The sequence below is a fragment of the Protopterus annectens genome, chromosome 2.part2 (genome assembly GCF_019279795.1).
Source record: "Protopterus annectens isolate FY-2018-M chromosome 2.part2, PAN1.0, whole genome shotgun sequence".
Classification (NCBI taxonomy): domain Eukaryota; kingdom Metazoa; phylum Chordata; order Ceratodontiformes; family Protopteridae; genus Protopterus; species Protopterus annectens.
The window spans coordinates 301,278,814-301,350,902 of NC_056730.1; positions in this window are offsets into that span (position 1 = coordinate 301,278,814).

Here is a 72,089-nt window from a genome sequence, read left to right on the forward strand (position 1 = left end):
CCTGTATTTTTTATGTCTGTTTGCAAGTGTGTGTCGTTGTGTGTGTGTGTGTGTGTGTGTGTGTGTGTGTGTGTGTGTGTGTGTGTGTGTGTGTGTGTGCGCATGCATGTGTGTGTGTCTAAAAGACATACAGAAAATTAGAAAATAGGAGAATTCATGAACGACTTTAATGAACTCTATTAAAATCATAATATTCACACTTAAATTAGCTGTAGGTAGTCAGAGATCAGATAAGTCATGATACTGCATTATCTCTTGTGGCCTTTGCCAACTAGTTAAACATATTGCATCATGCAACCATTTTGTTAGTCATCCATTTTAGGGAGGGATATCAAGCTATCAAGCAAATGATAATATGGATTTAATAAGAAACAGAGTATACTAGCACATGCCTATACTTACTTGTTTTTTCCATTTATAAAAAAAAAACAAAGAGATCACATTTGGAGAAAAGTGATGACTCTTTATAATGGGAGACTAGCTTTATCATTTATAAATAGCTGAATGCACAGCAAGTACAATAGAAGCTGATGCAATCAGTGGAATGCAAGCTCATTACATTAATCACATCCAAACACGACTGCATATTTCAAAGCTTCAGTGCAGAAGTCTTTACTTACTTAATCTGCATCATTTCATATTAAACTTTCTCATAGTTTTCACTGTTTCTTACGATGGATACCAACAGCAGTGTCTAGTTCATTAAACAAAACAAATGTATTTACATAAATTAAGAGCACAATTTGTATTTCTGGGCATCTTTCATCTCTACAGAACGTTCTTAGTAATTTCTGGTTTTGCTTCAAATTATTGTCTTTTCCTTCATATAAAATTCAGAGGTTTACCAAATCAGCAAATGTTTACATTACTAAAGAGTATTGGATATTCATGTTATAGTTCTGTAATTATTCTGAACATGTATGCAAATGCAAGTCTTCCTGCTCTAGCTTCTAAGTGAATAATATCTATATTTAAAAGTATCCCTTAGTGGTGCATCTATGCCTCACTATGAAATTTGCATGTGAGTGGCTTTTGTGATTTGGTTTGATTGTGGTTTGCTAGAACATTGTAACTTCTGTTGTGTGAAACGACAGTGCACTTGCATGAATATTTGTTTCTTTTCCCCACTGTAATGTGTCAAGGAGTTGATACATATGCAATTTAAAATGGTGGGGAGTGCCGAATCCCTCACATGGGGGTGCATGGTGCTTAGCGTCCTTCAAAAAATACCTTTTTTCTGTTTTTGTGCTTTTTGTATTATTCTCTTAGTGATGAAAAGTTGATGAAGTGTGACTCATTCTTAGATTTCTTGATAGAAAGTAGGGAAACCAACCCGGTTGTATGTCTTTGTTCATTATAAATTTTGTCTTTGCTTTAGTTCTGCTCTTAAGAAGTTCCAAAATATCTGTTTCTCTTTCTGTATATTGTATCATTAAGGGTAATATATGAATAGAAACTTTAGATGATATTATTATTACACAGGAGAAACTGAGCTTTGAAGTCCTACTTAATTATGCAAAGAGAGAGAAACTCTAAATAAATAAATAAGTATATGGGTCCAGTAGGAAACAATGAATGCACCCAATGTCGACAAGCTAAACATGGACATTTATATGTCAAAAAAGCAGATGTTGACAAGCAACTATGCATTCAATAACAAAACATCAAATTAAAACAGTATTTCCTGCAGGGGAAGCCCCCATGAACCCCAAACTTAGGCACTGCACACCCCATCACTCCATGCTAAGTATATACAGTAATGTCATGATTGCACAAACACAAAGTATGGGCATATTCTCCAAGTTTAATCTTGTGCACCTTTGTTTGCGACCAACCACACATTTGAAAATAAAGAGTGAAAATATGAGAGAGAGTGTTTCACTTTACAATCCTGAAATATTGAAATATTGAAATTCAGTATCTAGAGACTGTAAAGCTGAAAACTAAAAACCCAAAACCCCAAAAGCGCGAAATTCAAAATCGCGACTGACAACATACACACTCCACACACAAACAAGCACACATACACCTTCTTCCCTACACTACAAACCAACAAAACACACACATAGACACAACAAAACAAGCACATGCATGGACCGTACATATAAGCAGGGGGGCACCTGCACCCCACACCCTCCTGGTACTTATATATACTAACTCCGAGGTTGCACTAAAAACACAAACACACAAAAACCACCACTATACATTCTACACTCCCCTTGCACAAACACACATCACATATGTACAAATACCTCCACTCTCAACACTTACACTCATAATCTTGCCTACCTACCCTAACCCACACATCAAAACTCCAAACACACTCACACACACTAAAATCCCTACCCAAAACCCCTAGTAAGACATAACTTACCCGAATCTCCATCCATATCCACATACCACACCTTACATCACAAACACAGGGAATCCCAGGTCATGTACATGACTCCACAACCACATATTCAACATTTCTGCATTCAGCATTTCTGCATTCGGGATTCTGCACGTTTGTACAAGTGCAGTTTCGACACTTCAGTCTAGAGCTACTGAAGTTCAATATTTCAGTAGTTCGAGATTCTGAAGTGAAACCGTATACTGTATATATATATATATATATATATATATATATATATATATATATATATATATATATATATATATATATATGTGTGTGTGTGTGTGTGTGTGTGTGTGTATGTATGCATATATAAGTCTCACAGGTTCTTAGGTTCATACTAGGCTAATGATCACCAGGGTTTTTACAAGCCTAACCATGCAACCCAACCCAGTTTGGTCCCAGAGATATCTGGATGCCTATGTGGTGGGGTATTTTAGTAAAGAGGTAGCTAAGGGCTATGTATGTTAGGGGGAGTAGGAGGTATATTAGCTGTGGATTACTTTAATTACTGTCAACATCTGTCCATCAGAGACATGGGGGCCAGGCTGTGTGGGGAGGGGGGATTTGGAATTTCCCCTCTAATAATGAAGGTTTCTTTTGAGAAGGGTCAAGGATGAACTTTGCTTCACATAGATGGGGAGCTTATTCCATAGCATGAGGATCATTTGAGACACATATCAGTCCCTCCAGCAGGTTCTATTTATGCTGTAGACAAAGTTCAATTCCTTGGATCTAGTGTTTTTGGTGTTCTTTGTCTTGTGTATGTGCAAGAGATCCATCAGAGCTGGATCTGTGGACACCTTATATGATAGCCTTAGATCACCTCTTGGTAACCTGTAGGACAGTGAGTATATAGATACGACCTTAAACTGATCTTGGTAGGACAGGGTAATCAGACACTGGATTATCCTAGTGAGGAACTTTTGAGGACATTCCATGTTTTGCAAGTGCCTGGGTTGGTACCTGCCAGAAGAGGTATTGTACTCAATGATGGGTCTAATAAGGGCTGAGTAGAGTGGTGCTATTACTTCCTTGGACCTGGATGCCATACCCTTGCGTATGAGATGGGAGACATAGAATGTTTTTCTGACTATCTTTGCTACATGTTGGTCAAATGCCAGATTACTGTCTACATATATTCCCAGATCAGTAACTATTGGGTCAGCTCTTAGGAGTGTTTTATCGATGCAGTAATTAGCTTGGCTAGATGCTTTCCCAAAGGGCACTATAATGCATTTTTTGCAATGATTTTTGATCCATGTCTATCACACCAATCATTTGTTTGTGTTAGGCCCTCTTGTAGAATGTTGGTGTTGTGGGGTGAATCTATAATAGCTCTCAGTTTACAGTCATCTTTGATCTGGGTGAGCCAGAGTTTTTTGACATTAGCCTTGAATTCTTAGAAGTAGATGCCAAACAGGAACAGGCCCAACACATATCCCAAGAGGTTCTCTGCTGGTGACCAGTTTCTTGGTTGAGGTGGTCTCACCGGTCCTGACTTCTTGGGTGCTATTTGTGAGCTAGCTGGTAATCCAGTGAGTTATGCAGTGATTTATGTCTAGTTCCGAGAGTTTGTCAACAATACCTGAGTGAGGTATTGTACTGAATGCCTTGGTCAGGTCATAGGAGGCAGTATGCACCTTTTTCCTCCTCATCCAAAGCCATGGTGACCCTCTCAAATAAGTCTTCAAGATTAAGTACGCAAGACCTTCTCTTAACAAACAAGCGAAAAATTCACAAAACTAAATAAAAAATCTCAAAGGCAGTCAACAAATGTAGAAACAGCTTGAGAATGACTGTAGACTGTATACAAGTACTCAAAAGGTGCAAGCACCACTTTAATACATAAAACAATAAAAACTGGTTAGTGCTTTCTTTTCTCAATGTGTAAAACTTCATCAGACAAAGTTCACAAATGTCACTTCTTTTATGCTTTACCATCCATTCTCATTGGTTGCCACACATTAATGCTGAATTTAAAATAACTCACACATTAAGTAATCGAGTGCTGTAAGGGAACCGCTATACAACAAATCTATACATTTACTTAACATTAAAAAAAACACAATCCCCAGGATTCACGTATCCTCCGTGTAAGAGTAAATAAGTCTTACTAGGAAACTGCAGTTGAATGGTATGATGTCAGCATGCCATGCATATTCATGAGGGCACGCTGACTCCACTCCAAGTCTAACACGGACCGTGCAGGAAGGCAGGGGGCTTGTCTGACTGCCGAGCAGTCCTAAAGTCCACGCCCCTGCAAGTGTCTGAATTGTGAAATGTCAACACACATGAGTGAGTCCACTCAAATGTCTACATACCCAACACTACACTCCCTCACATTGTAAACCCCCAGTACAGTTATAAAATGTAAAACTTTTAATTTTTTTTTATAATTCCCGATATAGCTGCCCGTATTTGCGCGGGTATGCCCATTGCTTAGCTGCAATTAGCAATTTCAACATTGAAGAGCATAATAAGAAATGTTTATGCAAATTAAGCCAAATAGCAATAGCGTAGTGGTGGAGCCTTCGCACAAAGAGAAGGCATTCACGGTTCGAGTTCCACCACTCCCCTTTCAATTTTATGTTTATAACTAGTATATGAAATAATTCCTGACATATATGAATACAATTTTACTAAAAAGCATTGAAATGGCCTATGTATCAGTGAACAAAATGTATATATATAAATATAAGAAGGATCTTGACATATAATTGCCCGAAGCTAAGCAGCGCTTTACCCAGTGCAATAAAGTTGCCTGTAGTTAAGCAACGTTTTACCCAGCACAAAATAGTTGCCCGTAGTTAAGCAGCACTTTACTCAGCGCAATATAGTTGTCCATAGCTAAGTAGCGCTTTACCCAGCACAATAGGTTTGCGTGGGGGTGCGCACCATACCAACCATCACACCATAGGGCAATGTGGAGCAACGTAGAGCAAAGTTGCCTAAACACAGCCACACCCCCTAGCCTGTCTGGACAGTAGTAAAATAAAAAGCAATGACAAGGCTTGAACCCAGGACACTGTGCACCATAATCAAAGCACTGAACCACTATGCCATGACAGCTTAGGATAAACAGCCACTGTTGACATACATATACTTATAAATGGTAGATTAACCATTGCTAAGCAGGTCTGCAGTCAGCCAAGAATTTTCAAAAATGGCCAATCACAAAAAAGTGTGGGAAATGCGGCATATTTAAGCTCCATAGGCGGGAATACTCACCATAGCTGATTGTAGCTCCCATCTGCAGTCAGAATGGAGAGGGTACATGCTTTTAAGTGCAATGCTGGGGCATCAAGGAGTCAAAATACATGGTTTGGCTCCTTGTCCACCATCATGAGTCAAGACTCCTGCAGGGCAAGTTCCAAGAGATGGAGTACAAAGCAGAGGTTTGGATCCGGTTAGCTCATGATCTCACCAGTGCCACAGGCATCCCTCAGACTGGTGAGCAGTTCCGTCACCACCATGCAGACCTGAAGAGATGGAAGCAGGACCTACTGAACCGATGGATACAGGAGGTCCGTAGGATGCAAGATGCCCCACTACTGAGTAGGTAGCCATGGAATGAAGTATGTAAGACATGCTAATCTAGTCTATATAATGGATAGGTATGTCTCAATATCCCTTCATTTACTTCACAGCTGCAGGTGTCCATGCTGCGAATCAGCAAGCCTATGCAGATAGGCTGCTAAGGCTGTGCCACCAGGCAGGTTAGTATTTATTCTGCATGTATTGTTATATAAAATAGGTTAGAGAGCCTGAAAAAAAGTGTTGTAGCCCAATAATACAGCCATAAAATGCCCTGAATAATTCCTCTGCATGTACTGTTATATAAAATAAGTCAGAGAGCCAGAAAAAGAGTAGTAACAAATTAATAAAGGTAAAATAAGTCCGGAATAATATCTCTGCATGTACTGTCATATAAAATAAGTGAGCGAGCCTGAAAAAGAGTGGTGTGACCTATTAATAAAGGTATAATATGTCCTGAATATGTCTTCCGTATGCACTGTAATATCAAATAAAGGAGAAAGCCTGTAGAAAAGTGTGTAATGTAATTAATAAAGGTATAATACTTGGAGTGTGTCTGTGTCACTTAATTTGAAATGTTGTTGTACCCTTGCATTATATAAATAGTACTGTTGTATTAAGTGCTGTCAACCCACAGTTGGGCAGTCCCATATAAAGTGGAGGAAGGAAGTACCAGTAGCTGTGAAGCATATATACAGTCCTCATCAGTCGGTTAATGGTTGGCATGCATAGGTAAATCTGGCATACGAGTAGCTTGTTAATGTGTTCCCCAGAAATGTGAGTGTGCTACATGAAATGTAGGGTTCTGTAGAAATTTAACTGAAAATGTCATGTGAACACAACCAGATATGTAGATATATAAATATAAATAAAATATATAACTATGTAGCAGTAACATCTGCATCTTGGACAGTTAGTATGTCAGATATAGGTCAGGTATATAATGAACTAGCCAAACCCATTACACAACCTAATGCATGTTGCCTAGTGTAATAATACATGTAGGGGATATACACCTGCAGTCAATAGGAATGTAATGTAGACTAAAAGTACTTATAAGATGTTAATGGAGGTTTCTTTTTACACCCTACGGTATGTGCATAAACAATGCAATTCCACACCTCAATGGGTATGTCTAATCTCAAAACATTTGTTGGGACATATGTCCTATTGTTCTATAAATATCTGCATTTACTTTAATGCATGTGTCCTGTTCAAACACCACAATCCTGGTGGCCTGTCGCCACCAATCATCCCTGCATGCTGTTGTAATATCCACTATCATTCAATATATGCATGTGTTATGCTTGCTGTTCAACTGTTGGAACCCTGGTGTGTTGGGTTAATTGGAATATTACTGCATGCTGTTACAACTAAATTGGAATGCTGTTGTATATGTTGTAATTAAACACACCTAATTACAGAACGTATGGGAAGGCCAGTCCCAGCGGATTCACCTGTCCCTCCTCAGCTGACGATTGCACCTGGCACCAGCAGGTCCGGTGCCCAGCCCGGGCTCCCCTCCTCCACTGGTCCTGTGCCACCTTTGGGTGGAAGCGCTGCAGGGAATGGGGTTCATCTCCCCCATGCAAGCGCGGGTGGAGAAGGGCCACCTGTCACCCTCCGAAGGGTCCGGGCTGTGGTGCTTAGGGAGATCCAGTGTTCAGTCGCTGATCCCCTATGCCAGCTCAAGGCGAGAGTGGCATGACTCACGGGTGAGCCTGCCCCTCCTACACAGCCCCCAGCACAGAAACCCTCAGGGCTGTGATGGTGCAGTGGTGACTACCCATGGGAGGGGATCTCAGTTCTACTGTTACCATCTGTGGGCTCATGGGCTTGCGATTTCCATACATTCGTCCCCGTCAATTGTGTTCACCCAACCCATGTGTCATACTCCGCCACTGCATGCATCTTGTTTGTCTTCTCTGTTTACCTCCCCAACCTACCTCCCCAAATATACCTCCTTCCTCTACCTCACATTCCACTCTCACCTGAAAAAAAAAAAAAAGGGCAACCTGTTCCCACAAAAAAATTACGCCCCATACATAGCTGCCCATTTCGCACACATGTCCGCTGGGCATGTAAACTGATAATTATAATTGGCATTACAACATACTTTGTTGTCCTCACCCCTCTCTCAGGGATGGAAGGTCTCAAATTTCACTCCAAATTTATTGCATATGCACAGCTGTTGCTGGTAAAGAAATGGGCAGCTATGGACCTTCCCTACACCCGTCCTGCACATCCCGAGCTGGTTTCCCTACTGTCTTTCCCTGTTTGTGCCCCCTTTTTCACCACTTTCCTGTCTCCCCATTTTCTTTTCTTTCAAGGGGTTAGCGGGAATACGCAGTTTGAAAGCAGTAGTTAGCGGGTTTAAGTGAGTTTGTGCATGTGTGCGCTTAGCTAAGTATTGCTAAGCACCACGCAACACCGCACAAACCCACTTACAACTGCTTAAAAGTGCCTTAGTCACTCTGTATGAGAGGGCCCTTGTTCTGCTTGGCAGCAAAATAAAACACCTCTGTCAGTCTCGAACCCCAGACCTTGGACACACTAGACAGCATGAAGTACCACTAAGCCACAGCAGATATACAGTAACTTGGTTCTGAAATAAATATATCATGCAATACAATGAGTGAATGTAAAGGAAAAATAGGAAGGCCATAACACAAAGTTTGTTCTGTGGATCATTACCAGCAATTGTTGTGGAATTGCATTACATGACTGTGACAAGAGAAGCAGCCATTCAAGCAGCAAATAATGTTATAAAGGTACTTTACAACCTCCACACAGTATCATAGCAGGACAAACACTGGCATATCTGATTAGGGCCGAGGCCATACTTCCTAACTGTGACTACTTTTCAGGGATGTCCCTGATTGTGAAACATATTTTAGCTGTGTCCCTCTGAATCCCTCTGAAAAGTACTGACATTAATCAGAAAGGTGGACAGGCCACCTGCCTTGATAAACTAACAGGTACACACCAGTCCTTTAAGTCCAGTAAGATAACATTCACACAATAATACATAATGCTCTCTGTATGTCTGCACCCCCCCCAAATTTTAAATATATGTGTGTGTTTACGGTCTATCAAGGATGTAGGTAGGCATACTCAGTACTGGAATAGTCCAGTTTTCCTGAGAATCATGTGCTAATGTCAACAATAAAAAACACAAACCCTGCAGAAGTGAGTACATTAATATGCATAGTATAGCAGTTCACAAACAGTTCATGTGCCAAAAGAATACTTCTCAATAACTACTTTTGTATGGCAGTTTATTTAAGTAGAAAATAAACTACATACTCACATATATCTTGTGTAGGCATTTGTAGGGGTCAGTTAAACTCTACACTGATAGCTTTGCACTGGAAGTGGCAACAGTCAGGTCTGAGTACAACATGTACATCACTGTCTACACCTCCAGCTTCAGATATAAGAAGTATACCAACTTTCTGACTTACACAACAGTCTCCACAGCAAATAAGCATGGGTCCCACTCTGGAAATCTGAAAGGGCTATGCCTACATAACTTAGCAATTTATTGCATTGGGTTGCTATGACAGTGAGTACTGCAATTACTACACAGCAGGCTGTATGCATTTACCAAATGCTGGGCACCAATTGGTGCAGAGGGCATCACATGCACATGTGCAGATAACTATAAAAGCAGACTGTACTTGCTATCTCCACATGCAATCATTACATTGTACATGTTATAGCATCTGCAAACCAGGAGAGTAGTAAAAAAAAATTATTACTTAATAAAACAAAAATGTTATTAAGTAAAACAAATTTACTGAATTACTAACCAAAAACATTAAGTAAAAAAAAAACTTAATTAATAACCAAAAAAATTAAGTAAAATCAAACTTTACTTAATTAATACCAAAAAAAAAAAATTTGTCAAAACATACACAGATGGACCTGAAAGTGACAAACAGGTATGTAACATATCTGTTGTTACCGGCAACTAGTAGATGTTTATGAAGAGTACTGTACATACTTTGAAACATGCATATGTGGCAGCAGTAGGTATGTATGCACTGATGCCATGCATAACTACTGTCATGGACAAATTAGTGTGTAGCTGTGTTCAGTGGGACATAACTGTGACATATGTAGCTCAGCATTAAATGTCAAACATCTGATCATGTTATCTATGTTCTGTACAGTACTGTGTATAATGGCTGTTTGGGGGAGTAGTGCAAACAGCTATATAAACCTGGATGTGACAGAGTGACACATGCATTACAGTCATATAATGTGTAGCTTAGCATTGGCAACTGCTGTACCAGGCTAGTATAGTAATGTAGCATTAGCAGCTATAAATGCTCCCTGTAATATTACTGTTATGCACACATGTGACAACTGTTCATGTTGTAGCAAGACCCAACAGGTCATCTGTGAGGTCTACGGACGTACAACAGTGTGGACCTTGTGTGTGTATGGCACACACACACATATGGAGAGATATTTATATGTCAGATATATTAGCATCTTAACATGTGCATAGAGCAAGGGACATACTGCAATTGTTTGTGAAGGGTGGACATATATATGTTGGTGAAGGTTGTTATGTGCATATTTTTATGTAGGTTGTAGTGTGTGGCAAACAAGACAGCATACAGTGCTGGTATATAACATGTGGTGTTTAAACGCTGTGGGTATGATATGCTAGATTTTTAGTCTTCCAGACAGGGAGTCCTGCTAAAGATACATGGGCTGAGAATACATTCAATGCATTCTGCACAAGACTGTGCAATATTAGTACATAACTGTATCCCTCTCAACCTTTGCATACTTGATATTCCCACCATGAATGGTGGACTGTATATGTGCCTATATGTAAATCTATGTGTACACCAATGGATGTTTATATGCACGCTCAAGCTCAATGTTGTAAATGCATTGCCATCCCTTTTGTTAAAAACCCTGTACCCATGAACTACCACATAGGTGGTAGTCTACTCAACACCAAAAGTGTAATAAGAGACCACGGGACACAGGTGGACAGTAGTGTCCCTTTTGATAATCACAGTGCCACACTAGTCATGTAAACTGTGTACGGTCCACATGTCATCAGAAAAGGTGTGTCATCCATGGAAAAAGAGGTCAGTGTTCCACTCTACTCATCAGTCATAAAACCCATCATAGAGTACAATGGCCCTTTTGGTATGTACCTCAGAAGACATCTACAGCAACTGTAGATGCCAGGCACATACCTCACAAAGCGTGTTACCAGACTCAAACAGATGCCCTATGCAGACTGTCTTACAAAACCACAGCTACATTGTGTCGCATACCGCCTACCCAGAGGCAACCTCTGCCTAACATACAAAGCTGTGCCAAACCCACAGGTGTTGGACATGCTCCATGTAAACAGATCAAAATCCCTACAAGCTACACACTGTACTGATCTAAACCTTGTAACATCAAAAAGCAGAACATGCTGGGGTGGTACATTCTCATCTTAGACACATACCATACTCTGGAACTAACTACCTATCAATAGCAAAGAAAGGTCCTCATTAGCAGTCGTCATGAATAATCATGATGAATGGATGTGAGACAGGAAATACAACCCCGGGAATCACCTCTGTGGCTCTGCATGACAGGGGCACATGAACTTAAATTACATGGGTGTTGAAGGGCAGGGTACCATATGGCTAGCCTTCTATAGGCCCTATGGCTAATAGCCTATTAGCTACCTAGGACCTGATACACACATGCATGTACTTGTTGCATTAATTGCTATGTGAGGTTGACTGAGTGTGATGGTGAATGTGTAGGTGAATGTGTCATCATTGTGTATATGTGTGATAGCCTAGTGGGAAACTGTTTATATCATGGTATGTAGTGTTCTAGCTCTGATCCCCACAAAAGATATGTATGCTATTGCTAGGCAGGAAAAGCAGTATGGCATACGGTGTGACGTAGTCCCGTGGTGTTGACTGGAGTGTGCCATTGTAGGCTAAAGCAATACATATATGCTTATTGATTGTTAACACTATTGAATACAAATCCCGTATGAACTGTAGTACTACCTGAAGCTGTAGGCCTACACAGCACAGTATGGTGTATATCCACATTGCTTGGAAACACTGTTTTGTTTGTTACCTGTAGTCCTCACACATTACATACCTCAGGCATAAGGTTTTTTTAAGTGCTGAGACACAGTACTGTATGGTACACAGGTGAAGCTCATCTGGGTTGCCATACCTTTGTGTCTTGTAGGTATGTCTGATGTGTGTGTGGGTATGCCTGTAACATGGCCTCGGTCGTATGTGTGTTACAGGATATAAGTGCATATCTAGCAACATGTATAGTGTATTACAGCAGTATGCCACCTATACTGACGAATGTGCACATATGTTACTTAGGGGTTTGCTATCAACAAGTAGTGTGGTGTACTGGTAGTACTGTAACTGTACTTTACAGTCATTTCAATGGATGACATAGTTCTGTATGCATTAGCCTCATGTATACCTCCTGTGGCTAGGTGGCGCACTGTATCACATACAGAGTGCCATATACTGTTGTATAGTCTGACATACTGGTTTCACTTTGCTGTTGTGCATAACATGGTTTAATATATAGAATGTGCCAGGCACTGTCAAGCAGTTGTGGGCTGAGCACTGATATCTGGTATAAAAAGTGTGTATCTACTGACAACCAATAGGTTGCTATATATGGCATTTCATTGATATCTGTACTTTTGAATGTTAAGTGTGCCACATGACTTGCTCACAATTATTGTTTTATTGTCTTCCAGGGACATGTCTCACCATTGCAATCCTGTGTATTCCCCTGAAGAGGAGGAAATCATTATATCCAACCTAGTACAACATCACACCCTGCTGTTCTCCAGAACCAGCCAGGACCAGCATGAGTGCACTGCACTGTGGCAAGATGTTGTCCGTCGGGATAATGACGTAGGCATGCATAACTGGACTTATGAGCAGGTACATCATCACTGCAGTGATTTAATTAGACATGTCCGGCAGCATGCCTCCGATGTCCACAGACAACAGCTTGCCACAGGTGGTGGTGCAGCATTACATCCGCCCCTCACCAGAGTGGAAGAGCTGCTCCTCAGTGTGGTGGCTCCTGGCCAACCACTACAACAGACATGTGTCCTCATGGACGCCGGAGTCACCCAGCAAGTTGACTCGGAGTGTGGAGGTAACATGGCATATCTGTAGACTACTGTTAGCTCGATTGTTAGAACATGCATAAGTCAGATGTGTACTGTGTATTTAGAAGATGTGAAGCCTGGTGTTGTGCAATACTGATAATTTGGAACATGATCTGTATGCCTGTGACTATCAACCGTTGTACTACTGTAAAATTGCAAACTCACAGCAGCAATGCCATAGTTGTTGACACTGACAAACTGTCTCTTATCCTTGTAGGTCCCTCTGGTGTGACAGCAAGACAGCAGACCCATGCTGGTGAGTGTTCTACATTTAATATAGCAAATAACATGTGCATGACATAGGTGAGTTGTAGGCCATATACACATGTAAAACACCTACACATAATGCATGCTCTGCATGTTTTCTGTAGTACTATGCACATCCCAGTAACATGAGTAGCTGCCTCAAACACATGCAATACACAGAGCATCCCAAACAATTGTGGTACACTGTAGTGGACATTGTATAGGCAGAGTCAATACACATGCACACAACATACACCACTTTGTCATACGCAGTACATGTTAATATGATACACATGGCGTATTGAGACACCTACTGTAAGTTCAGACTCCAGTATCCCAAATGTCATCCACACAGCACACATACTATACCTGAGGGGTAGAGACCTATCATGGGGTGGTGCGACACTCTTCAAAACACAACACATTCATGTTAGGCAATGCTCCCTATTGAACACCTTACATACCCATGTAACAACTGCCAGTGAAATGGTTAATGTAGCCACAGTGCTGCAGTTCAGGTACAGCAAGATAGTTGCCAGTGTGGCACACATTAGTGGCCTTGAGGGACCACATGATGCTGCCTGATGATGGCTCATGGTACTACACTACATCCAGTTACAATAACTACAGTACTACACATAGCATTCATTGCTATACACCTGATAGTTGTGTGCATCCAGCCATGGTATGTATACCTGTGAGGGATGCTGCACAGGACATTGAAAAGCATTTAATACTTGCACAGTAATGTTGTGTCAATGTACAGATTATGTTCCAGGGTGAGGCCAATCATTGAACAACACACATGCATCAAAGACATGTATACTGTTATTAACAAGGACTCTCTACACTTGCACTGCATGCTGCTGAGCAACACACATCCTGCATGCTGACACGTGTGATAGGACTCTTTGGCTTGTGATACTGTACTCCACCATCGACCACTAATGAGTATGTCCTGGATTGCTGTTGGTGTGTGTGTGTGTGTGTGTGTGTGTGTGTCTGTGTGTGTGTGTGTGTGTGTGTGTGTGTGTGTGTGTGTGTGTGTGTGTGTGTGTGTGTGTGTGTGTGTGTGTGTGTGTGTGTGTCTGTGTATGTGTACTTTAGTGAGCAGTGTATTTGTGTTCATGTGTGCATGTGTGCATGTGATCATGTGTGCATGTGTGCATGTGTTAATGTGTGCATGTGTGCATGCATGCATGTGTGCATGTGCTCATGTGTGCATGTGTGCATGTGTTCATGTGTGCATGTGTGCATCTGTCCATGTGTGCATGTGTGCATGTGCTCATGTGTTCATGTGTGCATGTGTGCATGTGTTCATGTGTGCATGTGCTCATGTGCGCTAACATCATGTACAGATTGTAAAGTGTGTTTCCTGTCTTCTTCTCACAGGTGCTGAGGTTGTGTTGGTTGAGTGCAGCAGGGAACCTGAAGTCACTGCCACAAATAATGGAAATGATGATACATGTATTGTGGCACAGGCTGGTTTGACAGGGTCTCTCATTGGGCCACCAGTCGACAGTACACAGCTTTCCACCCCATCTATGCACACATTCATACTGCCAGTATATCCCTCATCACCAATGGCCTTAGCTGAGGGACAGCATACAGTAGGCATTGACTAGAATAGTGTGGTATCTATGGTACATGCATCCCCTCAGAGCAGCTATACCCAGATTCCTGGAATGGTACCACATAGGCAGATGTCCAGGGGTTCTTGTGGGAGCACTGCTGGTCATAAGGCCCCTGGCAGACATGCCCCCACAGGTCTTACAACCTCAGATATGTTCCAGGCTGTAATGCAGGCACAGGCACGTATGGAACGGTACACCAGACAGGGACTAAGGGTGCAGAGGGCCAATAACACTGCTATCAATGACAGTATCCGTGACCTTGCCGGTGCCGTCTGTAATTACACCGAGGTCATTGATAGACATTGGGGGGAGACATTAGATGTCCTCCGCAATGTCATGTCCATGTGCCAGGACAGTGCAGGACAGCTGAGACGTCGACGTGGACATATGCCAGTAACATCATCGGCTGGCAGTTGTCGCGGATGACACACAAGTGATGACAGCTGCTCCCATAGTGGCAGTACCAGCCCCAGCAATGTTGGGGCTGGGCTGTCAATAGACCATCATAGAAGACCACGTGCACATGGATCTGGCCAGTCCCAGCAGGGACATGGGTCCAGTCAACATCCCTCTGCCTCTAATGATAGTACCCAGTCTGGGTTAGTACCCAAAACTGTCCGTGGCACCCCTGCCAGGCACAGGTACTGTGTCCGTGGCCAGAGACGGTGATCTGTACAGCCTGGCAGGTACAGTCTGTGGCTGTCCCACAACCTCCCGTATATGGCAGCCGCATGGTGGAACTGTGTGCATGCAGACACACACTCATAAACCAAACACCTAGGGCTAACACATACACACACACACACATTACATCAACATTGACCCATGCTGTACTGTTGTCCCTCACACACACACACACACACACACACACACACACACACACACACACACACACACACACACACACACACACACACACACACACACACACATACATGTTGATTGGATGGGTCAATGTCGGGCTCTGGCAAACCAACAACACACCCTGTGCATATGATGAAACTGTGCCACCTCCTGTCATCTGTAACATTTATGCAAGAACAGGCTAACATGGCGCTGATGCACAGGGTGGCTTTCTAGCAGTGTGGCAATGTTAGCATGTTGTCAACAGTAAAGTGTAATGATATCCCTGTAGGTATATCTGAGCAGGCATGATGCATTAAAGCTATGATTATCAATGTAGTATTGTTTACACCAGTGTTAATTCCAAAAATGTATTGTCCATCCATGTGCCACTTGGCTGATGTGTGTACTTCTGGCAGCATGTGTTGGTGAGTGGACAGTACATGTGTGATGTGTGCAGTACAGATTTGCAGGTATACATTGGTGAACATGGTGGAGGTGCACTGTTTGCATGTACGTGCATAGTGGACACATGGGAAGGGTGACATGCCCTGTATTACACAGTGTTAACACTTCATAGTTTCTATTGGTGGCCAGTATGCATTTTACTACACATGTGTTTTAACTTGGGTACACATGTGTGTATGACATGGTTTGACACTATGCTGTGGGTGATACTGTTACTATCTGTCATTGGTTTGCATTCTGGTAGTATACGCAACCTCAACAGCCTGACTATAACCAATCATTAGATGATGTCTTGACAACTGACACACAGATGTAGGAAACTCAGTAGCATTTGGATCCTTCTGGTACTATACTATACCACTAACCAGTGGTATTGACCGCACCCATTCTTGGGACCACTCCTGTTTGGCATGTAACCATCTTAGGTACAAGCAAACACACTAGGAATATGTCCATCCACATTTGGAAATGCATACAGTGGCCTACAATGCATTCTCTGGATGAGACACATATCCTCCACAAGGGTATCATACAGACAGATACCTGTTGTCCAACCCATGCTGAAAAGCTATAAGCCAACTATAGCATAGTCATCCACATTTACTAAACATAGTATCCCGACAGTACCACATAAGTAGCAGCCCCCAACATGTAGAACGGGTACTGATGTGTACATACAGCCAAGTGTTATGTCATCTGTCCTTTGGTATTCACATTTCCAAAGGTATTCTGAAGTCTCTCGGTGTATCACATAAGTAATAAAGGGGTCTGTATGCATATCCACAAAGTTGTTGTACACCTATAATGAGTGCCCATTATTGACAGACGTTGTTGTGTTTGAACATGTCTGAAATATACCCCAGGCATGAACCCTCACTCACACTGTTCTATAGAAACTGTCATAGGTGTGTGTGACACAGATGACCTAGGCCACAGATCACTACAGTGGCTGACCTTGTCACAAACATACATATGTGACCTAAGGTCTGATTAGCAGTAGCACAATCTGTCAAAGGTAACAGATGTATTCATGTGGAAAGCAGGCTTCACACCTATGAACTAATTGAGGTCACATGTGCATATATGTATTTGCCACACAGATACCTGAAGTGTGCAATGCACATACTGTTGTTTTACTGATATGTCATACAGTAGTAAAAGCAAAACCCACAACACATTGACCAACAGTGTTACACACACACACACACACACACACACACACACCAATTGCAGGATTCAAACCCCTACCTAACTATGTTATGACACTAGAGAGATACACATTAACACGATGCGCTATATGCGTTAGTGGGAGTTTTTATTTCCAATGCTATATTTGTGGGATGCTGACATCATCAGACTTGCCAAAGAGGTATATACCTCTTTTAAGGTGTTTTCCTAGTCTCCAAAAATGGCACTCCTCTCATAGGAAATCACACGCACACAGCAATTGCAGGATTCAAACCCCTACCTATGTTATGATACTAAAGAGATACGCATTAACACAACACGCTATATGCTTTACTAGGTGTTTTCATTTCTCCTGCTATATTTGTAGGATGCTGACATCATCAGACTAGACATGGTAATGTGTGTGCACTTTGTTTTATGCAATCCCAGGACTGAGCCATGGGGGACAGCAGGTGTTACCAGCTTGAACAGGACTCCACAATTCTTAGCTTGTGTGATCTATCTGTGGCCCAGTTACCAATCCATCACATGACAATACATATTTATGCACAGGTTGTTGATTTTGTGGATACGACATGTGTCTGGGATGTTGGAAAAGGGCTATTCAAAATCTATTTGGGATGTGTGTAGCTCATTTCAATGATGTATGTCCTGGGTGGCTGCCCTGCAAACAGTCTAGCAGGTTTGGGAACCATGATCTGCCCATGACCAAACCAAAGTTAATAAGGTTGTGTGTTTGTAGGCTTCCAATAGCTCTGCTTATGACTTCAATCATGATGGACTCCATGGCCTTGCAGATCAGACTTCATAGGCTTAGAAGACTATAGTTCCCATGGTCTGTTGTGCACCAACACTTGTGGAGGCTGCCATATGTTGCTGTGACCCATTCAACAGTTTCATATCCTGGAGAGAGGGTGAAGCTCAACAGACTGTTCAGGTGCAGGATATGTTTGTTCTGCAGTTCAATTATGACACAATGTAATCCAATTGATGCCATGTTTTCAGCTTTGGAAGGAGCTGTTTACCCATTCTACATGTGATATCTCCTGGTATGATGATAGGGCCTTTTATCAGTGGAAGGTGGGTATTATGTATGGGCCTGTCTGACAGGATGTTGGCATTGTCAGTCATTTACAGTTGGCCCTGACTCAGGACATATATGAGTGTACATTGCTATTTATGACATAGCTGAAGGAAGCGTCATGGTTCTGTCTGGACTCCTTCGCAGATAATCTTTCCATAACCTGGATTGGATAATGTTTGTAGTGCACATTGTTTATTGATGATACTGATTGCAGTTTTTTTTCTTCTTTGCTTTCCCACTTTCTATGAACAACCTAAGTATCTGTAGTACATATTTGATTATGACAGGGTTCCAATATATTATATATGTGTCTGTTATATAACTATGTGCACAAGGCAGGATTGGTGAATAGTGAGAGGTTCCTGGGTTAACACATGCAACTGCCAGATATGTGTGGCCCACTGCTGTACTCAGGCATGGCCTAAGTGTGAGCATGCCCAGTTTGGCCTTTCATTATTTTGTTGCCTGACATTTGCCTCATTTATTCAAGTGTGTGAGCATGCCCAGTGTGACCTTTCAGTATGTTGCTGTCTGAAGTCCACTACATTTGCTGACGTGTGTGAACACGCCCGATATTAACATTTATACTATATGTGTGCTGAAAATCAAGTTGTATTTTTACTGCAGGGCTCACCTTTGTGTCATAACTCAACAAGGATTATGCTGTGCCTGCAGGGTTTCCATGAGACACTTTGCATAGACTTATCAACATTTCTTCATACAGGTTGACCAGTGAAATACTGTCATGGTTTAGTGGTTCAGTACTGTGACTATAGTGCACAGTATCCTGGGATTGAGGACTGTCACTGCTTTATATTTTCATACTGGGAAGACCAGACTGCTTAAGAAACAGTAAAGCAAATATGAGCATGTTTACCTGCTTTTGCTCAACTATGCCCAACTTTGACCGAACTTGCCCAACATTGCTCAACGTTACCCAGCATTGCTGAACGTTGCCCAATATTGCTCAACATTGCCCAAAGTTGTGCTAGTTAGTGTGTGCAATTTTGTTTACATATACTAAATAGTGGTAAAAGCTGTTTAGCACTGCTTTATATTGCTTAAAACATGGCAAAACCAAAACGTAAGGTGCGAGTACCAATCCAAGACACACCGAAAGATTCCACAAAAATACTCCAAAGATCTTGAACGCCAATTTATTTTAAAATAAAATGCATTTTCGCCGCTACAAACAAGAAGCAGCTTCCTCAGAACAACATCACTGAAAGGCGCCAAAAAGCATTTTAAATATGTACAGGAAGTTCTTTAAATGACATCATTTCCTGTCTAAATGATTCCCCTGGTCTAAAAAATTTGCACCAATTAGACCAGGGGAATCCTTTTCTATAAAAGGGAAAAGATACTATATCCATCAGAAAATTAACTGTGAGAGCAAATCTGTTGTTTATGTGGCTTTTTGCCAATGCTGTCCAGCATTTTATGTTGGTAAGACCGACCGAAAGTTACGAGAACATGTCTACCAGCATATATATGCCATTAGAAATAGCAAGGTTGACAATGCCCTTGTTAAGCACATTTTTAATTACCCTGACCACAAGTTTGTCTTTATGGGTGTTGACCAAATGCTTCCTAGTGTGAGAGGTGGCCCCCTTTCTCTTATGTTAGAGCTACGTGAATTGGAATGGCAAATTAAATTGGATGCTTTTAATTCCCCTGGTTTAAATGAGAACTGCAATATCTTAGCAGTTCTTAAATTAAAAAGTTATATGAGATAGGCCTGATGTTTGAGGTGAAAAAATATGAATATATTATAATATATAATATACTAATTGATAGGATTTCCCTCAGACATAAAAAGATATATATAAAAAATATATTAAAAATTTAAAAGTTTTTATCCCTGTGAATTAATTGTTATGCAGACATATAGTGTAGATAAATGTTTGGATGTTTTCATTGTTTTTATTTTTTTAATTTTGTATAATAAATACATTTTTAAAGGTATAAGTAGTAATTAGGTATCTTCAGGAATTTATTGACTATAAGGTTAAAGTATATAATAATAACAAATTAATTTAATATATTTTAAATGTTTTTCTTGCATATATATTTCTTATTTTATTGCATTTAATGTATAATACTTATTATTTGTCTGTTCCATAATAGGAGCGCCAAGACAGGACATGATGTCGTTTAAAGAACTTCCTGTACATATTTAAAATGCTTTTGGCCTTTCAGTGATGTTGTTCTGAGGAAGCTGCTTCTTGTTTAGAAGGGCGAAAACGCATTTTATTTTAAAATAAATTGGCGTTCAAGATCTTTGGAGTATTTTTGTGGAATCTTTCGGTGTGTCTTGGATTGGTACTCGCACCTTACGTTTTGGTTTTGCTTGTTTGTTCTTTTGCACTTGGCTTAAAACATGGCAATCATGCCTCAGGTGGTGCTGCAGGGCTGCCTATGTTGGATGCACATAGTACACTCCCTATACATGATTAAAAACAGGTAGTGTCAAGTTAGGCATCCCTTTTACTATATGTGCAAGTCAGAGAGAGGTATCATTTCCAGGGTTCCTACGTAGCCAGTGTATGTGCTATGCGTTGCCTCTTTGCCAAGGCCAAAGCATACTGGGCATGCCTCCTTCTGCCTACTGGGGCAGGCTCAGGTTGTTCCTCCTCCGAGTCACACTCTGCCTGTTATGGCCTTGGCAATGGTGGGGGGCTGTTTGGCCCGGTCCTATGCTGCTCCTGCTGCAGCTCCTGCTGCAGCTGTTTTCACAGGATCATATTATGTAGCATAGCACATACCATGACAATTTGGGTACATGTAGTTGGTGATTACTGCAAGGCTCCACCAGATGTGTCCAGGCACCGGAACCATGACTGAACCAGCCCAAACACAGGCTCAATTACATTTCGTGTTTGTGCATGTGCCTCATTATGGCGTTCCTGTTCAGGTGTGTGTGTGCATTTGTGATGGGTGTCATCAGCCACGGCTCCAGTGCATATCCAGCATCCCCCACTAGGTGACCATGAGGGATGTCCCCATTGGCAAATGTCTAGTACAGCTGTGTCAGATGCCAGATATGGGAATCATGGTAGCTTCCAGGGCAGCCAGCACACCCATTCAGTATTATGCCCTGGGCATCACACATGACCTGGCAGTTGATGGAGGGGAAGCCCTTGTGGTTAAAGTAGGCCCTATCCCACTCACCGGCTGGTGGCTTGATGCATATGTGCGTGCAGTCTATTGCACCCACTACCTCAGGGTATTCCACTATTTGCTGGAAAAGACGCATATTGCTGGCCAATACCTTACAGGAATTGGGGAAATATACATGATCACCAACATGTGCTGACATGGCATTCAGGAACTGGTGCAGTACCCTGGATGCTGATGCCTGTGAAATCCCAATCATATCACCAGTTGTTCTCTCGAAGGTACCTGTTGCTAGTATTCTTAGGCCAACACATACCTTGGTTTCCACTGTGATGGGTTCCCCTCTGTTGGTTCTGTGTGTGAGGCGTGGCCTGCACAGCTCAACAATTTGCTGCATGAGGTCTCTGTCCACTCTATAGCGCTCCATCTCCAGCTCATGTAGCCCCTGGTAGGTTACCCTGGGCCTGTACACTCTTCTCCGTCTCCTCACTGTGGGTTGCTCAGCAGCATTCGCATTGTCACCATCCTCAGCATGTTGCATATGTCGCCTTATAACAGCAATGGCAGCCCCTAACATTTTTATGTCTCAGTAAAGCTTTTTAAGTTTTTACTTCTCTTAGTTTACTGCAGTGTTGCAGTGTCTCTGAGGAAAGAATGGTGGAAAGTTGTTTGCAGAGTTTTAAGTGCTGGGCTGGGCTTGTGACTTGCCTGTGCAATTGCCTGATTCTGATTGTTTTCACCTGCTAGCTCTGCTAGTTCTCCTTGGTTAACTTCTGACTATTTGTTGTGCTTCCTTTTCTCTATCTGTTGCCACAGGGGGCAGCGCCGCTCAAACAAGTGCACATCAGCTCACACGCGCACACATGCTTACACGGCCTAACACTTGCTGACTCCTGCTTGTACATGTGCACACAGGTGCAAATGCGCTTACATAGATTTCAACAACCTTACACATACTTACTCCAGCTTAAATGCGTGCACACAGGCGTACACATGTACACACAGTCTTACTCGGATTTACAGGCGTGCACCCACACACAAACACATTGCAGGCACTTCAACAAGAAACTTTAGTGTTATCCACGGCATACACCTTCAATTTCTTGGCTTTAGCTAGGATACCTGTTGACACATCTCTTCCAGTGATGAGTAACTGACAGCAAACACATGCCACTCTGCTCCAGTGAGCTTACATTCTTTCATACATACCCCCCTCATGATGTCACCTATTTTCTACTCTGACACTCCCCTTTTCCTACTCTTACACTCCACAGACTTTGCTCATTTGCCATGTAAAATTGGGATTCACTATCCCCACCCTCATTTGCATAGGATTGCCTACTAATGCTTGGTTACATCTCTTAGACTGAGCTTCCCCCCTTAACAACCTCTACTAAGTAGCCATGTTGTCTTCAGCCTGCCATTCTCTTGCATGGCAGTTGAATATTTTGAATAAAATCCCTATTTGCGGCTTTTATTTTTTTTTCATGGTTTTTAGAGCACAGCACTTTTGTGCGGCACTGTGTTACCCTTAAACTTTGGAGATCAAGGTAAAAAAATGTTTTTTTTTTATTTTGCAATGGGAAAAATTGCCAATGGCCGTATATTTGGCCATTGGCATGCTTCCTCAACTGGATGCATCCTTTATTTGGAGCAGTCACGGCTCCGTTTTGCTATTTGCAGAATGGTACTCAGTTGACAATAGAGTACATTTCTGCAAATAACATTACTCTTACTCGGACAGGTTAGGGTTTCCTGGATCACAGATTTACCTCATTTGCATAGCTTTCGGCAGCAAATGAGGTAATTTGCATAACCTAGCCCTGTCCATGTAAGAGTCGTTTTAGGAGCTCTCTTGCACGCCTCTGCCGACTGTTCCTGGATCACTCGGCAGACATGTTGGCTGCATGGAGCCTTACTCTACTCTTAGACTCCATGCAAGCCTTCGTGAATCCGGCCCAATGAGTTGCTAAAATGTTGCATGCACTAATGCATAATTAAATTACTCTTTAAAAACAAGCTATATAAGCAAAAACATATTTTTAACTTTCTCATAATTATTGCTTACACTTTTGTATAATTTATTTATGACCTATGCATTTTCCATATGTATATATGTATATATAAAATATATATATATATATATATATATATATATATATATATATGGATCTACCCGACTACATCAACAGTTCACAACACCGACAACGACTTCACCGACACCACATAATCGACAGTTCACAAACACGACACCTCATACACTCGACACATCATAACAACAAACAAAACAAATCCCCTGTCCAAAACCCACACACACAACACAAGCATACCAAAATCCTTACAAACCAACACTAACCCTTACATACACAACTATCTACAACCCTAACCGAAACCCTAACCCTAAGGTCTGTCACTATCGCACACTCACCTAACCCGCGCCCTAACCCTAACTCACTTAACCCGCCCCTAACCCAAAAAATATCACTACTGCACCCTTACCTAACGAGCACCCTAACCCTAACTCACTTATCCCACCCCTATCCCTACAGACCGTCAACATCGCACACTTACCTTACTCGCACCCTTACCTAACACGCGCCCTAACCCTAACTCACTTATCCCACCCCTATCCCTACAGACCGTCAACATCGCACACTTACCTTACTCGCACCCTAACGGCCGTCACTCCCGCATACTTACACATCCTTTCCCCATCTCAGTGTTCTCAGCGTCGGTGTTTTCCTCTGGCGGTCTTCTGACTTGTCGATCTTCTGAGTCGTTGTCGGTGTTGTGAACTGTCGATGTAGTCAGGTAGATCCATATATATATATATATATATATATATATATATATATATATATATATATATTCATATATATATATATATCCCCATTACTATGTGTTCACTTGGACTTTTTTCCTTTCCGGTGCTTTTAACTTCAAAATGGGGGAGATGGAACTTCTCTCATGTATACCTGGTCAGCCGTCAGCCTGTAGGTGAATCTGCCATTTAAGTTCACTTATTTCTAACATCAGTGCCCATGGTTTACTTTCATCAATAATGATATGATCTATAGCCATGTAATGGAAAACATGCCCTTCATTGTTGGTGATATGCTTTGCTAGAGCATTGTTTGTGTTATGTTTTTTAATGGCATACTCATGATCATATATTCTCTGAGAGAGCCTTCTCTCCATATTTCCTATATAGAAACACGGGCTGGATTTACCTGAGGCTAGGTATTCTACTGCTTTAGAAGTGCAAATACATCTGTTCCTAAGATAATATGTGTTATTCCTAACAGTAAAGCTGTTCAACACTTGAATTTTATTACACCATGTGCAGGATCCACACTTAAACATTCCTTGTTTGCATTTTATTTCTAGTCTCCATTTTGTCCTCAGAAAATCCTTAAAATTTGGCCCCTTTCTATATGCAATATTTACATTTTCCCCTATTCTGTGTCTTATTTTTGAATCCTCTAATAGCATAGGCCAGTTCTTTTCAAAAATGTTCCTTAACATGGCAGTGTCCTGGTTAAAGGTCAAAACCAAGGCTTTTGAAAATTCAGATGTTACCCCTTCTTTTTCATTTTCCAATCGACTCTGGGTTCTGTCCTCATTGCATATTATCTCATGCAGCTGATCTACAAACTGCTCAGCGGTGCCACAGTGGCTTAAAATAGGATGGAAATGGCCCTTTAGTCTTTTTATAGTAACCTCTGAGATTAATTCATCCACAAGATCAAACGGATAGGCCCTACTAAGAAACATAGACCACAAGGTTCACCACTGGCACTGGAAAGACGAATAGCCACCTGTGGCTATTTGTCTTTCCAGTGAACACAGGTGGCTATTCGTCTTTCCAGTGAACACAGGTGGCTATTCGTCTTTCCAGTGCCAGTGGTGGAGTTGTGTGGTTATCTAGTTTTGTTTGTTTGCTTTGAGTCTATAGACCACAAGGTGTTAACCTCTTCAATAAAGTCATTGTGTGTGGTGACCATTCGGGCCACTCTGACAAGGTGCTCCTTCACAACCGACCTCTTTTGATGGTAAGGGTGCAAACTGTTGAAGTGCAAAAAGGAATTGGAGTATGCCACTTTCCTATGAATCTTAGCAATATATCTGGTGTTAGTGGTATCTTTAAGAAGGCAAATGTCAAGGTAATGGATGGAATGGGTGCTATAATCAAAGGTAAACTACAAGAAAGCTGTAGTCTCATTGATATAATTCAAAAAGCTTTCCAACTCTATGACTGGCCCTTTCCATATGACGCAGATGCCGTCCGGGAATTGCTGATAAAGCTTAATATGGGGGTAAAAATTAGATGAAAACACAAATTGCCTCTCCCAGTAAGCCATGGCAACATTTGCAAAAGCTCCGCCACATGGTGACCCCATGGCTGTACCCTTACACTGTAAATAAAAGTTGTTGTCAAAGGAGGTGTAGTTGTTAATGAGAACTAATTCTAGAAGTTGCACGATAAGCCTACTAGTCTCATGAGCCACTTTATGTTTTAACAGCATCTCACTAACCTAATCCAGACCTACATCTTATGAGATGACCGTATAAACATCTTTGACATGTATGGTAAGTAGGATGTCATTGGCGTCATAAGAAATTTTGTTTACCTGGGCTAAAAAGCTCCATGTATCTTTACAGATCTGTGATTCCTTTGCTATGAATTTTTCAATTCATAATCCACATACTGGGCACATGCTGACATTATGGAATTCCTGCCATCCGCCACTGGTCTCATTGGGAGGTTGTCCAAGCTCTTGTGGATTTTGGGAATACCAAAAAACACCGATATTCTGGATGTAATTATATATAAGTAATTAAACAGGTGAGTATCTATTCTCCTTTCAAGGAACATGTCTGTTATTTGTGAATGAATCCTTTTATATCCCCCATTTAACTCATTCCGTGTGACTTCTTTGTATGTGTCAGTACTTAAAACATCATACATTTTGTTCTGATACATTTCCACACTCGTAACTATCACCCCACCCCCCTTGTCAGGTTTCATCACTATTATTCTCTCATTTTGCAGGAGTTCCAAAATGGCTTGTTCACTTTCATTTAAATTGACCTTTAAATGTCTTCTCCTACTATTGTGTAAGTTCTTAATATCTAATTCACATAACCTTTCATATGTGACAAGTTTGGGGTGTAGTGGTGGGTTATAAGTAGAACTGATATTCCATATATTATCAAACACTCTTTGCAAATTATGTTCATACAATAGAGCAAAATTAACTTTCCTTAAAAACAACTTCAAGTCAATAATTGTGGTTGTGAAATCAAAAAATTTTTTTGGTACAAAAGTCATGCCTTTAAATAAAAAGTCAGCTGCCTCAGTGTTAATTATGACTTCAGAATAATTATAAACTTTAAAGTCCTTTTGTGTGTTACAAATGATGGAACAGGAACCATTTTCACTTGGTCCATGGCGTGTTTCATTCTCATTGTACAATGCATGAAGTTCTATTGAATCACTGGATGCCTCCAGTGTTTGCATTATGTCCTCCAATTTTTCGTCTCAGGCCTGGCTCTTTGAAAAAACATACCTTGGAACACCCCCTGTGCACCCTGCTTGCCCTGAGAGTGATATTTGTTCTTAATTCCCTCAGACCTTCATAAATCACGGTACTCTGAGTCAAAATTATGGGGCTATCCACCTTCTTCTATTTCAACTTCCAATGGTGGTTCAGTATTGTAGTTGCCGTCATAGGGATGGCTGTTTTCACTAGTATTGAAATGCTTACTTTTATACTGAGAGCCAGGTGGTTTAGGGTAGGCAAGCCCATTAGCATATTCTTTAAGTCTCTGGCTATAGATCATGTAAATATTGACGACAATAAACCATGGGCATTGATGTTAGAAATCAGTAAACATAAATGGCAGATTCGCCTACAGGTTGACAGCTGGCCAGGTATAAATGAGAGAAGCTCCATCTCCCCCATTTTGAAGTTAGAAGCACTGGAAGGGAAAAAAAGTCCAAGTGAACACATAGTATATATATAGATATATATACACATATGAAAAATACATAGGTCATAAATAGATTATACAAAAGTATAAGCAATAATTATGAGAAAGTTAAAATTATGTTTTTGCTTACATAGCTTGTTTTTAAAGAGTAATCTAATTATGCATTAGTGCATGCAACATTTTATTAACTCTTTGTGTTTTTCTAATGTGAAGTAAGTGTATGGATTCATTGTGTAGTGGTTCCCTTACAGCACTCAATTAGTTAATGTGTGAGTTATTTCAAATTCAGCATCAATTTGTGGCAACCAATGAGAATGGATGGTAAACCTTAAAGGAAGTTACATTTGTGAACTTTGTTTGTCTGATGAAGTTTTACACATTGTGAAACAAAAGCGCTAACCAGTTTTTATTGTTTTATGTATTAAAGTGGTGGTTGCACCTTTTGAGTACTTGTATACAGTCTACAGTCATACTTCAAGCTGTTTCTACATTCGTTGACTGCCTTTGGGATTTTTTCTTCCCTTAACAAAGCCAAACTGGGATGAGTAGGTTGCCGATATCATTGATCTTTTCTATGATAATTCATTCCATGGCTTTGCATATTAGTTCCTGGGGTCAGTTGATGGTCCACCTTTATGAAGAAGGTTTAAATTGTGGCCCTCCATTCACCTGGCATGTAACCTGTTTTCAGACTGTAGATGAAGAGTGCCTCAAATGGTCCTACTAGCTCATGCTTTAAGCTATTTGGGAGGCAACCAGGAAGGCTGCCAGGGTCCATTGAAGAGTGTTTTTTCCTTAGTGAGCACCTACAGGACCTGCTCCCTGTTGGTAGTTGGGGACGATATACCCAAAGGAATTTCACAGGGAATAGTGGCGGTGGTATTGGAGGTGAAGTTAGAATTCAATTTATCAACCAGTAGATTTGCTATGTCACCCTGGTCAGTAAAGGTTGTGCCATTTAATACCAGTTCTGCACATTACTGAGTATTACCTTTAATATTTCTGACATAGCTGAAGAAGGCCTTGTGATTATTCACAGCTAGGGAGGTTATCCTGACCTTGTAATTGGCCTTGCTGGATTTTATTAGACCTCTTAATTTCTTGTTGAATCTGAGAGCTTTTGTCTCTATGAGAGTTGCTCTTTCTGAATTTGCCCATGATTTTTTTTCTTTTGTTATATAGCCTGTTAAGGGAAGGATTCCACCAGTGTGAATTGTTTTTGGTGTTTGATCTGGATTGTTTTTGGTGTTTGATCTGGATTTACTTCTGGTAGCTACATCAGCCAAATTGCAGCTATTTTCATGTTTGCAAAGGGTTTCTATAAATAATGCTGCATAGGTAGCTGCATTCTCGTGGTTTGGGGAAGAAGTTAATTTTGACAAATCATCGCTTGATAGGATGCAGTTTGCTTTAGTATACTTCCTAACTATTATGTGTTTAGCTGGGTTTTCTAGGTTGAGTTTTATTTTGAGGGAGACAGCATGTAGTCCGACTTCACCAATGAGGATGCGACATGGGGTGGGGGGGTCCAATATGTTTAATCCTGTGGTGCACTATCTGGTCCAGTAAGTTTGTGATGATGAGGTCCAGAAAATGCTGTGCCTGTGAGTTATAGGCAGTGTACATTTCCCAATCTATAGAGCAGTAGTTTAAGTCCCCCATAAACAGGGTATTTTGTTGGATTGTGAGTGCCCATACCTCTCAACCATACTGAATTCCTCGGTATTTACCAGTTTTGAGGCCAAGATATTGGGGTGCCATGAATTCCCAAGTGACCCCCTTAATTTCCGAATTTCCCATTTTTTTTATTACCAGTTACCACTTTAAATTGTCACCATGCATCACCAGCCTATAGGGGCGTGCATGATGACATCAACTAGTACCTGTTTTACTCAGATAGGGAATATAACAGTGATGGCGGGGGGCATAATGAGTCCTCCAGGTAAGAACAACATGCGACTGTACTACATTATTTTATTTGTCTACTGGCCAGCCATGATACTGTGTGCATTAACTGCATTTCTATTATAACTCCACATTGTGCAAGTCAGTTTTGTGTGCCCAAGAACTGTTGTGTGCATTAACTGCATTTCCATTTGCTTTGTTACTCCACGTTGTGCAAATTTATTTTGTGTGCCAGCCAAGAACTGTGTGCATCAATCTACATTTCAATTATAACTCCACCAGCCTAGTTTATCACTGTGTTCAAACTGTAAGTTCATTCAGTTAACTCACCGCTCTAATTCATTCAACTTGCAGGTCTAAAAGTTTGTTCTTTAAGTTTATCCAGCCAGCCTCTAATTCATCCTGCCAGTTCAATTTATCACTGCATTCTTGTGCATTTTGAGATACTGTGTATTCAACCATTTGGGTGTGTGTGTGTATTCAACAGTTCATTTTGTAGTCCACTTTGCTGCTTAGGGGGGTGCCAATTTATTCAACAGTTCTGCTATTAGGTAGGGAGGTGTATGTGTGATTTATTCAACAGTTCTGCTTTGTGTGTGTGTGTGTGTGTGTGTGTGTGTGTGTGTGTGTGTGTGTGTGTGTGTGTGTGTGTGTGTGTGTGTGTGTATGTATTAGGGTTACTCAGGCTCAAACCCTGTACCTTAGATATGAGAAGCAAGAGCCTAAGTTCTCTACCCACACCACCACTGCTGATTGAAGGAGTTATAGCTCTAAACTGTACACATTTTCACAGAATGTCTGGAATGTTGGGTTCATACTTTTTGGTCAGTTCCTCTTAAGATTTGGATGGCAAAGTGGTAATGTTGTTGCCTCACAGCAAGAGGTTCTCTGGTTCATTTCTCAGCTAAAGTGCCTTCTGTGCAGCATCTGCATGTCCTCTCTGTGTTTGTATGAGTGTGCTCTGGTTTCTTTCCATGATACGAAGACAGGCATCTGGAGTATTTCTCCCCAGGCATCTGCTGAAAATTGACTTTGTTCCATGTCGGACTTTCCCAATAAACAAATGTTAAATAAAATTTATGGTTTTCTGGCAAATCAGTGAGAACTGAATTCATTAAATAATGACAGCCATTTATGCTTGTCTTCTTATCTTTCAGGAAACACATGGTAACACAACATTTTATTCTAGCAACTTTCTAAGATTATACAAGCTATGTTCAAAATGTGTCCGGTTTTGGGCCTTTGCCCACCCCCAATAAATGTTGTTTTTTTCCTGATTTCTTGTGCTGCACAGTTCTTCAGGGAAAGAGAAGTTTAGTGCTGCTTATGCAAAGTTTACGTGCATTGTTAGTAAGTAGTACAACAGGTAGTATACATGCTTTTGCCTGCAGAAGGCTGTGATTTCTACTCCAACAGTATGTAGATGGATTGCTGATACTGTACTGCATTGTACTTTTAAAGGGGGTGAATGCTGCAGTCCTGAGAATGTCCTCCTTTGGTGGAGATAGTAACGATAAACCTATCAGTTTGCCATCCATTCCCTATTGAAATATTGCTAACATCATTTTTTTAATGTAACATAGGCAATTTATTCTTCAAGGGCAACAGGCATTTTACTAGCAAATGAAACAATGGCATATGAAGTTGTTTGCTAGCAGCAACCTCTTTATTAGTTACAGATCTCTTTAATGTGGAATTCTTCAGATGACTTTTACTTCTGCAGAGATTGTGCATATTTACTGATACTGGTGGATTGTAGAAGTTTGAGTAGACTTTTATGATGGAAATGTTCTGAATTGGGCAGTTTTATCATTACTGATTCATGCATTTTTTTCATTGCTTACTGGAAAAATGTTCAAAACAATAAATTTAAAACACGCTGTCATATGCGTGCTATATTATTATAGGAATATAATTTAATACAGTCAGGAAGCTGTATCAAAGAATACATGTATGTTTCATGTGCAAGGGGCCTATGATTCAAAATAGTCTTTAACCTCCGCCACTGGCCAGATGCCTTTTCTTTGGATGTGGATTTGAATGCTGTTTCAATGAATGTGAGTTTCAAGGGCAGAGAAGTTTTAATCCAAAGTCTATTTTCATTGTGAGACTGTATTGCTTTGTTTAGCAGATGTCTATTAGTGTTTGTGCTATAAAATGCAAAATAAAATCCAAATAATCATTGTAGAAGTAAAGCAGTATGCACATTACAGTGTTTGTGGTAAATGGGGTGAAATAGCCAAGTAATGGGACATTGGAATGACTGCAGTGGGACTCATCTGGGGCCATATTTTGGTTATCTGTACTTCAGTTTGTGTTTGGAAGTTGGTATCCCACAATTCCAGTGGAGTAGGTTGGGCTGCATAATTATGTACGCACATTTTATATTAATCAGCGTACAGATTTGTACCTATTTTTCATGGGCCTTTGTCAAGATTTTGATGTTTCCAGGTTGAGAGGTATGTGAGTGCCTCTAACAGATGTAGGTATGACTTGTGAGCTTCATGGGTCATAGATGGTGACTTGTAGATGACCAGTACATGGTAGGGAACCTTGTCTATGTAGACTTGGACATGGATGAACTCCAAGGCATCATGTTATTTAACCAACCTAGAGTTGTGTTTGCTGCTAACAAAGATTGAGTCACCACCACCTTTAGCCTCTGTCTGTGCTGCTGTTAGTGTAAGTGTGTGTATGGTACAATGGCCTTCCACTGCTGAAGTATTTTCTGTAGCTTTAAACTAAATTTCCTCAACAGCACAGATGTCATCCTCTAAAGTAAAGAGAGCATGTAGGATGTGGAGTTTCCTATTTAGGTTTCTAGCATTAAGCAGTAACACCGGTTTACATTCATTTAGTCGAGTGCACATTGCTCGATCATGCAGTACACCGAGTTTTATCCACAAATTTCGTAATGCCAAATGGTTGGAATGTTGTAAAAATCGCCAAATTCGACATTTCTGACCGCTCTACCACCTAAACAAGCACTACCATGGGTTAAAAAGGGGGCGATATTTTGCGAGTTGCAACAAATGAAATTGCTTTTTTGAGGTTTTGCTGCACTGCTTTCAGCAATAACCCAACCAGTAACACCTGATGATGCTTTGAGGTTTTTTCTTTCTTTCTTTCTTTTTTTTTTTTTTTTTTTTGTTGTTTGCTATGTTGGCACTTTTTTAAAATTTTGACATTGCCTAAAAAAGGCCGTAAGGAGATGGATAAAATTTAAGTCAATATCCAAAAGCCCAGGGGGGCACAAGTGCAGACCATCCTTGGCAAAAAAAAAAGTGGTCTGTAAACCATGTCCTCTCATGCTGATAGATATTGGATTTTCTAGGTGTGATACCAGAAACTAAGCCAATTATTACAACAAATCATTTTCTCTTCATACCATGGCATCATCCTTGGTGGAGATAGAGTGCTGCTCCATGCAAGGCATGCACCTATCTGTGACACATATTCAAAGAGATACATAATGTCTCTTTTCATATAGTCAAGTGAGGCATGCCTCGTGTAATTTACACCCACATGAACTATGATAGAATCATACTGGTACCTGTGGTGCAGTGATCTGAATGTGTGTGTGATACTGCAGATGCTAGCTGCAGATAGGCATCTTATCTTTGTCCATTGTGCTGACAGGAGTATCTGTGTTCCATACAATAGAATATCCTATGACAATAATACTCAGTAAAGTGTTTTCTTGCCTTATGGGTTTTGTTCTTGGGGGATCATTGGGTGTAGTCTTATGTGTACTGTTAGGTGATACTTTTGGTGTGTGTTTAGTGATTGTTAAGGAAAGGTGTTGCAGTTTGATGGCTTATGAGGTCTTTGAGGTTTGGAGATGTTTCATTTAAGTGCCTCGGCATAAGAAGGTTTATGTATACAGTGAGTGTTATGCATTAAGGATGTAGTATGTGTGTTTTTGACAACCTTGTTTATAAGTGATTTTTTTTTTTGCTTCCAAGGAAGTCATGTTATGTTTGTAGATTTCTTGCATACTATGTTAGTTTTTTTAAAGATTTAAAAGTTGTCTGAGTACAAGAGACATTTGCTGCATTGTCTCAGGATGCCCATATATATGCCAAGTTGGCCACAGAGACATTAGGAAATTGCAAATCCATGTTGTCAGGACCTGTATTAGGATTAAACTATTATAGTTTAGTGTCTTGGTTTTTATAGGGGTCACCAGAGTGGTGTCTGTGGTGAAGGCTAGATGTTGGTGCTATATTCTTAGTGGTGTATGACACTATCTAGCAGCCCTAAGGTTAGCTTCATGCAAAGCCTTTCTGTGTTATGTGTTAAAGTCCTAAATAACTAACTTTATAGTTTTGCTACTGTACAGGGCACTGCTAGTCACCATTGAGAGATGAGCAGCACTGCAAAGATGTTTCTAATTTATAGCAGAGAAGAAAAAGCTGAAAACTAACTCCTGTGCCCTCTGGCCAATAAACAACTACTGTATACTTTAAGCTCCCTGGAGTGCCTCTAAGATGTAACCTGTATCTGACATACAAGGCATCCTCTGACCCCGTACTAATGAACTTACTTTCAAATCAGCATGTCAAGTGACATCTGAAATACTCAGCTCAGGGATTTAAACCACTTCTGCAACATCAATAGAATGGTTTGTATGGACAAGTATATCTTGCAGAGGATACAGCGCTGATCTGGAGCAGACTCCCCATCAATGTAAAACAAAGGTTATTCCTATCCATATTCAAGCATAACTTGGATCTATAGATGAGAAATTTATGCCAGGAGTGCACCCTGTACAACTAATGCACAGAGGCAGCTTTTAAATGCTTTGTCCCATGCATGGGTCCCCTCGGATTATGCATGGTATGATCCCAGTCATTCTCATTAGAGGTAATATATACTTATTGACTATGAAATGGATAAGGCCAGTCTAAGACCAAATATGATAGGTTGATTTGAGCAACAAAAGTGGAAATTGCTAGCTTTAAAATAGCCTTCAAGGGCAGCTAACATAGTACTTATCTATGAACATAGTACTTATCTATGAACCTATAACCCTAGAAAACAATAATGGAAAAAAACTAAGGGTAATGCTGCTCAATGCCAGAAGTCTAAATCTCAAGATGCATGCCCTCGAAGCCCTCCTCAGTATGGAGAACATCGATGTCTGTGCTGTGACTGAAACCTGGTTCAAGGCTCCTGAGAGCACCCCGGCACTATCAGGTTTTACCTCATATCATGCGTTCCAGCCCCAAAACCCGGACCGTACCACAAAAGGAGGGGGTGTATCCATATTCATCAAGGATACCCACACCTCCAGGCTGGTGGCAACTCACGAAGCATCAGAGACCATTCAGGTGTAATTAACCATAGGCAAAACTGCTCTACAGTTTGTAGCATGTTACAGGCCACCCTCTCAAACTCAGGAACCCCACACAGCCTTCCTGAAGACACTGGAGAGTATAAATGTCTCTCCAAACACCATCATATTGGGTGACTTCAACTACCCAAACATAGACTGGGAACATTACTCAAGCCCCAATACCCTAGCCCAAAGGTTCCTGGAGTTCATAAACTCAAATGCTATGGAACAACTTGTCACCATTCCCACAAGAGGTGAAAATATACTAGACCTGATCATCACAAACATGGGGACAAAATGCTCCACACCAGAAGTATATCCCTCATTGGTGAGATCAGACCATAAACTAATCTCACTGGAGATCCACATCCCGCCCCCACCCCCAACAAAAAAGACCACAGTGAAGAACTTCTCAAAAGCCAATTTCACACTTCTTAAGACTGGTGTGGTATCCTTCAAGGCCCCTGAGCCATTGGAAACCACAACCCATGCTGCTGAATCCCTTACAAATGCTTTCTACGAGCACCTCCAGGATTGCATGGATCAAGCAATCCTAAATAAAATCAAGACCCTTTCCACCAAAGGCAAGCGCCCGATCTGGTGGACCCCAGCCATAAACAAACTTTACAACAAGAGGAGAAAGCTACTACAAGATAGAGCAAAATCCCTAACAGGGAAGACATCTCTGATCAATACTAGTAAAAAACAATGATCACTCATAAAATCATCCAAGGCCAACTTTGAGAGAAAAATCGCCAAGGACTCAAAAGACAATCATAAGGCCTTCTTTAGCTATGTTAGAAATCTGGGTGGAAACTCCCAGATATGCTCAGAATTAGTCCAAAATGATACAAAAATCACTGAACCCACAGACATTGCAAACATACTGGCAGACAGGTTCAGTGAAAATTTCTCCCCCCCCCAAAAGGAGAAATATCTATCCCAGCAGAGTGTAGCCTCCCAATCATCTCAAATGCCCAGGTGAGAGCTGCTCTCTCTAAAGCTAAAAACACAGCATCAATGGGACCGGATGGTGTCCCCGGCTGTGTGCTACACAAACTCAATGAGGAATTAAACCCACACATAAGCCTGCTGTTTAATCTTAGCCTTACCACAGGATATGTACCCAAAGAGTGGCGTACGGCAACTGTGGTCCCACTCCACAAAGGCGGTGCTTCTACGGACCCTGGTAATTACCGCACCATAAGCTTAACAAGCCTGGTCGAGGATCATAATGGAACTCATAAATAAAGACATAGGGGACCTACAGACATTGGATCCTACCCAATTCGGCTTTGTCAAGGGCAGATCATGCCTCTTGAACTTGGTCGACTTTTTTGAAACAGTCACCAAGGCCATTGATGAGGGAAAGGCAGTCCATACAGCCTACCTTGACCTTGCAAAAGCTTTCGACACAATACCCCACTCGGGTATCATAGAAAAGCTCACCAACTTAAATGTAAACCCATATGTCACAAGATGGGTTGCAAACTGGCTCAAGGACAGAACCCACAGGGTTAGAGTTGCTGGTGCCATGTCAGACTCCAAGCCGGTCACAAGCGGTGTCCCACAGGGCTCAGTCCTGGGCCCCCTCTTGTTCGGCATCTACTTTTCAGAAGTGCAGGCAAACATAGGAGGATTGTGGCTGACAAAGTTTGCAAATGACTGCAAACTGGGCGCCATAGTTGAAAATCCATCAGACACAGATATCCTTCAGAGAGGTCTCATAGAAATGGATAACTGGTGCCAGAGCCATGGCCTTAAGCTAAATGCCAAAAATGTATAGTCATACCCTTTGGTAAAACAAGGTAACCCCAAGTTACCACATAGGTGGCAATCCATTAAGCACAGAAGAGGTTATCAGGGACCTGGGGACCCAAGTTGACAGTAACCTTTCTTTTGACACTCACATTGCCAAAGTGGTTAGGAGGACCTTCTACATTGCCCACCTGATTATGAAGGGATTCACATCCAGATCAAGGGAGGTCATTGTTCCCCTGTACTCTTCACTTATCAGACCAATGATTGAGTACAATGCCCCATTCGGAATGTATCTTACCCGACACCTGCAGCAATTGAAAAGACCCCAAAAGTTCCTCACCAAAAGGATAAAGGGGCTCACAAATATGCCATATGCTGCCCGACTGAAGAAACTCCAGCTCTATTCAGTCGCATACTGTCTGCTCAGAGGTGACCTGTGCCTGACATACAAGGCCATGTCTAACCCGGAATTAATGGACATGCTCCACCTCAAAAAATCCAAATCCACCAGAGCCACAAGAGCAAGAGACTTAAACCTCAACACGGATATAAATAGGACATGCTGGAGGGACAGATTCATCACCCAGAGACTCCCTATGCTGTGGAACAGAATCCCGGTCCATGTGATACAGAGCACCTCGCTGGCTCTGTTCAAGAGGAATCTTGACCAGTGGATGGGAGATCATAGGTTTACCCCGGGGATCATCTCTGTATCACTGCTGGACAGAGGCACGGCAAACTAATGGGTATAGTATTCTTCAACCTAAGGGGTGGTGAAAGCCACACAACTCTGGCTAGGCTTATAAATGCCCTAGGGCAGATAGCCTAGTATAAACCTATGAACCTATGAACCTATAAACCTATATAAACAGATCACCTGAGACACAGTAACTTAAATCTGAAAAATACAGTCAGAGTAAATACCAAAAACTTACTTTAGGGGGAGAGTTCATTTCTTTCTATTAATACTCATGAATGTGTATTCATTCACGCAGTATAACTTTGGTAGTGTAGTCTTCTTTCTCCTTCCCTCTACACTTGTCAGACTTCTCTCAGTGCCTGTCTAGACTATATCAAACTCTGGTCTCCGATATCTGTCAACATCATTCATCATAGGCATCTGCAACACTAACAGCCTACAATGTATCATTACGGGATTAGACATAAGTACAATTATTTTCCTTGAAGTCAGTGAAGGCATATACTGTTGAACTTAAAGAATCACTTGCATATTGTGAAGGGCATACAAACCATAACTGACTACAAACCTACATCAGCCTTTTGTGATGACAGCAGTGCATTCTTGAATGAGCTGAATAACTTTTTCAGCAAGTTTGATGTCAATAGCAAAACAGTGGCAAAAAAACTCCCTGTTGGTAAGGATGAAGTAGTGTTTTTCCTAAACACAATAGATATCCTAAGAACCTTGACACGTGCCAACCCAGGAAAAGCAACTGGCCCTGATAACATTATGGGCAGGGTACTGAAAGACTGTGTGTCAGAATTAGCATCAGTGCTCACAGACATTTTCAACACTTCGTTGCAACTAGCTAGTGTACCAAGGTGCTTCATCATTCTGTTACCCAAGAACCCACAGCCAACAAGTCAAAATGACTATTGAGCAGTTGCTCTGACTTCGACATTGCTAAAGTGTTTCAAAAGGCTAATAAACACATAACCTCAAGCATACCAGCAACTCTGGACATACTGCAGTTTGCATAAAGGCTGAACCACTGCACAGCAGATGCCATCTCTCTAGTACTTCTTGAAACCTTGATCTACTTGGAAGGTAAGAACTGCTATGCCAGAATGCTATTCATCAACTTCAGTTCTGCCTTCAGCACTGTCATCCTTCAGAATCTAGTAAAGAAACTAGTACAGCTGGACATCAACACCCCATTATGCAATTGGATCCTACATTTCCTCGTGGACAGGCCTCAAAAGGTTTGTGTGGGTGACAGTTCTGGAAGCATAACTCTGAACACAGGGTTACCGCAGGGATGTGTCTTGAGTCCCTTATTATTTACTTTGCAGAAACATGACTGCATGGCCAGACAGGAGCCCAACATAACCATCAAATTCACCTATGACAGCACGGTCATAGGTCTGGTCAGGAATGGAGAGGAAACAGTCTACAGAAGTGAGGTGGAGCATCTAATAGGCTGGTGACATAACAGCTTAGCAATGAATGTCAGCAAAACCAGAGAACTGACTGTGGACTTCAGAAGGTCTCAGAATGCAGATAAACTCCTAGAGATAAAAAGGGTGTCAGTGGAGAGGTTCAAGAGCATGAAATGTCTGGGAATAACATCTCAGAGAACTTGTCCTGGAGAGAGCACATCATTTACACTGTCAAAAATGTGCAGCAACAGTTGCACTTCTTAAGGAAAATGACAACAGCAAACTTGTCTCAGGCCATCCTCCAAGCATTCAAGAGGGGCACCATCGAGAGCATCCTAACCAATGACATCATATTCTGGTATGGCAGTTGTAATGCCTCTGACCGTAGGGGTCTCAAGTGACTAGTAAGGGCAGCAGAGAAAATCATTGGTTCTTCACTTACATCCTTGGAAGACTTGCACGAGACTCGCTGTATAGGGAGAGCCAGAAAGATAACCAGTGACCTTAAGCATCCTGCAAATGGCATGTTCTCCCAACTCTCCTTGGGTAGAAGATACAGAAAGAAGCATGCACTGCAAGACTTCCAGGCTGAACAACAGTTTTTTCCCCTTATCCATTAAACACTGCTGACAGGCGAACCAGAAGAAAGTCAGCTCCTTCATCCCACACTGATCACCTAGGCATATGTATGGCTCTCTAATCAGGAATAGTACACATTACAGGCTCATCAGATTCTACTAATTTTACAAATTTTGCTCAGTTCATACATGTGCAATGTAGATAGTCATTTTCCATATCTGAATGCGCAATTCTGTCTGTTCTTCACCTGTATCCTTATGCGAGAAATTAAAGAAAGTGCAATATACATTGCGCAGTATCTATATGTTGTTTTATCTATTTCTATTTATATGTTATGTTTTTGTGATGTCAAATTGCTTTTACTATAATATTTTCTGTATGTATGTCCTTGCACTGGGAATGAAGCAACACAGTTTCATTCAGCTACACTGTAGTGTAGATTTGAACGTAAATAAACTTTACTTTGACTTTGACTTATATCAGATCCTAGCAATGTCTTTCTCTGTCATTAGCTTCCTGCTATTTCCTGCCACTTTACTTTCCAAATTCAACAGCTGTAAAATGTCTTAGCCAGATATACATACTGTTCTCTTTGTTAAAATGGTAAAAATACTGGAATGGTATGCATGGACAAGGACTATGCAGGTGTTACTGGTGCAAGCCCTGCTGCACACAAGAAGTTTAATAAGAGATGTTGTCGGGGCTATAGAAGAAGATGCAATTTTCCTTCTGACTTTCTCTCATGCCTCGTGTCCATCTTATTGAAGCAGTTAAGGGTGCTGGACTCCCTAACTAGGTTCTACATGCAGCAACTCAGCAGCTGCTCATGATGTTATGAGTGCATCTTGAGAACTTTGGTGTTCATTCCTTTGCCTATCAAACCTCATTTGTGGTTTGGGAGAAGCTGCCCTTTGTTGGCTTCCATAGATCCCTTAAAGCTTATCTTTTCTGACACAGCCAACGGGGTGTAATGAGTTATGCTGACTATTGCTCATTATCTCTGTTTTGGTTGTTGATGTATGTTACTGTTACAATCTATGTTACTCTTATTTGTATATGATCATTTTTGAAAAACAGTTAAATAATGTAACAAAACATGGTTTGCATATTGTGTTATGGATCACACAATGTCTGGCCAGCTATTCTTAAAAGTGCATCTCAAATTAGAAGCAGATTAAGATTAAATACAAAATGTATACTCTGAATTAAGTAGGTCCCCTCCCCAGATAGTTACCTGTATCATAAATTCTTAAAGTCAGTTCTGGCAGTAGGACCTTTGTTTATATATGAACATAGGGACATATAAATAATACTTGGGATGTGATCACAGGAACCATAAGATGCCTAGCCACATGCACCTTCAAGCAGACAGACCCAAAAGTTCTTGCCACCCCTGTCTAGCATTCAGTATTGAATACCTCCCAAATTGAGCAGTGATGCAGATAATAAACCTGGTGTAAATTTGTGTCTGCTCACACATTCACCAATATTAGCCTTAAAGCTAGCCAAAACAGTAGTTTGTTTAAGCTGTTGTGGCAGCTTATCCCATAGGCTGGGAATATGCACTGTTGGGAACCTATTCTTCCATATAATCTTGTTTATGTTTTTTGCAGGTTTAGGTTTCTAGTGCAGATGTTTGGAAAGGCTCCAGGTTTGTGAAGAATTAGGTGATCAAATAGGATCAAGTTTTCCATGGCTCAACAAGCTAGGCCTAGGTAGCCTCAGAGCAGTTGATAGGCTACTGAGTATAATTGTGCTAATCTTTTGAAATAATTCAATGATTTAAGGACATTAATTTTCTTAATTTGAAATCTTTGGGAGGCCTTTGCAGCTGAGTGATATGCTTTGATTTCTAAATATCAAAATTGGAACTGTATTCGATGAAGGCTCTGATAAGGGAAGAATACTTTGGTAAGATGACTTCTTTGACTTTTGAAGATATTCCCTTAGTAATTAACTGGGCCAAATAAAAGGATTTCCTGACTATGGTGGAAGCATGATGATCAAATGATAGGGAGTTGTTCAAATAAGAATCCATGCCTTTTATGACTTTCTCTGTCTGAAGAGGACTAGTTAAGGGTAGGAGCATTTTTTTTTTGCCAAGTACTACTGCACTTTTTTGCATTTAGTTTTAGATAATGTTGGATGTCTTCAAAATAAATGCCGATCAGAAGGGGACTTAGAATGGTTCCCTGTGGCACACCACACATTATAATTTTACTTTTAAAGATTGTACCAGCATGTTTCACAACCGGGGATTTGTTGGATAGCCAATTTTCAATCTAACAGATAGCATAGGAGTTTACATTAAGTTTTTCTAATTTTTCAATAATTCCAGCAAGGTGAATTATAGCTAAATCCAAGATAAGCAGCATGCACAAAGTGACCATTGTCCACAGCTTCTGTAACATTTTCAAAGAAGCGTCTAGGTTCAGGAGGTGGGATCTACCATTCACAACATCAAACGCTGTAAGGTCTAGTTCAGTTAAGTTAACTACTGTATGTCTGCATAAATGACTTCTACTATGATGCGCTCCATGGCTTTGCTTATAAGACTGATGAGGCTAATGGGTCTATAATTACCTGCATCTGTACATGGGGCACCCTTGTGTAGATGAGTAACAGCTGCTGTTATCCTGGCATCAGGCACAAATCCTATAGGCAGGCTGAGGTTGAACAATTTAAGAAGAGGCTCAGACTGTGCATGCTTGGCATTGATGAGAATGTAGCCTGGCATGCTGCCTGCTCCCATGGAAGTATTAATTTTAGCCTTTGACATAAATTCTAAAATTTGTTCTAAGGTGAATTTAGAGCAAACTTAATTTTGAAAGATAATGGGGGAGGGGAGCAATGTGGGTAGGTGGAATAAAGTTAACATGAAATTTGTCTGCTAATATATTGGCTATATCCTTGGATCAGAGCATGCAATATTATTATGGATGTGTTTGGTGCTTTGTTGGCATTATTCCTTAATTTTCTGACACAGACGAAGAAATATTTCTGCTTTTCTTTTGGTATCTGTGTCAACCTTAAGTTCATGTTCTACTTTACATTTCCTAGTATTGCCCTTAAGTTACTTGCTTGTATGTTTCAGTGTAGTCTTGAGGTAAAAGGATGGAAATCTCTTGCAACTTTTCCTCTCTTTCTTCTTCCATTATACAATTTATTTATATGGGAATTCTATCAGAGAAGTTTATTTCTGAATTAAGGCAAATGGATACACTCTTTTGTATGCAGCTGTTTAGGTGCTGGTTAAAGTGGGAGATGAATACTGAAGCCAACGCAGTGGGGTTTACTTGCAAGTGATTGCTGGGGAATTTGCACGTCTTCTACAAGCTGAAGAAGGTTTGCCCTGGAGAAGCCCCTAGAGATGGTCTCATTGGTTGATAAGGAAGTACACCTAGGCTCGACAAAATAGAGTACCACTTTGTGGTCAGATTGGAATACAGGCAGGGGCTATGTTGGTAAGGACCAGGTTAAGGATGCTAGAGCCTCTATTGGGTAGTTTTACAATCTACTCCAGTGTATTGGCAGTAACAAAATCTAGGAAATGATTGCAACTGTTTTTAAAGGTGTAAGTGTGCCAAGTAATACTTGAATAATTGAAGCCACCTAGTAAGAAGGCATTTGGTTTCATATTTAATGCCTGAATGGTGTTAAGGTAATTTCCACGATCTTTGGGAGACATCGATAGAGAGTTGTAGCTAGCAATGAAGTAATAGTTGAATTCAATAAGGGTGATTTGGATCTCCTGGAGATCAATGTTAGTGTCACTGGTAATTTGATATGAGGTAATGGTCTTTCTAAGAAATACAGATACTCCCTCATAGTCACCAAAGGGTCTGAAGGCATGATAGGCACTAAAACCTGGTATAGAGGAAGTAATGTCATTACATTGAAACCATGTCTCAGTAACTACACAAATATGAATGTGTTCGAACTGCAGGAAAGACTCAAGTCCTGCCATCTTTCTAGTTTGACTCCTAACATTTGAGTAGTGCCACTATGATGTTGTTCAAATATGAGTTTGAGTCTGTTATGTAGCAATGTCAAGCAGGGGGTCTTTGCCTAAAAAAATGCACTATGGGGCAGCAAAGGCTAGCCAGTATGCAGAATCCCAGGTATGAGAGGTGTAAGCTATCGCTGACAAAACAGGAAATCTTATCTACCATCTCATCCCAGATTGACACTTACTGGAGCCTCTTAGAATGACATAAGTTATATAGCCAGATGTTAAATCCAGTCATCTTGTCTTGGTATCTTTGTATTGAGGCACCATTCTTGGTGAAGGCCATGATACTAAAGACTGGTGACTTTCTGCTTCTAATATATACGTTGTAGAGTTCATTATGTCTCAATGCATGTTCTTTTGGGTGGAATACCTCAAGTTGTTCATTCTCACATGGGCTTATGCAAGTCATAGTCATATTTGTCTGGCTTAAGGGTCCTTTAAGCCTTCTTAACATCACAGATCGTGAGACCAGAAAAGAAGCTTACAGTTGCCCTATTTTTGTTCAGTCTGGTGAATGTAGAGTCTGTATAGTTAACTATACTCACCTGTGGCTAAAACATTTCCCTGTGTGGAAGCAGGCTAAGTGGGCCTTATGATCTTAAGCCAGTTTTCCTGATGACTCTTGGATAAGCTATGTGAAGTTGCAGTATGTGTGATTGGAGAAGTAGTAGGTATTGCCTTGTATACTGGAGGCTGTGATATATTACGGTGTGCTCAAGGAGCCATTGGCAAATTTACAGTCTGCGCATGTTATGAGACTAGAAGTGCAGTAATTGATGTGGTGTTGTGGGGGTATGATATTTACCAATAGTGGATGGATGCAAGAATATTGTCTCTATGTTTCTTGAATATTTACATCTCTCACGGGTTGTACTATCAATTGTTAACAGCAGTGAACATTAGTCAATCATAAGGAAGTTGCTACACTGCCATAGTATACTTGCTGCAATTGGCTGGTCACAGACGAGGTAAGAGAGGACTGCTGAGACATTTTGTCAGAAAGTGGAGGACTGGGACTTGAGAAGTACTTGGGAGTTGGACAAGACTGCTGTAGTGGACACTAAAGATTTATGGACAACATATTAAGATGATGCTCTGAAGTTAGTTTTGAAAATAGCTAATCTATCACTACTTAGTGAAAGGACAGACAAAACCTATTAGTACTTCTAGCTTTAATTAGTGCTGTTCTCACCACAGCTTCATACAGAAGGGAATCAATGTCCCTGTGTTCCTTCCCTCACCAGAAGCACAGCAGTAGCATCAATTCCAAGCCAGTTATTAAAAGGCGGATCACAGACTCTGTGCTGATTAACATTCCTGTCCCAGATGATATAGGGGTCTATAGGCTTGTTGTAGCCTTCTCCTGGAACATGCCTAACATGTTCAGCTGCTCAGCCAAGAGTAAGATAAGCTGCACAATAATTCAGAATTAAAAGTGAAGTAGTTTCCATCAAAATGGCAAACAGGTGCAATTAGGGATGTGCCACTCACACTGCCTAGTCAGAAACATCCAGAAATCAATGCCTCACTGTGCCTTCTCTCACAAGGAGCAACACAATTACATTAATCCCAGAATTACTCCTATGAAGACATTAAGAAGTCTTCTGCAGATTGGTAGTTGCTAGTAGTTCTAGGAAATGATCCCCATCTTTTCCTTCTGTCACCAAGAAAAAAACAGAAGCACTAATCCCAAAATGAGTCCTAAGAAGTCAATTACAAGCTCTCCAGTAATTGTTAGCCTTGTCCCAGGTGTTGCAGACTTTAAAAGTAAAATGCAAAAGAGTGGTTAACACTTCCAGATATTTATATCTTTCATGTCTGAGTTCTCTTACTGTCATTTGTTTTCTCTCTTGCTCTCTCTCTATTTACCTCTTTTTTATAATGTGAAATAATTTAAGATGGCTTTCTTTACACTGTGCATGCTTACTAGCAATAAGATACAGACATTAGGACAGATATGTATGATGTCGTACTTTGTTATTAAATAGTACAACTGAGTCATTGAAAGCAGTTTTTCAACTTGCTATTGTAAACATCACTCATGAAGTAGCTTTGCAATATTTAATTTAAGATGTTCTGCACAGCAGGATGTTCTTGTCACAAATTCTAGCTTTCACTGACAGTTTTGCACTTTCAGTCATAGTATTGCATTAACTGTAACAGAGTTAAATTACATTATAAAATATTATAAACTGGTAATAATTTTTATGATGATACAGTGTATAATCATATAATAACACAATTAACCCCAATTTGTTGTTTGATGTTGCATCAACATTTACCATTTGCTTTGTATCAGTTAATGTTCATTTTTTTTTGAGTTCTTTATTCAAAACACTGTTTTCTCTTTCTTTGGTGCAGTTTATATAAATTGTTATGCTGTTTATATGCAGCTAAAGTAGAAGAAAAAACTGTACTGTAACCCGTCTTAGGATGAATTATTTTTGAATAGTTGAGTATAAACAATAAGACAGAGATGAAGAAATTCTCAGTGATATATGGTTTTGAATCTGCAAAACTGAGTAACTTCTGCAAGGCAGGAATGACAAAATGAAAATGTAATGACTGAGGCAGCTCACATTAACTAGGTGTTGTCCAGTGACTGAAAACGTTGAAACGGTGCATTGCCACCTACTGCCTACAGGGATACATGACTACTCATGTCTGTCTTTGTAATGACGAATTAGATGCTCTGAGTTGACTTAAAAGACTTCCAAGAACCAGAAATATTTTTCTTTCATTTGTGATAGCTTGAGTATGAAAGGAATCATTATAGATTGTTTTACTTTAACAAGAAACAAATTCTGTCAACTTTAGGAGTTTACTAAAGGAAGAAGAAAGAAAATACAATCTTCATATGTTGATCTGAACTGACAGAACTGTACCTATTTCTGCATGAAAGAAGATAAGCCCAATATTTAGCACACAGGGTTAGAGAAATGAGATGACTCCTGTAGTCAATAGGTACAGGGTTTGATTCCTTCCACTGCCATTTGTCAATTATGTGACTATGAACAAGACACTTAACCATGCAGCGTGCTCCCATGAAAAGGGACAATTTGTCAAGTGGCCTTGCCCAGTTAAATAAATTAAAAAAAAAATAGCTCTTTCAGTTTTTGTTGCAGAGACACAATCTGAATGATGCAATAGTTTATCACAGGAGACAAAAAATGTTTCCTGCTTTGTGAGGTGCTGAATTTAACCTGCAGCACAACAGTCTATTACAGAAATATGACTCTTCTTTGCAACAGAAAGAAAAACAGTTAAAAGTACTAGTCCTCTGAGTTATAATTAAGCTATATCTGATCTTTATTTATCCTAACCAGAAAAAAGTAGAGGCAAAAACAAGTGTGTATCTTTTGATGAAAAGAGATGCACGCCTCTGCTTCAGCACAGGATGTTTCTAGCAAAACTAACAGCTGATAAAAATCAGAGATGTCTGAGCGCTGACAGATAAAATCATTTTTCATACTGTTTTCACATTTTCAGAGGTAAGTGTTCTGAGAATTATGCCTTCACTTTGTTCTCATAGGAAAACGTTTGAACTAATAACTATGAATGCATTAAGTATTTTCCTTAGAGTAAGACTGATGCCATAAACGTGTACATTAACTGAGATATTGATATCTTACTTCTCTTTGCATTTTGTTACAGACAGTAAGACTCATAAGTGAATTTAAGAAAATAAAAATGTGTTTATGTCCATTTGCAAATGGATTAAACAGATAACTGAGATAGGTATCAATATACGTAATGTGTTGGAAGTTTGAGCAATATTCTTAACAGTATTCATTTTAGATTTTCATTTTTTAATTTTTGTTAATATATGCATATACTGCATTAAAATCCAAGATTAAGAAAAAACTTCAGGATGCCATACCATTTACTAAAGGAATTACAGTACTATGCAGTGATATTTTAAATGAGAATATTTTAAAGATAGACTTGATTGTTTGCATATAGACAGACTGAAAACCCAGCTTTCTAGCAGACAATACTTTGCACAATATGCAAATTTCATTGCGGTATCAACAATAAATTCTATTTCCCATACACATAAGTATAACATTGGAATACGTGAGTATGTGAAATAATGTGTTACTTTACAACTGCATTGATTCTAAATGTTAAAAAGACAGAACAGCTATTTTTTGGTACTTTAGAGATTCTTTGTTTTGTCTGGCATAGATTGCAATGTAATATATGATCATATAAGGATTGCTTTCTACAGGACAAAATAGAAAATCAAACAATTACAATGTAAAAGACTTCTGTACAGCACCCCCCACACACACACACATATGCACCACAACACAGTAAAATTGGAAATTATTTTCTTTAAAGTTATTGTATGTTATATTCTCTGTCATAAGATAGTTAACTCAATTTTCAAAGTAGACATCTTAGGCCTTGTAGTTTGACAAATGCACTAAATGATTTCTCTACTTTTACTAATGTGAGTGTGACACAGAAACTATTATACAGTTCATGTTAATGCTGTGGCTATTTCAGCTGTGTGGTTGGTGCTGCAGTAGCATTGTCGCCTCACAGTAAGACGCTGTCCGGTTTGATTCTCAGCTAGAGCGTCTTCTGCGTGGAGACATGCGTGAATGGGCGTACCTTCGTTGAAGGTTGTGCATTAGAGTTGGTAATTCGGTACGTAAAAATCAACTACCAATCATTAGCGGACCGGAGTTCCACTGTGGCAACCCCTAACCAGGAAAAGCCGAATGACACAGCAGCAGGTTATGCAACTAGTACACACAAGTACAAGTTTACATATATAATAAAACGTGCTTCTTTGATCTCACAGACATCACAGATGATATAACATAATGATTTTTAATGGAATAATGCAAAGAAAATATTAATTGTTGCTAATGGTAAGAAAATGTTCTTTTTTATTTTTATTTTTTTAAAGGGACTACAATAAAAGAAGGAACACAAGTTTTTTTTAAAAAGCAAAGATTACTACTATCAGGCTCAAGCAATGTTTAACAAGGCTTTTGCTTCAATGGCCATGTTGAATGTGGGCCTTTTGTAGCTGGGTCATTCATAACTACACAGATAGTAAATAGTATTTTTTCTTATACTCTGTTTCATAGTGGTGGGCAGCAGCTCTAAATAAATAGTTTAAAAACAAAAAAGTTTATCAAAAGGTTGTACTTTGCAATAACTGAGAGTCGGTGGCTTTTGTAAAGAGTTAACCAGTGTTGTCAGTAGACAGAAAGATAAAATGAAGTATTTTGTTTTCAGATAGTTGTATTATGAAATAAGTTTGACATGAATATGTGCAGACAGAACCATAATCTAAGGAACATAGCATTCATTGCTATATCTTTTTATGATTTGGTGGTTGGGTAATGATATATGTAAACTTAAGCTGGTTAAGTACTTTCCATATTTGTTTTTCTATGTGATTGTGAAACAATATATTTGGTCTACAATTACACCAAATTATTTTGTATGGTGACTATTAGAAGAGGAATGCTATATGGATCTTTAACTGTCACACTTTAATGCAGTGAAAGCCATTGTGGAGTTCTAAGTGGCATCACTGTTGTGTTGGTATAAATAGTACATAATGTTTTTAATGCAAAACTAATAACATATTTGGCTGAGGTCATTTTGGAAATATTTGTGTAGAGCTGGGGATGTTTTGGGGGATTTAATGATGACACTATCATATATGTATGAAATAAAATTGATTTCAGGTAGGCCACAATGGATGCTGTTTATCAGTAAAGAGAAAAGTAGTAGGATAAGAACAGAGATACAGAGGTTATCTCCTAAAAGATGTTTGTGGTAACTCAGAAAGGTCTGTTCATTAGGGAAGATAGTGATTCATAACACAATAGTGTCAGAGAAGTATGCATCATGCAATTTTTTGGAAAATAAATCATGGCTGATAGTATAAAAGGCACACTTTATGTCTAGAATGATATCTTCTGACAGAGCTCCTTGCACCATATTTCTGAATATTTGGTTAATTAATATACTACTGTGGTGGTACTCTATTTAGAAAATAAACCATGATGGTTGTCTGTAAGGATGCCATATTTATTAATGTAATCTATTATTTAGTTGTAGACTGTTTTTTTCTGGTATCTTATCCAAATAATATACAATAATTATCGGGTGATAAACATTTATTGAAGAAAGAGTTGGAACCTGGAGAATATGTATCAACTGTGCATGTCTGAAGCTGAAGTGAACCATTCCTGGAGTTAAATTTAAGTAAAAGATAGAGTTTAGACCTTTTGATAAGACTTCTCCATCAAATTTTAGAAACTTGGAATTTAATGCATGAAAAAAGTATTACAGCTGCAGTGGACTAATTGCTCCAGTACAGTTTTCAGCCAATGGTTTTAAAATAGAATGCAGGGTTTGGCAATAATTTATTTAGAGAAGTTTTAGCTGTGGTGGAAGTGTTTTTATTTATTAGAGATAATGCAGTGTTGTGGGGAAGTTACTGAATTCTTAATGTATCTAGGTGTTCTAGTTGCAAAGTTTGTTCGGATATTTAAAAAAAAATAAAGACATATTGTCAAGAGATTTTAGCTTTTTACAAAAGTGTTTGGGTGTTTTATAGTACTTGTTGTCCAAGCTTGGTCATAAATAAATTTGCTGCTTTAAGTTTAAAGATAGCAATGGCATGTTATTGGTTTAAAACTGTTTCAAAGAGGGGAAACATTCTCTCTTAAATCTGACTCTGAATGTTATAGAGCATGGAAAGATGGATTCACAAAGGCTATAAAGTATGTGTGCACTCTATGTGCACCTTCTGAATTTAAGAACATTCTACAGTATGTGTACACTCTGTGTGCACCTTCTGAATTCAAGAACATCCTACAGTATATGTACACTCTGTGTGTACCTTCTGAATTCAAGAACATCCTACAGTATGTGTACACTTGCACTTTCTGAATGAACATCCTACAGTATGTGTACACTCTGCATGCACCTTCTGAATTCAAGAACGTCCTAGACTATGTGTACACTCTGTGTGCACCTTCTGAAATCAAGAACATCCTACAGTATGTGTACACTGTACGTACACCTTCTGAATTCAAGAACATCCTACAGTATGTGAACACTCTGTGTACACCTTCTGAATTCAAGAACATCCTACAGTATGTATACACTCTGTGTACACCTTCTAAATTCAAAATCATCCTACAGTATGCGTAAACTCTGCATGCACCTTCTGAATTCAAGAACTTTCTAGAGTATGTGTACACTCTGCTTGCATCTTCTGAAATCAAGAACATCCTACAGTATGTGTACACTGTGCTTATACCTTCTGAATTCAAGAACATCCTACAGTATGTGTACTCTGTGTACACCTTCTGAATTCAAGAACATCTCTACCACAATACTTGTACTGCCTATTTGCTCAGAAAGGTTACACTAAGTATGATAACCTTTATGAATCCGACCTATTTTTGGGTCTGTTTCCTTAAATACTGGTGCCCAGTTAATGTTCTCTAGATCACTGTTAAATAAAGATTTAGCAGATTTAGAATTTGTCCTCTACAATAAAGGAAAGAGGGATTTTTTTTTAATTTTTCATGATCAGTTGGGAGAATAGTCACTTACAGAATCAGAAAAAAAAAAACATCTACTGGCTTTAATTTGCCTGGTGTATTTATAATTATTATATATAATAATGAGCCTTTTTTTCCAGAGTATGGGTTTGGCTTGAATGTTCTATGACCATCTGAGTGAGATTTAAAAGTGATATGTTTCTACTTATAAGGCGTTGCTTGCTGAGTCAGTTTATATGTACGTGGCCTACCTAGGATATCTTATCTAGAGTATCACAAGGATGGCAGTGAATGATAAAGGAATGTAACCTATTGCTACAGATATTTTAGTATGTCCTCCTCCTAGTTTGATTTTTACAAACAGCAACTGGGGTCTTCTTCAGAGTTTGTGCTATTTTTGCTATGGGTATGGGAAATAATGGAATTGTACTTATCATGATAAATTATAGGTTCATAGGTTCATAGGTTCATACTAGGCTATCTGCCCTGGGGCAATTATAAGCATAGCCCGATTCTGTATGGCTTACGCCACCCTTGATTTGAGTATACTGTGCCCTTTTTAAGGTTTAGTTTACTGTGCCTCTGTCCAATAGTGACACAGGAGTAATCCCTGGGACAAACCTATGATCCCCCATCCACTTATCGAGATTCTTCTTGAAGAGATTCAGTGAGGTGCTGTGCCTCACATGAACTGGAATTCTATTCCAGAGCGAAGGGAGCCTCTGGGTTATGAACCTGTCCCTCCAGCAAGTTCTATTTATTTCTGTGCTGAGGTTCAAGTCCCTCGAGCATGTGGCTCTAAGGGATTTAGATTTACTGAGGTGGAGCATGTCCATTAATTCTGGATTTGACATAGCTTTGTATGTCAGGCATAGATCGCCTCGAAGTAGGCAGTATGCAACTGAGTAGAGCTGGAGTTTTTTAACCGAGCAGCATATGGCATCTGTTTGAGACCCTTGATCCTCTTGGCAAGATACTTTTGGGGTCTTTCTAATTGCTGCAGGTGTAGGGTAAGGTACATCCCAAAAGGGGCATTGTATTCTATGATGGGCCTGATGAGGGATGAATAAAGGGGCACGATTACCTCTCTTGATCTAGATGTGAAACTCTTCGTGATGAGGTGGGCTATGTATAAATTGTCCTCTAACTTGGCTTTTTCCTGGTATGCTATCATAAAATAAATTACAGTTAATGTCAACATTGAGCCAGGTTTTAATTACTGCCAAAATAGCTGGGTTATGTTGAGACATCCATGATTCTATTGTTTTCCACTTACTAATTATGCTTACCATACCGAAATAGTCCATGGTGAGTAGTCTTTTTTTTTTGTTAAGGTTAGTGTTTTTTTAAGTTGTATAGTGGTCCAGGAGTTAGTCAATTGTCTCCTCACTGAACAACTTTCAAAGCAGATGTTATTAGGATGATTTTAGTTGTTTAATTATGAATTTTATTGCCAACTCACTTCTTATGCTCATCCCAGTACTTCACCTTGTATCTTCAGTTAATCTTTCATCACTTTTTCCTTTCCAGTCAACCTAGACTAGTCCAGAACCACCTTACCCTGCAACAAGTCCTGATTGCTTACTCCTGCCTGTGTATCATCACAGAAAGCAGAAAGTAGCTGCACCAACTGGACTGCAGGCTATAAGGGTGGAAGAGCATTCATTCTGCCATGTATGCTTAGCTACAAAGCTATTTCAAGTGAACTGCAACCAATCTATTCTAAAATGTATTTTTAGTTTCAGCAGCTATATTATCTTGCAAAAACCCTGTATACCTGAAGTAAAGCCGTGGAGTGGCTTGCATACCAAATGGGATGTAGTCACTAGGTTTTTCTCCCCTACTCCTCATTAAATTACAGATACTCTTTACAAACTGTCCAGCTACATAAGTCTCCTGTACACATATAAACTGTACCCTTCCGTCTCCTATCTATTAAGATTAAGAGGAATTTCATCCTTGATTACATCTATCAGTAATATATAATTTGGTATCCTTACACAGGACTGCTCTGACCCACATTAATAAGCAGTCATATTTCAAGTGGTGAGAGCAATTTCCATGTGCCCCACTTAACTCTGATAACTATAAAAGTAAAGTGACTCTCATTACTGACCTGCTGAGTTCATTTGCTGACAGACAGTTTTTTTAAAGCAAAGCACTCATCACTGTGTAACTCTATTCCAATACTTATTAAAGATAAAGCAAAATCTCATCTCATTGATTCAGATCCATCATGTAACAGCAACAACACTTTCTCTTCTAAACCCATCCAAATCTCCACCATAAAAAAAAAAAATGCTCAGCAAACTAAAATTAACAACTCTAACAGCTGATAATGTACTTACTGAATACCATAAGCTAGCTGCCCATGCTCTTTCTACCATATCTCTATTCGGGTCTACCTGATTATGCCGAAAGTGGAAAACACCGACAACGAGATAACCGACACCGGAAGATCGACAACGGAGAAGACCGACAGTTGAAAAGCCCAACCCTGAGAACACCGACATGATAAGGTAAGTGTGCAATAGGGATGGACGTTAGGGTCAGGGTGCGGTAAGGTATGTGTGTGATAGTGAGGGACATTAGGGTGTGGGTCAGGTAAGTGTGCGATAGTGATGGACTTCAGGGTTAGGGGCGGATTAAGTGAGTTAGGGTTAGGGTGCGGGTAAGGCAAGTGTGCGATAGTGACAGACTTTAGGGTTAGGGGTGGATTAAGTGAGTTAGGGTTAGGGTGTGGCTAAGGTAAGTGTGCAATATTAATGGACTTTAGGGTTAGGGGTGGATTAAGTGAGTTAGGGTTAGGGTGCGGGTAAGGTAAGTGTGTGATAGTGACGGACCTTAGGGTTATGGTTTTGGTTAAGGTTAGTGCATACATAGTTGTGTATGTAAGGTTTAGTGTATGTTTGCAAGGTTTTTGGTGTGCTTGTGTTGTGTGTGTGTTTCTCAGATAAGGTCTGTGTTTTGTTGATTGTCAGGATTGTGGTTTGTCGGGCATGTGAAGTTTCGTGATTTTGAACTTTCGGTTTTGTGGTGTCGGTTATTTCATTGTTTGTGTTTTGGCATGTCAGTGTTATCAGGTAGACCCCTCTATTCTTATTAACTGGCATTTTACAGAAAAATATATCACCGACACATGGAAAATATCTTACATCATCCCATTACATAATAGTGGAATCTCTACTGAATTCTCAAACTGCAGACCAATAGTAATACTATTGCTCCTATACAAAATTCTAGTAAAATGTACTTACACCCAACTTATTTATGACCTCTCCAACAACAACAATCTTCTAACAGATACACAACATGGTTTCTGCCCCAATCCTCATATAACCGCCCTCCTTAGTTTTACTAAAACTATTAACCAAAACAGAAATAAAAGAAAATCAGTGGTTCCCATCTTCTTAGACCTATCTGAAGCATTCAACACTGTTTCTCATCAAAAACTCCTTAATGAACTATCCTCCCTCAGGCTCAGTCTTTCATCATTATCCTGGTTCCATAGCTATTTATGTGGTTGACAACTAAGCCTTAAATGGCAAAAAGAGTTTTTTCCTCTCTTACCAATCACTGTGGGAATAGCTCAGAGAACTTCTGGGATCAATCTTATTCAATATTTTCACTAACAAACTCACACCTGATACTTACTCCTAACAAAACTAAACCAATGCTTTTTAGACCAACATGTTTACAGGTCTAACATCCTCACTTTACATCTGCTCTTCTAACAATACCAAAATAGCAACAGTATCTCAAATAAAACTTTTCAGTGTGTTACCTGACAAAATACTGAACTTTGACCAACATCTTTCTCGGGTTATCAAAAAGACACGGATGAAATCAGGATCCCTATATAGAATCAAATGATAGCTTACCAACTCTACTAGAAAGTCAGTAGCCAAAATTCACATGCTCTCTATTCTGCTATACACTTCTCCAATTTTTACTACCTTAAGGAAAAAAGAAATAACAAAACTAGATGCTTGCTATAAGAAAATAGCCAAATTTGCAACAGATATTCCACACAGATCCCATCACTGCACTGCTCTGCAGCAACTTAACTGGATAGAATTACCCTATTAGCATATTCCCATCTAATCACTGCCCATGAAACCTTTATACCTGCCAAAAAATGCCATATGCTCCAAAATTTACTGCAGCCTTACTCACAATAGGTCAGACCTTCTATCCTTTCTTAGTAGTTACTAACTCCAATAACAGCTCCGGTGACTCTCTCTACTCCAAATATATCGCAAAAATCTGTAACTCTATCCCTCATCCTATCACACCAGCAGATAAAGCATCATATTTCAAAAATCAGCTTAATATCTAACAACAACTGGTTATGTTCCTGTTCCAATCCTGGCTAAATCCTTCTTATAAAAAAACACCAAAAGCTGCCCTTCCAAGTTTAATGCAGTTCAAAGAAGAACACACATAAAACTGTAGCTTCTCGGCTGTATAACCTTCAAGAAGTATAAACGTATAAGCATAACAAACTATATATATATATATATATATATATATATATATATATATATATATATATGTATATATATATGTGTGTGTGTGTGTATATGTATATATATATATATATATATATATATATATATATATATATATATATACACACACACAAGAATACAATAATTATCTAAATAAATAAATAATAGATAATTAAATCAGATGCCTCCAGTTATATTCAGTGTTAAGACCCCAAGGAATTAAAGTGCCATACTTTAAAATAAAAAATAGACTCTTTATATAGCAGCTTATTTTTAAGTATTGTATCATCAAAATATTTTAAGTATATTTGTTTCAGAATGCTAGCTTGAAAACCAGAAAGGATCACCTCAATGACATAACATAAAATGCAGAGAAACTGGAGTATCACAATTAAGTTTTTTAATATCTCTTACATGTTCCTACAGTGTAAGTTTAAATGCTCTCTTAGTTTCCCCTACATAAAATAAGTTACATGGGCATTTAAGTATGTATATCACTCCTTCTGTATTGCAGGTATATCTATCACTAGGTACAAACCTAACACAATTGATCTTAAAAAAAAAAATCTGAACATATATACAACTCAAACCGCCCCCACAGGGGAAGTTACCTAAGGTTGCAAGGGTCCTACAGGAGTACTTATTTGGTACATGAAATTTACTGTGCACTAACATATCTTTTAAATTTCTACCTTTTTTCTAAGACATATAAGGAAAAGGACATAAAATAATAGAAAAATCACAATGCTGTAACAAAAAATGCCAATAATATTTGACCAGTTCTATCAGTTTCTCACTAAATACTGCGTAAGTAGAAACAAAATAAATTTTCTGTCTATTAAGGGAAGCTATATTACAATTTATATTTGTTCTATTTTTCTCCTGGGCATAAATTGCTAATCCAGTGGCCACATTATTAACAGTTTCCCCCTTAACTTGAAGTAAGGCATTCTCTATAATGGACCTGTCATACCCCCTTAGAAAGAAACATTTGAGCAGTAAACCTAGTTTCTTTAATAAAATCTATTTCATTATTACATAATCTTCTCAGCCATAGAAATTCACCATAAGGTAATTCAGTGGCGGATCCAGGAATTTGCAAAGGGGGGGGCACAGTCTGGTTAGTTGACTGCCAAGGTGGAAGTGGGAAAGTGGGACACTGGGCATGGTGGTTGTGAAAAGATCACCTTAGGAAGCTCTGACATCATTTATGAAAAGACACTAATATACATTCAGTTGCACATGATGGGTAATTCCTGTGCGCCACACACCACATGTACATATATATGTTTAAAATGTAGATAAGTATGTGTGTGTGTGCATGTTTGCAAGTATAAATAGGAGGTACCTCTCTGTCCAGAATTTTGCAGAATGCACCGATTTTTGCCTCATATTTTTTATCTGACTCTCAAAAAATTTTGTTTTTTATGACAATTCAGAGGGCTGAAGTCACTACATAATGACATTTGAGTATCATACTTCAGATCCTTTAATAGATACACACTAAAGCAAAACTTGTTATTCTAGCAACTTCGAAGGTTATAAGAGCAACACTTAAAACCTGTCCATGATTTGGGGCCTTAGTCCCTGATTATTCTTGTACTTGTCCAGATGTCTTGCTCTGATGCTGAGAGGTATTGTATTCATTGGGGTTACCAGGTTAAAATGCTGAATAAATATTTCATTATATGTGCTAATTTCCATCATTTTAACAACTTATTCTACGCTATGTTTATATTATGGTTTATAACAATTATCAAACGTTTTCCAAGATGAGTCTCCTCACCAATGTTCAATGTATGTATACAGGTAAAGGTGAGAACTGTAACTGTAATAATATTTTATGTCATCTGGCATGACACAACTATTAGGAGTATAAGAACAGTCTCCAGGCTGAGACTAAAAAGATTAGGGCTCTATCCAGGTTAACAAATTAAAATAAACACTTGAATGCAGTGCAAAAATAGATTTTTTATTTTTTTTTTTTTTTTTTTTTTGTGATGTAACTGCTGAGGTAGCAGGTATTGCAAAAAGCAGCAGCAGCTCTTCAGCAAAGACAGTTATCAAACCCGCCACACATTTAAAAATAAAATCACATTATCAATGAGCAGATGTAATAAAACAATAACAGTGAGAAAGAAAAGGTACACCTGCTGGGTTCTAATTGAAATGTGTGGACCAGTGAAATTTAAATGTTTACAACTTCTGTATAGTTTAATTAATGCAGAGAAACTGAATATGTTAACAAAAGAACTGATTGTCCAATAAACTGAAATGCTGGTATAATCATACCTCCCAAACTCTTAGCATAAGAAATCTAGACAAAGCCAAAAATAATGGGAGGACAAGGGCCCAAAAAATAGGAACACATTTTAAATATTACTCTTATAAACTTAGAAAGTTGAAAGAATAAAAGGTTTTATGTTAGAATGCATTTTCTGATGGATTTGATGTCTGAAACTCAAATATGTGTCATTATTTAGTTACATCAGTCTTCAATGACTTGCCAGAAAACCACAAATTTTATGAGGAACAGATGAAACATATGAGGCAAAAATCTGAGCATTCTGTGAAAATCTGGACAGTTGAGGGCTATGATGATATATTTTTTTTGTATTTCTGTTGCAAATTTCAATGTGCAATGTGATCTCTTCTATTATGTGAACTTTTGATTAATTATTTTTTTCTCTCTATTACTATGTTTGAACCAGTTTGCAGCTGAAAGTAAAATAAAATAAAATTATCTTAATGACTAATTTGAGTCTTATCATACTATATACACAAAAGTAAGTAGACACTTCTTGTAATCCCAGTCTCTTACGACTGTGACCTTGACAAAATGAAACTAATAATGGTCCAATGGCTAGAACTATGTCTCGCTTTACAAATCTACATGTTTAAAAGCCAAAGACACCAGAAAAGTCTGGGGTAGTAAAAGAGAAAGTAGTGTTTTGAACAGTAAGCACCTGAAAAGAGGGAACCTTGAGAAAGCTGTTGAGCAGGGATAGATCCAGAATAGGTCTTCAGGTGCCTCATTTTGAGGAACCAAGAATGTGCCGGAATAAACTCTTTCCCACTTTGGAAGGGGAAACAGATTGAATGGTTCCTTGGTTCATCATGAACCCTAGGACCTCTGGGAAATGAGGAAGTTGATCTAGAGGAGGTTCAGGAATCCCTAAAAAAAGAGGCAGAGACTTCCATGCAATGAAGTAACCCTGACAGATAACAGAAAGAACACAAGAGTCTGAAGTACTGAGAAGCCAATTTAGAAGATAAAAGGAAACCCAAAGGGACAAAGGAACATGGTCTAACAGAAGGGGGGGGGGGGCAAGTTATAAAACAGAAGCAGGCTTATCAGGTAAAGGAGGCTTCTGGGCCACAGAGGTCTGAGAAGCCTTAGCAGAGGAGGCTCACCTTACCCCTTCCTGCCCTTGGATGTCTGACATGGTTGCCTGCAGACAAACTTAGATCCAGAAGGATTATTCCTCTGGAAGTTAAGGATGAGAGATGAAAAAATATGTTTAGGGTCCTGCAAGGTTTTGCCTTTCTCTTAAAGAGACTTAAGTCAGCAGCAGCAGTCCCAAAAAGATATTTATTATTCAAAGGGGCATCCAACAACTTGGCCTTAATGACCTCAGGCAAAGACTGGAGACAAAGCCAAGAACAGCACCTCATGAAGCTAGAAGATTTTGAGATACTGCAAAACTTACAGTTTGGAAGGCCAGAATTACAAGATGAGCGGAATTGATATTACACCATTTCCTTTCCTGAAAGTTAAATTGAATGCATACGTCAAGCTACTTTGTCAGGGTTTTGACAAATAAGTCAGCTGTTTCAGATTACCAACAGTGAGAACACTAAGAATGTCAGGAAACTCACTTGTGACAGATTTACATGGACAGATATAAGTTAAGATGAAGCAGGTTAGTATGTGTGTGACTGATTGCTTACAATTTGCAATTTGCAGAAAGCCATCTAGAAGGGAAGCATGGGTTGCTACACAAATGCAAATCTCAACAAAGTCAGTTTTTAAGTTCCATTGAGTGCAAAATGTACTGATGAATATGACCAACCATTGAAATATTCTATTAGTACACCTGGATCTTGGCTTCCCTCAGCAGTAAGCATATTTTGACACATTTCCATGTGCATATTTTAATGAAAAAATTCGGGTACAGCTGGAGATGAATTCAGTTTCAAAGCATTTTGTTATTCTGGGTTTTACCACATTTGTATATGCAAACTATCTAGGCAGCACATTTTTGAAGTAAATGTTAGCAAGAAATGCGATGCTTAGGATTTAAAGAAACATTCAAGAACATAGGCTGTACATTTCATGCCATGCACACTGCTGTCAGAATTCTTTACAATATGTCAAGGTGTGCAGGAGCACATATTTTAGGACATTTGTCTCTAAATGCATATCTCAAGGATTATTGCATATTCTCTTTAAAAAGACGACAATATATGCTGTCTTTGTAGCATAGAGTGATAAATCCTTTGCTACAGGACAAATGGCCTAGGTTCAGACTGAAGCCTGCATACTGGAGGAGCAAACCTGGAAGAGAACAGCTGATGCCAGCTCACCAGTCCTACAGGAAGGAGTTCATCCTGTTGCAGGAGAGACAACTGTTGGATAGACCTTAGTTGTATGTGCCTGAAAGAAGACAGCATGTAAAACATGCTCCTGCTATACAGATTTATCATTTTCTAGCTAGAAAGAGCAGGTCTATATAAGTGCACACAAACAATAACCTAGCACAGCTGATATTGCACTGCACCTATAGGCAAACACTGTGAGGCGTTAGGATGGGAAGGAAAGTTTTCCTCGTTTCTAGGAAGATGAAGGCATTCAGTCCTCTGCTCTTGTTCCACACCTGGTGTCATATAATTCTGGGAAGTGTAGAAATGAATTGATCACAGGAACATGACAGCCCACTGGCCACAGTGAGAATGTGGGACAAAAAAAAAAACACAAGAGAAAAATAAAATGAAAGTGTGTGTGCATGTTTGTCTGTCTGTCCATCTGCCTGCTTGTCAATCTGCTTGTCTGTCTGTCTCATATGCACATTCATGTTTATGTTGTAAATTATTTTATCTATGTAATTTCCCACTTAAATTGTTTAATTTACATTACTTTATTGGGAAGTTTGGAATTCTGTGGAAGTCTATATGATTTCCAGTAATGTGGAGTGGCAAATGAAATCTTAATTATCTGCTTTTCTAAGCTTCTGGTTACTGAAGATGGATAGGATGACCAATAGGTTTCCCAGAATATCCACCACTATAGTTGTAATTAGCATGGTGGCCAGTGTGGTGAGAACCCGGGAACCAAGCTTTCTGCTTTGCTGCCATCTCTTAAGGATTGATTATTCTGCACAGAAACACCTTCATTCATTTTGCAGATGCTCATTGTGAAGAGATAGAAGACTCTTTTACAAGGAGGTATCAGGAGGCTAAATTTATTAAACCAAAATCACCAGCAATTAGAACACCATAATAATACTGTTTTATGATATGCAGTGCCCATATTCTGGCCATCCATGGAAGCCATGCTTTTTTTTTTTTCAGGTTAGTGGGCAGTGTAGAGTACCTGACACCATTTCCTACTTCAGCAGGAGTTGTGCGCAGCTTCCTTGCATTAGTCAAAAGCACGACAGTTGTGTCATAACTTTAAAGCCAGTAACTTTCTGGTTCTACCATACTAGTGTGCACAAGTTATTCTACTACTTTTGGATTTATCCCATGTGAGATATTTGGGACCACTTCTTTTGGACATTACACACTTCATGCATGGGAATTCTTATAAGAAATTGTTTTTTTACAGTGGCATCTATAGTTTTATCACTTCATCAGAACTTGACTAAAACCCTCTTACTGATGTGCTCGGTTACAGCTCTCGCCACCCTGTCATTCCATAAAGCGCACCTGCCCCACTTTCTGACAGGTGATGCTAAGTCAGATACAGCTGGATAACTGGACTCCCCACTCAAACGTGAGGTGATGTTACGCGTCACGAGTATCGAAGTATCATTCTCTTTTCCAGGGAGGTTGAGGCAAAGCACTTGGAGTGGCAAAATGTGTTTTTCCACAAACCTCGGATCCCATCATTCACTGGGAAATATTGTTTATTCTACAGTGTGTTCTTGCACTTTTTATGTCCATTTTAAAATGTTTCCAAGCACATCCTGACTGCCTACAACAGAATCAGATTACTTTCACTGAAGGTTTCTTGTTCCATCACCATGTTGATAGAGCTTTCATCTTTCATTCATACTTTCCAACTATAGATTTACAATATATAGTGTCCTGGGATTAGTTATTACTAGCATTGTCAATGTTCTACCTGAGGCATCACAGATCAAAATGGTAATCCCCTGTACGCAAGGTTAACAGCAATCTGATACTGAATTGTTTTAATTATCATTAACTTGTATGTCCGGAATACTACCAACTTCAATAGAGTTAAAATATCTATAGTAAGGCAGATGTCAGTATTAGTAGCAAATCTTGTTGCGTATTCCACGTCAGTGAAAGTTCTTTGCAGGTACAATGTTCCTTCCCATTCATGCTGATTTCAGTCATGGAATTTGGTGCTGCAGCATAGTCTTTCAGCTACATTCACAGCTCTCAGCTCACTCTAATGATAGTGGTGATGCTCCTTTTTCCTGCTTTCAAGTTTCTTTTCTCTTCTTGGGTCTCCCAGGCGGCAACTTTCACTTTAGATTATAGAGCATCTGTTTCCCTTGTTACTCTGAGACTCACCATCTACAATGAGGTCATGCAACTCCTTCTTTAACCCCTTCTCGACTGGAGCAGCAGATCTATCTGTCTGTCTACCCCCTCTGCTCCCTCTCTCTCTTTCTCATTACATACACACACACACACACACACACACACACACACACACACACACACACACACACACACACACCTTTTTGACTAGCCAGTTTACTTGCAGCACTTTTATAGCAAGTAGGAGGAAAACAGAGCACTAAGCAGCAGAGAGAAAACATGCATACGTCACTCGGAATGAAGCTCAGATCCTGGTACCAGACCAACAAAGCAAGTGTGACAATGCCATTTACCACATTCTGTGCAACCAGCAAAGAAATTAACTCTTCAAGTTAAAACACCCCTTAAACGGAGGTTCTTACTATAGCAGGTTATCTCAGAAAGTAGATATTCATGTCTGGGCCAGTCTGGCACATTTATTTTAGTGCTGGATTTAAGGTGGCTGAGTGTAAGAATTTGGATACCCGGGATTAATAGCACTGTCTAGCATAAAGCACGCAAAGTATCCACGTATTGCTTTTTTCCCCATGAAGCATTCACCATTTATGAGTACCAAGACAAATGCGTAATTTTAGGTAATTTTCAGAATTTCTTATCCTTCGCTTGGCTAACTTTGTTAAATGTATAACAGTAATCACCATCATTATCATAATAAATACAGACATACACTAACATGATAGCAATTCCTTTTGACTTTGTAATACTAGCAGTGCAAAGTTTAGTATTTGCATGCCACCTTACCTTTTACTTGTGCACGGATTATCATGCTGCTGCGAGGGTCTTTCTGCACTTTTGCGGTTGCGTTTCCTTACATCATTATTTCATATTTTAAGTTTCCACAAAGCCATCTTAAATCTTGAATCAAAATAAAACTAAACAATTCTTCCTTAGATAATCTAATGTTTGCTGCCACAGCTTACTCAGTTATCAATGCTGGAATTCTTCTGCAAGGGTACAACAATGTCTTCTCTGAATACTTAGCTGAACCTTGGAGTCTGTAAGTCAGTGCACAAAGGCAGGAAGTGAGGGACGGCATGCACCGTGTGTGTGTGTGTGTGTGTGTGTGTGTGTGTGTGTGTGTGTGTGTGTGTGTGTGTGTGTGTGTGTGTGTGTGTGTGTGTGTGTGTGTGTGTGTGTGTGTGTGTGTGTGTGTGTGTGTGTGTGTGTGTGTGTACCCAACAGCAACTAATGAACTGACCCACTTCAAGTATTACTGCTTCATTCAGGGCTGGCCTTAGCTGAAATGGTGCCCTAGGCAAAGTAGTGTTTCTGCGCCCCTTAAGCCTCACCCAAACCATACTTCTGAAACATCCCTATCTGAGCCACTCCCACAGGTAGCTCACTCTCCATAAAAGCCATTCCAAGTTATTTTCTTCAATTATTTTAATGCATGAAAATTAGTAAACACTTTATCATACTATATGAAGAAAAGAAACCTTGTGATGCAGTTAAACTGCAATCGAAGGTGGAATTTTCCTTTAATAACAAACCTAAATCAATCCTTAAATAACTCGGTGGGTTCCAAGCTGGCTCACAGACAGGACCCACAGACTGAAAGTTGCAGACTCCAAGTCAGACTGTCGACCAGTCACAAGTGGAGTCCCACAGGGCTCGGTCCTGGGCCCTCTCCTGTTTGGCATCTACTTCTCAGAAATCCAGACCAACACAGAAGGACTCTGGCTGACCAAGTTCACTGATGACTGCAAGCTAGGAGTCATTATGAACTCCCCAAGTGATGCAGGCATCCTGCAAAAGGGCTTCTCTGAGACCAACAACTAGAGTCGGAACCATGGCCTTTAGTTTAACGCCAAAAATGCGTTATTATTCCCACTGGAAAAAACTCAGCCCCCTCAAATTACCACATTGATGGGAGCCCACTAAATACTGAAGGAGTCATAAGAGATCAGGGCACCCAGGTCGACAGCCACCTCACCTTCGACCACCATGTTGCCACTGTGGTCAGAAAGTCCTTCTACGTGGCACATCTTATAACCAAAGGGTTCACATCCAGAAAGAAGGAGGTCATCATCCCTCTCTACTCATCCCTCATTAGACCAGTCATCGAATATAATGCCTTGTTTGGCATATACCTGACCAGACACTTACAACAGCTGGAGAGACCACAAAAGTACCTAAAAAAAGGATCATAGGCCTTAAACACATGTCCTACATGGACAGACTCAAGAAACTTCAGCTGTTCTCAGTCTCTTATCGTCTACTCAGAGGTGATCTCTGCTTGATGTACAAAGCCATGTCCGACATAGCCCTACTTGAAATGCTACACCCAAAGAAATCCCAATCTCCCCATGCCACATGCTCCAGGGACCATAACCTCACTACCACAATCAACAGAACATGCTGGAGGGGCAGGTTCATCTCCCAAAGACTGCCCATACTCTGGAATAAGCTTCCCATTCATGTCAAGCAGAGCAACTCACTTGCCCTCTTCAAGAGAAATCTTGACGAGTGGATGGGTAACAGAAAGTTCACCCCAGGGATCACACCAGTTGCCCTACTGGATAGAGGCACTTTGAACGAACATCGGGTGGCATGGTGTCAGGGAAATGTTTTTTTGGGCTAGGCTTGTAAAGCTCCCAGGCCATTAGCCTGGTGCATAATTACGATCCAAGAGGGCTGGTAAAATGGCCTCATCTGTTCACCTGACTCACAGTATCCCCCTTTGAAGCGGAGATGGGAATTTAATACATTTGGCCACAATACACATCCAAATGTTTATGGAAGTGACTGGGGCCTCCCCTCTTTTCACTGAAATAATGGACAAAGGCTCTTCCTCAGATCCAGCATCTCTGTTCCTACTCAGCAATGTGGGGTGCCTTTTAATGGTTCAACAGCTCATTTACATTTCCCTTACTTTTCTTAAAGTTAAATACATGTACATTTCTCTTCATTTCAGCAGGGTGTACTGTTGATGCATTTCAACACAAACAAAGTTCACAAATACATTTTCAGCGCAACCATCTGTACAAAATCAGTTTGATATACAAATGACATACAGTTCTAATACATTTGTAACACAAGCACCTTGTATAAATCAGTTTGATATTCAAAGGGCATATCATTCTTTGCAAAACCCCAGCTGGCTATGCTGGCACTTGCCCATATCATCACAGTGGTACACAAACCAGGCTGTTGTTTGGCCAACCAAGAGGTTAGCAGGTGTGTCAGTTGCCAGTGACCAAGTATGAGACAATTTGCACAGAAACCATCATATACTGTGATTTTTCCAAACATCTGAAAGGCACTCTTATTTGATTTCATAAGTACTTCACACACACATGCATACACACACACACACACACACACACACACACACACACACACACACACACACACACGCACACACTTGGAGGAAGCAATGCTAGGCTACTTAATTAGCCAACATAATGTTAATTGATTTTTAACCAGAGCTAGGGTAATATAATTAATTCACATCACTTCTGAGGTGTGGTACAACAGTAAGTAAACATTTCCCAATAACATTCTTCAGGAAATGTTGTGTTAGCAGAGCAAGCATCCTACCACTGGTAGTTTAATGACCTGTCCAATGCCATATAAAGAAAAACAATGGATTGCCTGGTTTGCATTTGAACAGTTTTTAAAAACTTTCAGAACAGAAAAGCTTGATAACATAAGCGAGTGTACTTGTTACCATACCTCTCAACCTCTAAGCCCTAGAAACAAAAATAATGGGAGAAAGATGCCCAAAATCAAGGATAATTTTTGATATATTGCTCTTAGAAAGCCAGAAGCTTGTTAGAATAATAAGGCTTGCATTCGCTAGTGTCATCATATAATGACCTCGATCCACTTCAGTCCTTAATGATTTGACAGAAAACCAAAAATTTTACTAGAAACAAGCCTAAAATATGAGAGAAAGCTTCTGATTTCTGTGAAAATCCAGACAGTTGAGAGGTATGCATGCAGATGGTAAATCTCTCGGCCACCATCCATTCTAAACTCCACCATAGAGTTACCCATGTTTAAATAAAACTTTTTTCTTTAGGAATTCTTGTTTTAAAAAGGCTAGTAACTTCCCATCCTAGTTCTTACTGTAAGTCGGCAAGTACTATAAATGGAAACCATGTTATGAATACACATTCCGAGACACCCTGGCTGTAACTTAAGAATCAACGTACAGTTTTAAGTGCCTAAAGCGAGATTTAAATTCTCCTCAATGCTGCTGCTACTGAGTGGGGAGGGGCACAAACATCACAGTATTGTCAGGATGTACTCAGAGATGGGGCGCCGAGAAGAGCACAAACTTTTGTCTCTTGAATCCTGGTGTGGTGTGTTTGAAAGATGAAGAGATTGAAATGAAAAATAATAAAATTTAAATAAATAAAATGTGCCCTTTATGAGGCCGTCCAGTATGGTGCTCTAGGTGGTCGCTGGCTGTGGAGGTGTGTGGCCCTTTTGTGTTTTGGAACAAGGTTGCATCGTAACATCAGTGATCTCGTGAAAGTTGTTGTAGAGGGAAACATGCTAACTGCATCATTTGTGAGAAAGGCAATCTGCTATAAAATAATGAGCATGTGACGACAAAAGAATGGCAGTGCTTGAGATAATTTACAGAGGCAGATTCTGCTTTCCAGATGAAACTGGCATTACAGTTTATAAACAGAAAAGTTGCATCAGAGCTCCTAAATGCTACACATTTATAATGTATAGAGTTCTACCACTTTGGTGCCTTGGATCAGTACTTCAGAAGAAAAAAAAATTAATAATATAATAATAATAGTATATAATAATAAGTACCTTATGGCAGAATCACTTGGCGAGTTGCTCACACAGTTTTTTTTTTTTTCAGAGTTAATCTGCCCACTCTGCAAAACACGTTCGTCCAACTCGGAATCAGGGATTATTTCACTAGTCAAACTTTTACAGCGTTTCAAACAGGGTGTTCTCACTAACACTCCTAATTCAACTACAAGGGAGATGCACTTGGAGGAGGATCACCTGACTGCAACTTCCAATTGCATAGCTGATACATTAGGCACATTTGGTGACTATCTATGGATTGTCTGTCAATAAAAGAATGCACCTAAAGTTTCCGTTTTCAACAGAACATAGTGCATTTCTTTTTTAAGAGTACAAAAAAAATGTAAGTAGAAAACCAGAAAATGTATAGTTTTAGTAGTACATTTTTTTTCCGATTTTCAAAAAAAAATTATACAAGTTTAAAAAGGGGGCGGTGCTCGCCCCTGCCTAAATCCACCACTGGTAATGACCGCAGCAGGTGAGGGAGGGGTGACATCTCATGCCATGCACAAAATATCCACCATCTTCAAACTTTCTATGTATGGAAGCTAAAACTTCACCATTGTCACACCCTTTTAGTTTTACATCCAAATATACAATATTATTCCATGACTGTGGTTCATCAAAACACAGACCAAATCAGTTTTCCCCTAGACTCTAGCAAAATCAAAGATCTGGGCTTGGTCACCTTGGCAGACAAAAATCAAATCATCAGTATAATGAAAATAATGAAAATAGTACATTACAAAAGTATTTAAAAATTATGTTTCTACATATATTCAGTTTCAAACAGTCCCATTAACAAATTAGCAAACAGTGCCCCATGGCTATACCCTGCAGTTGATGGTAAAGGACATTATTAAATTAAAAAAATATATATTAGTTAAACTAAATTGCAGCAATTCAATAGCAAAACTACTAAGTCGACTCCCCCCCAAATATTGCAGAGCTTAAATTCCATTTACATTTTTAATATTCATGTAAAAACTCTTCACATATGAAGTTAACCAGTACATGTTGGTTGTCCACCTTAAATCCTTAAATTTTGACAAGAAATCATGGGTGTCCCTGATATATGATAGCAATTTAGTAACAAAAGGATTAAGAAACTCATGAAGTAACAAATCAGTATTGTGCAGGAAATATGTACAAGCTGAGACTATTGGTCAAACTGAGGGGTTATTGTGAATTTTGGGAAAACAATAAAATATGGCCATACTGCATCCTTTAACTGCAAATCTTTTTGTCTACATCTTCCTTAGAAAAATATCCTTCATTTGCTACTGTACCAGTTAAGTGGATTTGCATCTGTAAGTCATGTTCATGTTCTTCATAGTCCTTCACAATTCTTGAACTGAATGTATTCCAATCCTGTACTATTCTAGTACTGAAAGTACATTTTTAACTGAAGATACTAATTTTGTTTAAAAATCTACATTTAAAAACCTTTGTTACTTATTTAGAGCTTTTCTCCAAGGCTTCTGCTGAAAAAGGAATCTTGCCCAATCAGATCTTTCCGGTCAACAAAAACAAATAAATAAATAGAATATACAATCCGCTTTACCCCTAACTGTCACTTACAGAACACAAGTGCTCCTCCAACATTTGCATGTCCATAAGTCAGTCTGACCAATCATCATTGTTTACTCCTTCCTTCCACTAAATTATTACATCTTACAGTACTTGCAGACTTCCCTTTATATATTCCCCATATAAATCACTTAACTTAGACTTCCACATGCTGGTTATTTGGAGATTTATTATTAGTAAATCTTCCTACCACTTTTGTTTGGCTCTTCATAATTCGACCAGCATGAAATGGTCCCCCTCTCTTTTCATCTGCTAACTCATTTTTGAAAACTTGCTATGGTTGCTTGAGATCCTGTTCTCAGTGACCTCGTCAAGCTCCTCGTTCTTTATCTCAGTTGAAATTCCTTTCTCTCAAACCTAATTTAGTCTTCCTAGTGTTGATGTTTCACCCCTCACAACCCAGATCAATTATTTTCTTCCTCTCACCAACTTCTTTTTACTCTCCATTTTTTTAGTATTCCTCTGTCAATATCTTGTGGTATTCTGCTTTCAATTTAAACACACTTTTTTCTTCTTTTGCCAAACTTTCTTGTTTTTTGCGTCTTGATGAAATTTCTTTTATCACTATATTAGATTTTCTAAAAGTTTGTATTCTTTTGTAGTAAATTATAGGATTTCTTCAATGTTTAGTTTTGTTTATATTGTGGTCTATTTGTATGGAACAGTTGCATTTGGATATTTTGTACTTGGCATGCACTGTGCCTACTTTATTGCTTACACTTTTATTAATATATACTACTTCCCTGAATTATTTACCTGTTGTCTATGACCTGGCTCTTGGCTGAAAATGTTCAATGAGCAGCCCAGTTATCTAGGCAGCATTTGTAAATAAGTAAACAAATATTCCATTTATGAAGTGTTAACTGTTTTCTGGATAACCACTTCTCTTGTACCTTTCTAGTCTTCTGACCTAATAAAACGAATGAAGAGAAATGTGTAAAATTAGATTTTTCCCCCCAGTGTGGTCTTTCAGCCTTTGGTCTGCACTGAGGTTCCTGGAAGTTATTTTTTTTTCAGTAAAGTATTGCTGCCACTTTACTATTACTTCATTGGGCATAGTTTTGTGTGATGTAAAGGTGCTTGCATGCAGAGTTTTTGCAGGGGGTGCACATTCAGAGCCCCCCCTCACCCCCCACAGCCATTCCATTGTCCCATTAATTGGCTATTTCTCCTCAGTTGCCATACTCACTGTTCAAAACTCTCAGTGTGCATACTGTTGTATGCTTTACTTCAATGATTACAGATATACGGATTTAATTTACAGCTTTTATTTCAAATTTTATAGCACAAACACTGATAGACATTTGCTAAACAAAGCAATAGTTTTACAATGCAAACATACTTAGCATTAAAACTTCTCTACTTTTGAAACTCACATTCACTGAAACAGCATTGAAACCCATATTCAAAGAAAATGCATCTGGCCAGTGCCAGGTCAGGTTTACCTTTGGACTATTTTCAAATCATAAGCCCCTTGCACACATTTTAGGACCATGCAAAATTTGTTTGATTCACCTTCCTGATTGTATTAAGTGTGCTTTAAATGTATAGTTTTGAACATTTTCCAGTAAGCAATAAAACAAAACATATAAGCCAATAATGACAAAATGCTTAATTCAGAATACTTCAACCATAAAAGGCCACTCAGACTTCTGTCATTACAATCCACCAATATCAGTCAATATGCACAATCTCTGCAGAAGTATAAGTCATCTGAATAATTCCACATTAAAGAGATCTGAAATTAATAAAGAGGTTTCTTGCTAAAGAACAACTTTATATTTCAGTGTTTCATCCACAAATTCAGTCTGCCCTTGAAGAATAAATTGCCTATGTCACATTTAAAAAAATGGTAAGCTGATATATTGCAATAGGAAATTGGTGGCAAGCTGAAAAACAGTTTCATAGTTACTAGACATCTCATCCAAAGGAGGACATACACTGCAGCATCCCACCCCCTTAAAATACAAATCTACACACTGTGGGAGTAGAACCTACAGCTCTCTACATCAACATGCAAGTATGCAACCTACTGTGCTTCTAAGGTTGCCAACTTCTCATCTCAAAAATTCTGGACATGTACGTGAAAGTAAAATGCGTGTAATTTTGGGTCCTGCCCCCCATGCAGCCATTCAAGTGTCCCATTACTTGGCTATTTCTCCATTTCTCCCAGATTGCCATAAACACTGTTCAAAACTCGCAGTGTGCATACTGTTTTCTGCTTTACTTCTACAATGATTACAGATATTTGGACTTAATTTAAAACTTTTATTTCAAATTTCATAGCACAAACACTGATAGATATTTGCTAAACAAAGCAATACAGTCTCTCAGTGAAAACAGACTTAGCTTTAAAACTTCTCTGTCTTTAAAATGCACATTCACTGAAACAGCATTGAAACATACATTCAAAGAAAATGCATCTAGCCAGTGGTGGATTAAGTTTACCTTTGGACTTTTTCAAATTATAGGCCACTTGCACACATTTTTAGGACCATCCAAAAGTTCTTTGATTCACCTTCCTGATTGTATTAAATTATAATACAAAATAATTGAATTATATCCCTTGTATTATTTAGCAAAATTATAATACATAATAAATTGTATTCCTTGTATAATATAGCACCACCTGTTAGAGAGTGTGTGTTAAATTTATAGTTTTGAACATTTTTCCAATAAGCATTGAAACAAAACATATGAACCAATAATGACAAAACTATCTTATTCAGAACATTTCAACCATAAAAGGCCACTTAAACTTCTGTCATTAGAATCCATCCATATAAGTCAATATGCACAATCTCTGCAGAGGTAAATGTCATCTGAATAATTCCACATTAAAATGATCTGTAACTAATGAAAAGGTTGCTGCTAGCAGACAACTTTGTATTTCATTGTTTCATCTACAAATCAGTGCATGCTGCTGTTGAATAATTGACTGTCTATGTTACATTGAAATGGTAAGCTGATAATATTGCAATAGGGAATGGATGGCAAACTGAAAACAGGTTCATAGTTACTAGGCATCTCATCCAAAGAAGAACATATTCAGGACTGCAGCACCCCATCCCCTGAAAACACAGCACAGTATAAGCAATCAATCTAGATGGTGTGGGAGTGGAACCCACAGCCTTTTACATCAACATACAAAGATGCTACATGTTATGCAACTAATACTGCTTTAAAGTTTTAAACCACAATAGTGATACCATTTGCTAAACAAAATAGTTGCACATTGTAAACAGACTTAGCATGAGCAGCAGTAAACTTCTCTTCCCTTGAAGCTCACAATTCCTTGAAAAATGCACCTGAAACTCAGTTCCTTTAAAAAGGAACTTGGTAGTTCGGGTAGAGAATTCAGGCCATTGTTTCTTGATCCTAAGCAAGTTAGTAACCACCTGTTAAATCTCACTAGAGCATTTCAATCTCACACACATACCTCAAACT